At 43.4% G+C, this 72,089-nt stretch overlaps 3 protein-coding genes and 1 long non-coding RNA gene across 8 annotated transcripts; 3 read left to right on the forward strand and 1 right to left on the reverse strand.

The window, feature by feature from the left end:
• The first annotated feature begins 5,434 nt into the window (after positions 1 to 5,434).
• Positions 5,435 to 13,915, forward strand: LOC115201642 (serine protease HTRA2, mitochondrial). Its single transcript, XM_029765442.1, has 7 exons — positions 5,435 to 6,150; positions 6,410 to 6,614; positions 8,897 to 9,091; positions 10,385 to 10,526; positions 10,750 to 10,819; positions 10,941 to 11,036; positions 11,909 to 13,915. The coding sequence occupies exons 1-7, from the start codon at positions 5,675 to 5,677 to the stop codon at positions 12,072 to 12,074; spliced, it is 1,350 nt and encodes a 449-aa protein (XP_029621302.1). The 5' UTR covers positions 5,435 to 5,674; the 3' UTR covers positions 12,075 to 13,915.
• Positions 13,916 to 15,205: 1,290 nt separating this feature from the next.
• On the reverse strand, positions 15,206 to 23,015 carry LOC115201645 (uncharacterized). Of its 3 annotated transcripts, none has more exons than XR_003879782.1 (7): positions 22,931 to 23,015; positions 16,392 to 16,578; positions 16,148 to 16,263; positions 15,947 to 16,054; positions 15,648 to 15,746; positions 15,505 to 15,561; positions 15,206 to 15,387 (listed from the first exon to the last, which is right to left on the reverse strand). It is a non-coding gene; the product is annotated as an uncharacterized LOC115201645 (long non-coding RNA). The 3 variants fall into 3 exon arrangements; XR_003879780.1 differs by having other exon boundaries at positions 15,648 to 15,778; XR_003879781.1 differs by having other exon boundaries at positions 15,648 to 15,778; positions 16,392 to 16,570; positions 22,931 to 23,000.
• On the forward strand, positions 20,066 to 25,425 carry LOC115201643 (phenazine biosynthesis-like domain-containing protein 2). 2 transcript variants are annotated; one of them, XM_029765443.1, is made up of 9 exons: positions 20,072 to 20,785; positions 22,661 to 22,760; positions 22,982 to 23,080; positions 23,548 to 23,657; positions 24,390 to 24,419; positions 24,507 to 24,595; positions 24,719 to 24,894; positions 24,985 to 25,047; positions 25,228 to 25,425. In XM_029765443.1, exons 1-9 carry the CDS (start codon positions 20,702 to 20,704, stop codon positions 25,338 to 25,340), a joined length of 864 nt encoding a protein of 287 aa, XP_029621303.1. In that variant the 5' UTR covers positions 20,072 to 20,701; the 3' UTR covers positions 25,341 to 25,425. The 2 variants fall into 2 exon arrangements, with proteins under 2 accessions (XP_029621304.1, XP_029621303.1); XM_029765444.1 differs by lacking the exon at positions 22,982 to 23,080 and having other exon boundaries at positions 20,066 to 20,785.
• A 2,056-nt stretch (positions 25,426 to 27,481) lies between these two features.
• On the forward strand, positions 27,482 to 53,472 carry LOC115201644 (transmembrane protein 100-like). Of its 2 annotated transcripts, none has more exons than XM_029765446.1 (2): positions 27,482 to 27,647; positions 52,412 to 53,472. In XM_029765446.1, the coding sequence occupies exon 2, from the start codon at positions 52,546 to 52,548 to the stop codon at positions 52,957 to 52,959; it is 414 nt and encodes a 137-aa protein (XP_029621306.1). In that variant the 5' UTR covers positions 27,482 to 27,647; positions 52,412 to 52,545; the 3' UTR covers positions 52,960 to 53,472. The 2 variants fall into 2 exon arrangements, with proteins under 2 accessions (XP_029621306.1, XP_029621305.1); XM_029765445.1 differs by lacking the exon at positions 27,482 to 27,647 and adding an exon at positions 51,934 to 52,098.
• Positions 53,473 to 72,089: the final 18,617 nt, after the last annotated feature.

Raw genomic sequence — 72,089 nt, forward strand, 5'->3', positions numbered from 1 at the left:
CTCTACTTTCTTCACTACCTCAGCATTTGACAACTTCTGCTCTACTCTAACCCTGGAAACCTCAACCTGCCTCTCTCACATGGGACATTTCTGATCCCCAGCACCATGGGCACCCCTACAATTAACACATTCCACTACTTTCCCCAAAGCTACACATTCCTTTGTCTCATGCCCTTCTGCACATTTCTCACACCTAGGAACCTCCCTCCTACACACTGCTGCCACAAGCCCATAAACTTGACACCTGTAACAACGTAATGTATTCGGCACATACGCTCGTACAGGATAACTTATATATCCTAACAACACTTTGTCGGGCAAAGATTGAACTTCAAAACTCAAAATAACAGACAATGACTCTTCTGTTTCCCCACTCTCGCCACCCTGTCTGCGTCGCATCAAATGACAAGCATCACATATGTAACCGGTGTGAAATGGCTAGCTAGTTAGAGGGGTGCGCACTAATAGCTTTTCAATTGGTGATGTCACTCGCTCTGAGACTTGAAGTAGTTGTTTCCCTTGCTCTGCAAGGGCCACGACTTTTGTGGAGTGATGGATAACGGTGCATCAAGGGTGACTGTTGTCGATGTGTGCAGAGGGTCCCTGGTTCGAGCCCAGGTAGGGGCGAGGAGAGGGACGGAAGCAATACTGTTACACATACACCGGGAATCTTTGCCCTCAGCTGGTCAACGTTTATATCTACTGCTACCCCAGTTATCACTCCTTTCATTGGTGCCCTTTTCTTGAGAACGAAACAATTCACTTTCCTTGCCCCCGTTTATTTTACTTAGAGCTCATTCTTCCTCAGCCCAACAGAAAAACAAACAATTATCACTAGACCACTTCTAGTTACCCTCACCGATTCCACATGACCCAACTCTTTTTTTTTCACCCACCATGAAACCACAAATGGACCAGCCAAAAGGCAAGAGTCCACTTTTTCCATAAACTTTACTCCTACTGTCAGACTCTTCTTCAACCTGATCCTCTGTGCATACCTCAGTCTCCGATGACTTTACCTCACCTACTACCTCCGATACTTAACCCTCATTGTCAGCAGCATACCACCCTGCATACCACTGCTGGCTTGCTTCTGAAGCTAAGCAGGGTTGGTCCTGGTCAGTCCCTGGATGGGAGACCAGATGCAGCTGGAAGTGGTGTTGGAGGGCCAGTAGGAGGCACTCTTTCCTCTGGTCTAAAAAATATCCCAATGCCCCAGGGCTGTGATTGGGAACACTGCGCTGTGTAGGGTGTTGTCTTTCGGATGGGACGTTAAACGGGTGTCCTGACTCTCGGAGGTCATTAAAGATCCCAGGGCACTTATCGTAGGGGTGTTAACCCCGGTGTCCTGGCTAAGTTCCCAATCTGGCCCTCGTAACATCACGGCCACCTAATCATCCCCAGTTTACAATTGGCTCATTCATCCCCCTCCTATCCCCTGAAACTATTCCCCTGGTTGTTGCTGTAAATGAGAATGTGTTCTCAGTCACCTGGTAAAATAACAGTAAAAAGAAATCACTTCCATTTCAGCTCCCTCTGCTTACACTTTCTAACATTCTTCTTTAACAAACCATCTCCCTTTTTTCCACCATTTTTATCCGACTCAAGCTCACCCTCTTCTTCCCTCACTCTTTTAGACCTCTTCTCCCTCTTTCCCTCCATTCCTCCTCCGTTTTCCAAGTACACGTCTCCTTATGATAATACTGCCGCTTCATCCCTGACACCCATCTTGAACTTGCTTTCTCTAGGGACTCCATTTTCCCCCTGACACCCACATTGACAAAATTCGATTTTTTTTTAATGTGGATGTCTTTCTGGCTTCAAAACAAACACCACCGTCATTAATTTTGTGATTATTTCCAAAATCAAATTTTATTGGTCACATACACATGGTTAGCAGATGTTAATGCGAGTGTAGCGAAATGCTTGCGCTTCTAGTTCCGACAGTGCAGTAATATCTAACAAGTAATCCAACAATTTCACAACAACTACCTTATACACACAAGTGTAAAGGGATGAATAAGAATATGTACATATAAATATATGGATGAGCGATGGCCGTGCGTCATAAGCAAGATGCAGTAGATGGCATAGAGTACAGTATACACATATGAGATGAGTAATGTAGGGTATGTAATCATTTATATAAAGTGGCATTGTTTAAAGTGACTAGTGATACATTTATTACATCCAATTATTAAAGTGGCTAGAGATTTGAGTCAGTATGTTGACAGCAGCCTCTCAATGTTAGTGATGGCTGTTTAACAGTCTGATGGCCTTGAGATAGAAGCTGTTTTTTCAGTCTCTCGGTTCCAGCTTTGATGCACCTGTACTGACCTAGTCTTCTGGATGGTAACGGGGTGAACAGTCAGTGGCTCGAGTGGTTGTTGTCCTTGATGATCTTTTTGGCCTTCCTGTGACATCGGGTGGTGTAGGTGTCCTGGAGGGCAGGTAGTTTGCCCCCGGTGATATGTTGTGTATACCTCACTACCCTCTGGAGAGCCTTACGGTTGTGGGCAGAGCAGTTGCCGTACCAGGCGGTGATACAGCCCAACAGGATGCTCTCGATTATGCATCTGTAAAAGTTTGTGAGTGTTTTCGGTGAAAAGCCAAATTTCTTCAGCCTCCTGAGGTTGAAGAGGCGCTGTTGCGCCTTCTTCACCACGCTGTCTGTGTGGGTGGACCATTTCCGTTTGTCTGTGATGTGTATGTTGAGGAACTTAACTTTCCACCTTCTCCACTACTGTCCCGTCAATGTGGATAGGGGGGTGATCCCTCTGCTGTTTCCTGAAGTCCACGATCATCTCCTTTGTTGTGTGAGGTTATTTTCCTGACACCACACTCCAAGGGCCCTCACCTCCTCCCTGTAGGCCGTCTCGTTGTTGTTGGTAATCAAGCCTACCACTGTAGTGTCGTCTGCAAACTTGATGATTGAGTTGGAGGCGTGCATGGCCACGCAGTCATGGGTGAAGAGGGAGTACAGGAGAGGGCTGAGAACGCACCCTTGTGGGGCCGCAGTGTTGAGGATCAGCGGGGTGGAGATGTTGTTTCCTACCCTCACCACTTGGGGGGCGGTCCGTCAAAGTCCAGGACCCAGTTGCACAGGGTGGGGTCGAGACCCAGGGTCTCGAGCTTAATGACAAGTTTGGAGGGTACTATGGTTTTAAATGCTGAGCTGTAGTCAATTAACAGCATTCGTACATAGGTATTCATCTTGTCCAGATGGGTTAGGTTAGTGTGCAGTGTGATTGCATCGTCTGTGGACCTATTGGGGCGGTAGGCAAATTGGAGTGGGTCTAGGGTATCGGATAGGGTGGAGGTGATATGATCCTTGACTAGACTCTCAAAGCACTTCATGATGACAGAAGTGAGTGCTACAGGGCGATAGTTGTTTAGCTTAGTTACCTTAGCTTTCTTGGGGACAGGAACAATGGTGGCCCTCTTGAAGCATGTGGGCACAGCAGACTAAGATATGGATTGATTGAATATGTCCGTAAACACACCAGCCAGCTGGTCTGCGCATGCTCTGAGGATGCGGCTAGGGAGGCCGTCTGGGCCAGCAGCCTTGTGAGGGTTAACACGTTTAAATGTTTTACTGTTGGCCACAGTGAAGGAGAGCCCACAGGCTTTGGTAGCGGGCCGTGTCAGTGGCACTGTATTGTCCTAAAAGCGAGCAAAGAAGTTGTTTAATTTGTCTGTGAGCAAGACGTCGGTGTCTGTGACGGGGCTGGTTTTCTTTTTGTAATCCGTGATTGTCTGTAGACCCTGCCACATACGTCTCGTGTTTGAGCTGTTGAATTGCGACTGACGCTTAGCTTGTTTGATTGCCTTGTGGAGGGAATAGCTACACTGTTTTTATTCTGTCATATTTCCGGTCACCTTGCCATGATTAAAAGCAGTGGTTCCCGCTTTCAGTTTTGCGCGAATGCTGCCATCAATCCACGGTTTCTGGTTAGGGAAGGTTTTAATAGTCACCGTGAGTACAACAGTACCGATGCACTTGCTAATAAACTCGCTCACTGAATCAGCGTATACATCAATGTTGTTGTCTGAGGTTATCCGGAACATATCCCAGTCCACGTGATCGAAGAAATCTTGAAGCGTGGAATCCAATTGGTCGGACCAGCATTGAACAGACCTGAGCACGGGTGTTTCCTGTTTTAGTTTCTGTCTATAGGCTGGGAGCAACAAAATGGAGTCGTGGTCAGATTTGCCGAAAGAAGGGTGGGGGAGGGCTTTGTATGCTTCGCGGAAGTTAGAATAGCAATGATCTAGAATGCTGCCAGCTCGAGTCGCGCATTCGATATGCTGATTAAAATTTAGGGAGCCTTGTTTCCAGATTAGCTTTGTTAAAATCCCCAGCTACAATAAATGCAGCCTCAGGATATATGGTTTCCAGTGACGTTCTTTCAGGGCCTTCGAGGTATCTGCAATGTAGTCGTGCAGGAACACAACCCTTAGAAGTTTGACAGCCCACCGCACAGGGTAATGTCTAGACGGGATACAGCTTTTGTCAAATTGACATCAAAAGTTTATTTTTTTGCAATTTAGCTAACCGTAACCCTTTTCCTAACCTTAGGAAACCCTTACCCAATTGACTACATTAAAATGGTGGTAGCCCTTAATGGCGCTGCCCATACTAAAATTGCATTTTGGCCACTAGAGGTTTCTATCATTCTCTATGGTCGTGATCTAGGTTGGGACGGTGTCGCCTAATTCTCCTAACCTGATAAGAATAAGTCACTTCAGTATCGGAAGTGGCGTTAAAACATCACAGCAGCAACATTAAGACTTCCGGTTTTGAGATTTTGCACAGTAAAACGGCATGTGTATCATACAAAATCCGTTTTTTTTTTCAGCTTTGCATAATGTTATTATGTAAAAAAATATATAACTACATGGGGGAAAATCTGAACTAAAGATAATTACTGATTTTAAATGTGCAAAAAGGCTCAACTGGCTCATCATTAGGTTAATCTAGGTTGTTAACAGGTCTGCCAGTTCACCGTTTATGTTGTGTTGTTGAAGTAACTAATCACATATAGGCCTGCATTGCAGTGAATAGAGTGGGTGGAGTAGAAAGTATTGCTGGGCATTTAGACCTCAGTCCCTCATGAAATACCACTATAGATTCCACAGACCCTAGTGAGCAATCCCAACTCCACTTACATCGGCACCTAGAATAGTTCTCTATAAGCCTATATTAATGTTATATACACTGTATTGCATTGGGGGCATTTATTTGACTTTGGAACATGTTTTAAAACCCAAATGTAATTCAAATGTCACTTAAATATGAACAAATATGAATCATTGTTAATGTTAAGATAATAATTTTTCATATTTTATGAATAAATACAGGTTGACACTTCTATTATTACGTGCGGGGCTTTTATTTAGAACGTTTCTATAATTCTGTGACCCGGAAGTACTTTTTTTGTGTGTTACTGACGAGACGCTGGTTATTTTTTCGACCTAGTTAGTTCGTGGTCCGATAGCTGGTACGTGGATCTAGACAGTAGCCACAGTTTTTATTGTTTTATGATTACGTTTTTATAAATCCGTAGGTTACTAAGGTCAGAAAGCGTTGTAGATCCATATGGTCAAGAAAGGAGTGTGAATTGTTGAATTTGTTGTAAAAGTTATTTCACTGCATTCTGACTGATGCAACAACATGTCAACACATGTCAATCGTCCGCTCTTCTGGATAATCAAGAGGTACACTGGGGAATATCTCCGAAAATGTAACATTTTGAACGAGCGAACACTAGGACGAGTTTCCGGTGCTTCTGTCGGTTACAAACAGCACTCAACGGGAGATGCAAACACCCGTCATGCCAACAATGTTCCGACCATTTGTAGCGCAGGAGGCGGCAGGGACAGTGGCTCAGAGCGGACTACTCTCCTCAAGTCAGTCGCTGTTGGGTTGGGACTCGGTAGTGCGGCACTTCTGCATTTCAGAGGGGACGAGGAGGACAAAGTTTGTGAGAGGAGAGATTTACTTTGTGATTCCATCCTAGAACGTGTCTTGCCATCAGCCCACTGTGCCTCTCCTTTTAAACCCGACAGTCCACGATTCAAGTTCAACTTCATTGCGGATGTGGTGGAAAAATCTACGCCCGCTGTCGTATATATTGAAATCGTCGGCCGGTAAGATCACATGACCGCTTTGATAGGCTAGTTTGTTTTGATAATAAAATACAATAGTGCCAGTCCCGTTTGTGCTATCGTATCAACTCCTTGTCACCGATTATCATGTCATGTTTGGATTGGCAATGTTGGCAAGAGCACATACAGATCTGAGACCAAGTTGATGATAAACCCTGACCAACAATTGCTCTCCATCCAGTTCTAAATGTCCATTATGAACAATAACGTAACATATAATGTTGAACTATGATACTGACAGGCACCCGTTCTCCGGTCGGGAAGTCCCCATCTCCAACGGTTCTGGGTTCATTGTCAGCAGTGATGGGCTCATAGTCACCAATGCCCATGTAGTGGCCAATAAGAGAGGAGTCCGGGTCAAGCTAACCAATGGGGAGACGTATAACGCCACTGTGCAAGACGTTGATCAGGTGGCAGACATAGCCACTATAAAAATCAATGCCCAGGTAAGACAAGGTTATGATTGAGACATGACACTCACCCTACCCCCTCGGTCCGTCTCTCTCTCTCCTCTCTGCAGCACCCTCTCCGTCTCTCTCCTCTCTGTAGCACCCTCTCCGTCTCTCTCTCCTCTCTGTAGCACCCTCTCCGTCTCTCTCTCTCCTCTCTGCAGCACCCTCTCCGTCTCTCTCTCTCCTGTCTGCAGCACCCTCTCCGTCTCTCTCCTCTCTGTAGCACCCTCTCCGTCTCTCTCTCCTCTCTGTAGCACCCTCTCCGTCTCTCTCTCTCCTCTCTGCAGCACCCTCTCCGTCTCTCTCTCTCCTGTCTGCAGCACCCTCTCCGTCTCTCTCCTCTCTGTAGCACCCTCTCCGTCTCTCTCCTCTCTGTAGCACCCTCTCCGTCTCTCTCCTCTCTGTAGCACCCTCTCCGTCTCTCTCCTCTCTGCAGCACCCTCTCCGTCTCTCTCTCTCCTCTCTGCAGCACCCTCTCCGTCTCTCTCTCTCCTCTCTGCAGCACCCTCTCCTTCTTCCTCTCTGCAGCACCCTCTCCTTCTCTCTCTCTGTAGCACCCTCTCCTTCTCTCTCTCTGTAGCACCCTCTCCTTCTCTCTCTCTGTAGCACCCTCTCCGTCTCTCTCTGTAGCACCCTCTCCTTCTCTCTCTCTCTCTGTAGCACCCTCTCCTTCTCTCTCTCTGTAGCACCCTCTCCTTCTCTCTCTCTGTAGCACCCTCTCCGTCTCTCTCTCTGTAGCACCCTCTCCTTCTCTCTCTCTCTCTGTAGCACCCTCTCCTCTCTGCAGCACCCTCTCCTTCTCTCTCTCTGTAGCACCCTCTCCGTCTCTCTCTCCTCTCTGCAGCACCCTCTCCGTCTCTCTCTCTGCAGCACCCTCTCCGTCTCTCTCTCTCCTCTCTGTAGCACCCTCTCCTTCTCTCTCTCTCTCTGTAGCACCCTCTCCTTCTCTCTCTCTCTCTGTAGCACCCTCTCCGTCTCTCTCTCTCCTCTTTGCAGCACCCTCTCCTTCTCTCTCTCTCTCTGTAGCACCCTCTCCGTCTCTCTCTCTCCTCTCTGCAGCACCCTCTCCGTCTCTCTCTCTCCTCTCTGCAGCACCCTCTCCGTCTCTCTCTCTCCTCTCTGCAGCACCCTCTCCGTCTCTCTCTCCTCTCTGCAGCACCCTCTCCGTCTCTCTCTCTCCTCTCTGTAGCACCCTCTCCGTCTCTCTCTCCTCTCTGCAGCACCCTCTCCGTCTCTCTCTCCTCTCTGTAGCACCCTCTCCGTCTCTCTCTCCTCTCTGTAGCACCCTCTCCGTCTCTCTCTCTCCTCTCTGTAGCACCCTCTCCGTCTCTCTCTCTCCTCTCTGTAGCACCCTCTCCGTCTCTCTCTCTCCTCTCTGTAGCACCCTCTCCGTCTCTCTCTCTCCTCTCTGTAGCACCCTCTCCGTCTCTCTTTCTGTAGCACCCTCTCCGTCTCTCTCTCTGTAGCACCCTCTCCGTCTCTCTCTCTCCTCTCTGCAGCACCCTCTCCTTCTCTCTCCTCTCCTCTCTGCAGCACCCTCTCCGTCTCTCTCTCTCCTCTCTGCAGCACCCTCTCCGTCTCTCTCTCCTCTCTGTAGCACCCTCTCCGTCTCTCTCTCCTCTCTGTAGCACCCTCTCCGTCTCTCTCTCCTCTCTGCAGCACCCTCTCCGTCTCTCTCCTCTCTGTAGCACCCTCTCCGTCTCTCTCCTCTCTGTAGCACCCTCTCCGTCTCTCTCTCTCCTCTCTGCAGCACCCTCTCCGTCTCTCTCTCTCCTCTCTGTAGCACCCTCTCCGTCTCTCTCTCCTCTCTGCAGCACCCTCTCCGTCTCTCTCTCTCCTCTCTGCAGCACCCTCTCCGTCTCTCTCCTCTCTGTAGCACCCTCTCCGTCTCTCTCCTCTCTGTAGCACCCTCTCCGTCTCTCTCCTTTCTTTAGCACCCTCTCCTCTCTGCAGCACCCTCTCCGTCTCTCTCTCCTCTCTGTAGCACCCTCTCCTCTTTGTATCACCCTCTCCATCTCTATAGCACCCTCTGTCTATGTCCTCTCTGTAGCACCCTCTCCTCTAGCACCCTCTCCCTACCCTCTCCTCTTTGTATCACCCTCTCCATCTCTATAGCACCCTCTGTCTATGTCCTCTCTGTAGCACCCTCTCCTCTAGCACCCTCTCCCTACCCTCTCCTCTTTGTATCACCCTCTCCATCTCTATAGCACCCTCTGTCTATGTCCTCTCTGTAGCCCCCTCTGCCTACCCTCTAACTGTGTCTCTCTCCTCTCTAGCACCCTCTCCCTACACTCTCTCTGGGGCTGTCGTCGGATGTGCGTCAGGGCGAGTTTGTGGTTGCCATGGGCAGCCCATTTGCCCTGAGGAACACCATCACGTCAGGTATCGTCTCCTCAGTCCAGCGGGGCAGCAAGGAGCTGGGTCTGTCCAAACCCAACATGGACTATATCCAGACAGACGCTGCCATCGATGTGAGTACCCTGGTCTGTTTACAGTAACCCTAACCTGCTAGTAAAGCATTGACTGTGACCCTGGCCTGCTAGTAAAGCATTGACTGTGACCCTGGCCTGCTAGTAAAGCATTGACTGTGACCCTGGCCTGCTAGTAAAGCATTGACTGTGACCCTGGCCTGCTAGTATAGTAAAGCATTGACTGTGACCCTGGCCTGCTAGTATAGTAAAGCATTGACTGTGACCCTGGCCTGCTAGTATAGTAAAGCATTGACTGTGACCCTGGCCTGCTAGTATAGTAAAGCATTGACTGTGACCCTGGCCTGCTAGTATAGTAAAGCATTGACTGTGACCCTGGCCTGCTAGTATAGTAAAGCATTGACTGTGACCCTGGCCTGCTAGTATAGTAAAGCATTGACTGTGACCCTGGCCTCCTAGTATAGTAAAGCATTGACTGTGACCCTGGCCTGCTAGTATAGTAAAGCATTGACTGTGACCCTGGCCTGCTAGTATAGTAAAGCATTGACTGTGACCCTGGCCTGCTAGTATAGTAAAGCATTGACTGTGACCCTGGCCTGCTAGTATAGTAAAGCATTGACTGTGACCCTGGCCTGCTAGTATAGTAAAGCATTGACTGTGACCCTGGCCTGCTAGTAAAGCATTGACTGTGACCCTGGCCTGCTAGTATAGTAAAGCATTGACTGTGACCCTGGCCTGCTAGTATAGTAAAGCATTGACTGTGACCCTGGCCTGCTAGTATAGTAAAGCATTGACTGTGACCCTGGCCTGCTAGTATAGTAAAGCATTGACTGTGACCCTGGCCTGCTAGTATAGTAAAGCATTGACTGTGACCCTGGCCTGCTAGTATAGTAAAGCATTGACTGTGACCCTGGCCTGCTAGTATAGTAAAGCATTGACTGTGACCCTGGCCTGCTAGTAAAGCAAAGCATTGACTGTGACCCTGGCCTGCTAGTAAAGCATTGACTGTGACCCTGGCCTGCTAGTAAAGCATTGACTGTGACCCTGGCCTGCTAGTAAAGCATTGACTGTGACCCTGGCCTGCTAGTAAAGCATTGTGGTCCACTGCCTTCGACGTAACTCCACTGGTCTGGTCATGGATGTGAACTAATTGCCAGTAGTAATTTAGTAGACAGTCTTATCCAGATGAATGTACAATCGGTGTGTCCAGCTTGTAAGGAACAACCACACATCACAAGCCCCTATCTGCAAAATTAAATCTAGTAAGAGTAAAGCGTTATGTTCTCCTAATGTATGACATGATCAATAATGCTTCTGGATTGTTCTGTCTTGCAGTTTGGGAACTCTGGAGGGCCTCTGATTAATCTGGATGGTGAGGTGATCGGCATCAACACCATGAAGGTGACGGCAGGGATCTCCTTCGCGATCCCCTCGGATCACGTCAAACACTTCCTGAACCAAGCCTCTGACAAGAAGAGTGAGTTACTTTACCGTGCTGACGAAGGACCATAGCCTGGTCCCAGATCTGTTTGTGCTGTCCTGCCAATTCCTATGTTGGCTCCTATGGTCATGGTGTGACAATACGCCTAAGTCAGACACCACTAACAGGTCTGAGACCAGGCTAATAAGACCATAGACCCCCTACCTTGAAGTTATTTGCACTTCTTGGAAGTGTTGGTTTTTGTGATTGTCTCTCCTAGAGTCTCGGTTGGGGGTGTTGGACACCAAGCGGAGATACATTGGTGTCATGATGCTGACCCTGACTCCAAGGTAAAGGTCATATGACAGCTATTGCGCTGCACCTGAGTTAACAGGAAAGCTATCACCTACCTGGGGTAGGATGTATGACAGTGGAGGATTTAGTCATAGTTGGATATCTATTCTGTTGCAGTATCATTGCCGAGTTGAAGCTGAGGGATCCCTCCTTCCCTGATGTCACTTACGGGATCATGATCCACCGGGTCATCATGGGCTCTCCAGCCAACAGGTGAGCACCGTGTAATGTCCGTATGAGGTCTCCATATTCAATTCAACTGTGATGTGTACATTGTTTATTCTTTCTTCATGCGTCGGTGAAATACACTTAAGAATGAACGAATGTGGAATGCACTGTAAAGGTATATTTCAAAAACATTCCAGGGCAGGTATGAAGCTAGGTGACAGTGTCGTTATAACCCTCCACAGGGCAGGCATGAAGCTAGGTGACAGTGTCGTTATAACCCTCCACAGGGCAGGCATGAAGCTAGGTGACAGTGTCGTTATAACCCTCCACAGGGCAGGCATGAAGCTAGGTGACAGTGTCGTTATAACCCTCCACAGGGCAGGCATGAAGCTAGGTGACAGTGTCGTTATAACCCTCCACAGGGCAGGCATGAAGCTAGGTGACAGTGTCGTTATAACCCTCCACAGGGCAGGCATGAAGCTAGGTGACAGTGTCGTTATAACCCTCCACAGGGCAGGCATGAAGCTAGGTGACAGTGTCGTTATAACCCTCCACAGGGCAGGCATGAAGCTAGGTGACAGTGTCGTTATAACCCTCCACAGGGCAGGCATGAAGCTAGGTGACAGTGTCGTTATAACCCTCCACAGGGCAGGCATGAAGCTAGGTGACAGTGTCGTTATAACCCTCCACAGGGCAGGCATGAAGCTAGGTGACAGTGTCGTTATAACCCTCCACAGGGCAGGCATGAAGCTAGGTGACAGTGTCGTTATAACCCTCCACAGGGCAGGCATGAAGCTAGGTGACAGTGTCGTTATAACCCTCCACAGGGCAGGCATGAAGCTAGGTGACAGTGTCGTTATAACCCTCCACAGGGCAGGCATGAAGCTAGGTGACAGTGTCGTTATAACCCTCCACAGGGCAGGTATGAAGCCAGGTGACATTGTGTTGGAGATCAACGGCACCAAGGTGAACACGTCAGAGGAGATTTACAATGCAGTGAGGACCAGCGACAGCATCACCATGGTGATCAGAAGGGGTCAGGACCTACTCAGACTACACATGACCCCAGAGTTCACAGAGTGATGTCATCAAACGTTGCCAGTTAGTGGAGCCGCATGATATAGAGGTCGTGTACGAAGAAGAGGACAGTTGGTACACTGAAGAGGACAGGGATACTGAATGATCACACCCACAACATGCTTAGAGACAGACTAGCACATCACTGTCTGTGTGGTTCTACACATTCAATAAACCACAGGACAGAAATCATGTAACATGGCCTATTAACACATAGCAGCCGACTTTAAAGCAGAGTCCAGTCTGACTGATATACAAATCACTTTGTATCATAAATAACTACTCCAATATTATTTGTAGATCCATCAGTCACAATTTACACGATACATCACAGTTTTGATGCTCTCGAACACTGCCTACCGTGGGTTTACAGTCGTAAGATTAGATGGGCTATGATAAACACAGTATTAGTCAGACACTGTAACTGAAGGCTGAAGGAAGTGACAGTTGGTTGTGACTGACTGGCTTCAAACCAAGACACTGCCCTCAACAGACCATGTGATTTATAATGAAACAGATACTTATACTGAAATATTGAGCTATAAGGCTCTGCACTGAAGTATTTACAGTATTATGACATCAATATACAGTATATCTATCAATTGACTTGTATTGTTTGGGGATTTAATTACAACCTCATTGAAGATCTGATGTAACCAAGAAGGGGGTGTGATTCAATCCGATCTGTGGTAGATCCGCGTTATAGCGTGCTTGACATTTTAAAGGTCATTTTTAATACAGCCAACATATGAAACGTTTACCATTAATGCCATCTGCAAATGCGGTGAAATTGTCTTTAAAAGTTGCATTGTCTATAAGTGCGATCAGATTAGGGTTTTCACTATAATACACTATCAGTTGTGTGCACAATATTTTTACTGAAAGTCACTACAATAAACTATTTAGAAAAGCTGATATTTCTAAGTCCGATACAGTCCTACCAGTCTCAGCAACCCAGAACAGAAAACCTCACATGTTAGTCTCTCTGAGAGATTACTGTACAACACACTTTACTTGTTTGTTTTTGGTAAAGCAGGTTAGCATATTTCCCTTTCTACTTCTTGCCTGTGTCTTAAAGACAGGCTCAGGTTGGGTTGTAATACTGTGTGGTTTTAAAGGTTCAGGTTGGGTTGTGAGAAGTAGGCATTGGTCTGAAGCCAAAAAAGTAAATGAACATGAGCAGCACAATGCTTCAGTGATGCTCTACCAAGGGGTTCCAGCAGACAGCTTTGACCTACTACAGTAGCTATGTTGGTCTATTGTACTTCAAACAACATATAGACAGGTTACTTGGGATTCAAAACTACTGTAGTGGGTCAAAGCTGTGTGCTGGATAACCTTATTAGAGCATTGGTGAAGTAGGCATTGTGGTGCTCATGTGAATTTCTTTTTCGGCCACAGACAAATGCCTGCGTTTCACTGAAAATGTTGTTTAATTTCCATGTTTTTTTTTTTTACACCTAAAGTAATTATACAACATTTCCACATGCAAAAGGTGTCTTTTTTTTGTAATTTGCACTTCAAATGATGTTCTAAAAATTGAAGTGTCGGAGCTGAAAATGTGGACCCAATTGTATACAAATTTTCTGTTACCGGTGGCCATCTTAGGTTGTACCGGTATGTCAGATTAGCTACATTTCAAATTTCTCAGCCTTTGAGTACCACATAAACACTTTGAATGAATAACAGACATGTTCATAACAAGTGGCTATGGATGAAGATCAAAATATCTGTTCAAAAACATATATTTTAAAACAAAATTTAACTACACGTTAAAATATTATTTATTTTAGGGAATTTAAACCATTTGTTACGAAAGGTTAATAAAAATAAGTGTTACTGCTTGACAGTGTCTCTTTGCAATCATTAAAAATGACCCTCGTTGGTGCTTTTAAGCTAAAACTATGTTAACAATTTTTGGGATAAGCACAATTCTTGTAAGTGACTCTCAAAGTACTGAATAATTTAACTGAGTGAACATTAGGAAATATCTAAACATTTCCAGGGGAATCCCCCCTCTCCCCAGTTTACTTGTTAATGGCTACTACATATTTCCAGGTAGTAACTTGACAGTTGATCAGTCAGCGCAAATGTGGATTATAATGTCAAGAAGGCAGGAGAGAAGCTAGAATTTATTTGGGATGTTTGAAATAGCGATGCTGTCAGTCTGGTAAATTGGCTGCATATTTGCACACTGTAGTGTTTGGGGTTCAACCAATGACTATACGGTTCAACATAGCTAGCTAACTGCTTTTTGTTTTCTTGCCTATTGTTTGTGTTGAGGGAATGCAACGTTAGCATAGCTAGTTGAAGTGTAAACAATGTTTGTCCCATCTCAAATCTGGCTACCTCGAGTAGCCTAGCTAGTTTTGCAATGCCATTTGCATGCATTGTGACAGGTTCAAAGCAACACCAAACTTTGGGAAACTATCTAGTGCATGAACTGGCCATACATATTTATTTTATTTAACTAGGCAAGTCCGTTAAGAACAAATTCTTATTTACAATGATGGCCTACCCCGGCCAAACCCGGACGACGCTGGACCAATTGTGTGCCGCCCAATGGGACTCCCAATCACGGCCGGATGTGATGCAGCCTGGATTCGAACATAACATAAGCTAATGTTACATAGCTAGCTAACCTAGTTAACTGGCTATCATAGCAGCCAAGTTGTGCATATTTGTTTGTGCTCTTACACACAAGTTTCTGTGTAACAGCAGTTTACACCGACTTAAGCCTTATGAAAAACCTTCCTTCGCAAAATATATCTAGGTTTCCTCGCTTGTTGGTTAGCTAGCAAGCCAATGTTAGCGCTCATCTGACTGGTATAACTTTATTTTAGCTAGCTAGCTGATCAAAACACAACCACATTCATTGGCTTATCAAATCAGAAACAGCTCACTGATAACCCATTTTCTCATGTTGGATCATTATCTGTATGCATTTTATTAAATAAAGGGTGGCTACTTTGAAGAATCTCAAATATATTTTGATTTGTTTAACACTTTCTTTAGTTACTACATGATTCCATATGTGTTGTTTCATAGTGTTGATGTCTTCACTATTATTCTACATTGTAGAACAAATAAAGAAAATCCCTGGAAGGAGTAGGTGTGTCCAAAATTTTGACTGATACTGTATACATCAATTTTTTTATATACCACTCTGAGACAGGAAAATATTCTAAGTAGGTACTTTTCATGAACGTGAAAACATTCAAATTCAATCTTCAAGACTTCAAGGTTTAGTTAACTCCGTTTTAGAACATCCCCCTCAGGCCACTCCCTCTTGAGCTACCATAGAAACCACCACCACGGCCTAAAACCAAAAAAGAAATAAATCCAGAAATTAATAACATTTATTCAACCATTGTCATCTGTGTGTTTTCTGAAATACAGGCAGATGATGGTATCAGAGATGATGGAAAGTATTTACCCATTTTAGATGCTCCACTAGCAGTTGAGTTTAAGAAGAGCTCAATATATCAATGTTCTGCAGAACAAAAAAAACTCATACAATTATTTATGTAATGGTTATCATAACGGGGCAATAGTTAAGAGACTTAGAGATCCACGTACGCATGTGATTCTTGTCCTTTGACCTGGCTGAAACAGCATCTTCATGAGACCAAAACTCAACATTGGCCTGGTCTGTGGCTTTTCCATTGGGTCCAACGTCTATATGAACTCACAGGAATCAATAGTGAGAACTAAACCAAAAGGTCACACACACCAAAGAATAAGGGCCTGATACAAACATCATGATTGTACAAATTAGAGTTACATAATTGTACTGTGAATATGATCTTTTAACGTGTTGACATCATTGGAAAAAGGAATGGGAGTGATTATGGGTGCTAGAGAAACGTGACTCTTACATTGGCTATGTCTCCCTCAGTGGCACGGAAAGGCAGGCTCCTCACGTACAAAATGACCGCTGTGGGAGCTAGTGTCACCTGCACCAGCGTAGCCATGGCCACCTATAGCTGCAATCACAGAGATAAAGGAGTTCATGTATTTGAGAAGGAATTTCAGGAACACTATCTGTCTGACGTTACAAAGAAAAGAGCATATCTTACCTTTTCCTCTATCGAGCATATCGTACCTCTTCCTCTATCGCCCTTAATTCGGTCATCAAATATTCCATTAGAAAACAGTAATTACTGAAGCCATTGTAGTTGTCATCCGCCAAATCCTATGTGAACAGACAGAGAGAGAATGGGGAATCAATGATCAGCTTGTCAGTCCATTAGCCATCCTCAATACAGTCCATTCTCAAACACTAAATTGACTTCACTAACCAAAACTACTGAACATACATACCCCCAGCGTAGCAGCCGCCTCCACGCATATGGTCCAAAAGAGCACCCCCTCAGGCTGGCCCAGGGAAGAACCCACCTCGCCCATCATGGGTCTGTCGTAGGGACTGGGTCTCTGCCTCATCAACCTTCTGGGGATCTCATAGTAAGCCTGGATTTCATTCCGGCTGCTCTTAAAGATTTCTATGTACCTGAATGGATGTAAATCCAGTTCGAGTTATGACAAGAACATAACATGGGGTAACAGCCATATGGAGAACATCAGCAGACAAGACACTGCATGATTTCAAATGGGCAACTTTATCTAAGCCATATAGTTGGGGTCAAACATATGCCTTAATTATAGATTTAGAGGGGCAAGGAAATATAAAATGTATTTAAGCAATCGCAGTAAAAATATGGCACATCTTTCCCATAATCTGCTAATATTGCAGCAGGTTTTGTTTTGCACTTTCATCATGATGCAGTATTAAAAGGCTGTTAACATATAGAGGTGTCTCATTCCTGCGTGTGGTGTTTCTTCCATAAGGTGCATAGCTAGAAGCAAAGGCAATGAATAAAAGTTTGAATAAAACCAGTTAATTTAATTAATCTAGCCTTGCCTAAGACATAGACCTAATGCCTGCGCCTTATGTAAATATAGTATTAGTTAGCTTGTCCCCTATAACAACAGGTTCAAGTGTAACCTGATAAACTTGCTTTGAAGATAAAACTACTTTCAAAGTTGATTCAGCTGGGGGATTGGGGCACCACCAGTACAGAGCTTGCTCAGGAATGACAGCAGGCAGGTGTGAGTGCATCTGCACGCACAGTGAGGCGAAGACTTTTGAAGGATGGCCTGGTGTCAAGAAGGGCAGCAAAGAAGCCACTTTTCTCCAGGAAAAACATCAGGGACAGACTGATATTCTGCAAAAGGTACAGGGATTGGACTGCTGAGGACTGGGGTAAAGTCATTTTCTCTGATGAATCCCCTTTCCGATTGTTTGGGGCATCCGGAAAAAAGCTTGTCCGGAGAATACAAGGTGAGCGCTACCATCAGTCCTGTGTCATGCCAACAGTAAAGCATCCTGAGACCATTCATGTGTGGGGTTGCTTCTCAGCCAAGGGAATGGGCTCACTCACAATTTTGCCTAATAACACAGCCATGAATAAAGAATGGTACCAACACATCCTCCGAGAGCAAATTCTCCCAACCATCCAGGAACAGTTTGGTGACAAACAATGCCTTTTCCAGCATGATGGAGCACCTTGCCATAATGCAAAAGTGATAACTAAGTGGCTTGGGGAACAAAACATCGATATTTTGGGTCCATGGCCAGGAAACTCCCCAGACCTTAATCCCATTGAGAACTTGTGGTCAATCCTCAAAAGGCGGGTGGACAAACAAAAACCCACATATTCTGACAAACTCCAAGCATTGATTATGCAAGAATGGGCTGCCATCAGTCAGGATGTGGCCCAGAAGTTAATTGACAGCATGCCAGGGCGGATTGCAGAGGTCTTGAAAAAGAAGGGTCAACACTGCAAATATTGACTTTTTCCATCAACTTCATGTAATTGTCAATAAAAGCCTTTGACACTTATGAAATGCTTGTAATTATACTTCAGTATTCCATAGTAACATCTGACAAAAATATCTAAAGACACTGAAGCAGCACACTTTGAGGAAATTAATATTTGTGTCATTCTCAAATCTTTTGGCCATGGCTGTACATTTCAAAAGTGCTGAACAAATAGTTATTTTGACTAAGTCCGTCCTAGCTTGCTCATTAATGTCTTAATCTAAATTACAGATTGCCTCTTATACGGTCGTTGTCCCCTCATGCCATAGTTTGTACATCTCCATTGTCAGTAGAAACCACATTTGTTTTAAGCAAGTCAGCCATATCAGTTATGTTTTTTTAAAAGGCAGTAAATGAGGCTGAGTTTTGCTGCCAGACAAGGCTCTGCTGATAGCCCGGTGTAGCAGAGGTAAGGATTCACTACATGGTGCTGAAAAGAAAGCTCTGCTGTTGGGACAGCTTTATGTAAGCCCTAACAGTTTGTGTGCACGTTTGTCACGTTGTAGTGCAATTCATGTATTATTTTGTGTTGTGTAGTGGCTTTTTATTTACACTTTATTTAACTAGGCTTTGCAGGCATGCATCTAAAAAAAAATGTTTTGAGTTAGCCTCACCAATATTTACATGCTAAAATCGGCACATGGTCTACATTTTTCTCAGGTGACAGACAGTTCACAGCAGGTAATGTCGCGAGAACATATCATTTTAGCGGGCAGTGTGGCAACGTGGTTGTGTTCTAGCCCGTCTTTTGAACCGTCACGCTGCGCGTAGGATAACAACAATGTTGATTGATATTACAACCATTATTCAGATACTGTATCTTCTGAGATGTACATCGAGATTGCAATAACATATTCTGATATTTTCTAAAATACACAGCGATTAGTAATCTGTGCAGACCGACTGCAAAAAACACAACCTGGAACGCAATCATAATGTGCGTCTCCGTCTGGGGTGCGTTTCGTTCGATAAAACTTTGTGCAACGTTTTATTAAACGGAAACGGTACTGTACTAAACGACCATCTGAAGAACGATGTGATTATGGTAGGCCAGGTGGAGATTATGTATGGTGTGGGCTGCACGAGTTATGTGATTTCAAATGGTCACACCCATATTGATCAGGCCACACTTCAACGTACCCACCAAACTGTTGTAGAACAACGCCGTTTTGGGGAAACGTGTCGTTCAGTACAAACCGTCACATTGCAACAAACGTTGAATCGAACTGAACACGCCACTGTTTTAAACCGGACTGTCTACTTTGAGTTTGAAACGCAGACGTTATTTTTAACCCCTCAGCCGTTGCTCTAGCTACTTCCCCTCGGGTTATCACCGTCGAAACCGGATGCAGTTAGATTGCCCTCTTAATTGGAGGTCCAATTCACAAACGTTATCCCCCCCAGCCATCGATTTTACAACCGATTTAGCTCGAGGGAGCAAGTAAAGAACTGATGGCAAGACATCAGTAGATTTATAATTGAACACTTTTATGAAGGTGTAACACTATTGTGGAGAGATGTACGCTTGGATTCTTTACCTACGATGGGAATAAGATGAAACATTTTTATGTAATTCATTTCATTGTTCCTTTGGCCAAATTTCATATTCACAAATGTAAATTTACAAATAAAAAAATAATAATTTTCTTACCCTACAAAAAGAAATTGAACTGTATTTTAAGACAATTAAATACTCTACTAACAAAAAAGCTGTTAGAATTCTAAGTGTATGTATGTCCCTTAAAGTTCTTGTGTAATGTGATATTGTACCCCCTAGCTCAATTGTCCATTGTATATAATCTATATATACTTGTGTTCCCTCATGTACTTTCTGTATTGATTTGTTGTTAATGAAAAAGAGAACTGTAACACTTGTGGGGTTGATATGACCCACAATTCAATGCAAACTATAGTCACGTGTCAAACTCTGGTGTCCAGGAAGTCTCAAATGTCATCAACGTTACTGCATTTTCGGCATGGCAGACAAAATTACAAAAGTAGCTTTCTAAAAAAAAAATATATATATATATATAAAACGTAGCTAGTTTCATAAACATATTTTTTGGAATTCTGACATTTATTGGAATAAATGCCCAAACTATAAAACTAGCTAGCCAGCTATGGGTAACTGTAACATTAGCTAGCTAAGTTACCTGACAGTTACGTTAGGTTTAGCTAGCTATGTTCGCTTGCTAGGTACATTAATACCTTTAATACGTTTTAAGCTCAATATTTCCACCAAGGAGATTGCCTCTCCAATCATCACTCTCACTCGCTTGGGCAAGGGACATAAGGTATACTCAGATTTGACGATGTAAAACGTAATTCGAGGGTTTAGGACCGAGGGCTGTCTAGTTTGGACTGCTGCCTATATCTGATCAAAATAGTCTAGGTGTGGTTCTCTCGTCTCCTTTTTACAACGATTTTGAAACAATACACATTTACCCTGGGCAGATGCCTACCTACAGTTTCTATCACATCAATGAAATAAAGATCGCTACTAGACCAGAGTTGCCTAACCTTTTTCACCTGCACTGGTCTGCAAGCGCAATATTTTGGGCCTATTCTTATGGGGAGATTGTCTAGTCAAGCCAGCCCTATCAAGTCTGTGCAGACGAAGAAAATGAGAGGAAGCAATGGACTTTAGACTTTTGGAACGATACACCCTCTGGTTAAAGTTTATTTAGAGGCGTGCAGCTGTTAAACTTCTTCATTTCTCTGTGAAATCAGCACAGGTCTACTCTAGTAAGTAATGGAGATTCCAGTATTCACTGTTGATGCGTTTACCAACTTACCATTCAAAGGAAATCCTGCAGCAGTTTGTCTGCTTTTACATGTAAGTATACTTTTTTCTACTTGGGCAAATAATACATGATTACATGTCATTGCATATGCTCATGTATTGCTGAATAATCAACATGAGTATTTGCTTTAAGTTATCTTACCACAGGTACACTTAAATACACTGCTTAAAAAAATAAAGGGAACACTTAAACAACACAATGTAACTCCAAGTCAATCACACTTCTGTGAAATCAAACTGTCCACTTAGGAAGCAACACTGATTGACAATAAATTTCACATGCTGTTGTGCAAATGGAATAGACAACAGGTGGAAATTATAGGCAATTAGCAAGACACCCCCAATAAAGGAGTGGTTCTGCAGGTGGGGACCACAGACCACTTCTCAGTTCCTATGCTTCCTGGCTGATGTTTTGGTCACTTTTGAATGCTGGTGGTGCTTTTGTAACAGTGTTGGTTCCATCCCTCTCTTCGCCCCAACCCGGGCTCGAACCAGGGACCCTTGCACACATCAACAACTGACACCCACCGAAGCATCGTTACCCATCGCGCCACAAAAGCCATGGCCCTTGCAACGCAAGGGGAAACCCTACTTCAAGTCTCAGAGCGAGTGACGTCACTGATTGAAATGCTATTAGCGCACCACCGCTAACTAACTAGCCATTTCACTTCGGTTACACTTTCACTCTAGTGGTAGCATGAGACGGAGTCTACAACCCACACAAGTGGCTCAGGTAGTGCAGCTCATCCAGGATGGCACATCAATGCGAGCTGTGGCAAGAAGGTTTGCTGTGTCTGTCAGCGTAGTGTCCAGAGCATGGAGGCGCTACCAGGAGACAGGCCAGTACATCCGGAGACGTGGAGGAGGCCGTAGGAGGGCAACAACCCAGCAGCAGGACTGCTACCTCCGCCTTTGTGCAAGGAGGAGCAGGAGAAGCACTGCCAGAGCCCTGCAAAATGACCGTGCAGGACGTTTGGCATTTGCCAGAGAACACCAAGATTGGTAAATTCGCCACTGGCGCCCTGTGCTCTTCACAGATGAAAGCAGGTTCACACTGAGCACGTGACAGAGTCTGGAGACGCCGTGGAGAACGTTCTGCTGCCTGCAACATCCTCCAGCATGATCGGTTTGGCGGTGGGTCAGTCATGGTGTGGGGTGGCATTTCTTTGGGGGGCCGCACAGCCCTCCATGTGCTCGCCAGAGGTAATCTGACTGCCATTAGGTACCGAGATGAGATCCTCAGACCCCTTGTGAGACCAAATGCTGGTGCGGTTGGCCCTGGGTTCCTCCTAATGCAAGACAATGCTAGACCTCATGTGACTGGAGTGTGTCAGCAGTTCCTGCAAGAGGAAGGCATTGATGCTATGGACTGGCCCGCCCGTTCCCCAGACCTGAATCCAATTGAGCACATCTGGGACATCATGTCTTGCTCCATCCACCAATGCCACGTTGCACCACAGACTGTCCAGGGGTTGGCGGATGCTTTAGTCCAGGTCTGGGAGGAGATCCCTCAGGAGACCATCCGCCACCTCATCAGGAGTATGCCCAGGCATTGTAGGGAGGTCATACAGGCACGTGGAGGCCACACACACTACTGAGCCTCATTTTGACTTGTTTTAAGGACATTACATCAAAGTTGAATCAGCCTGTAGTGTGGTGTTCCACTTTAATTTTGAGTGTGACTCCAAATCCAGACCTCCATGGGTTGATAAATTGGATTTCCATTGATTGTTTTTGTGTGACTTTGTTGTCAGCACATTCAACTATGTAAAGAAAAAAGTATTTAATGAGATTATTTCTTTCATTCAGATCTAGGATGTGTTGTTTAAGTGTTCCCTTTATGTTTTGGAGCAGTATATTACCAATGTAATCATGCAAAAAAATACTGTTGACTGTTCTCAACCAAAGGAATTGCAGGATGATATGTACCAGAACATTGCTGCTGAGATGAACCTGTCAGAGACTGCCTTCATCATACGGCTGAATTCAAAAGATGACTTCAGCTCAGGTATCTATTTTTGGACATTCTGAAATAGAGTTGAAACTTACAAATGTATTCGATATAAAAAGACATGCCACTTTTACAATTTTCTGTGCTGGTAATCTATTTTATTGCAATTAACTAAGAGTTAATGAGAGTAGATGGGGATTGAGGAAAGAACATGTAAATCAACTCACCACAACTTCCTAAAATGACTGACATGGGAACTTGTATGTGTTGTATTGAAGGAGCACGCTTCCGTTTGCGTTGGTTCACCCCCACCACTGAGGTTCCTCTGTGTGGCCATGCCACCCTGGCTTCAGCTGCAGTACTGTTTTACAAAAAAAGTAAGAATGACAGTGACGACATTAAACAATAAGGGTGGTATGTCAACGTGGAGTGCCCTTAGCCGTGGTATAGTGCCTGGATACAGCCCTTAGCCGTGGTATAGTGCCTGGATACAGCCCTTAGCCGTGGTATAGTGCCTGGATACAGCCCTTAGCCGTGGTATAGTGCCTGGACACTGCCTTTAGCCGTGGTATATTGGCCATATACCACAAACCCATGAGGTGCCTTATTGCTATTATAAACTGGTTACAAACATAATTAGAACAGTACAAATAAATGTTTTGTCATACCCGTGGTATACGGTCTCATATACCACTGCTTTCAGCCAATCGGCATTCAGGGCTCGAACCACCCAGTTTATAATACAGTATCTCACATGTAAGCAAGCTAATTGCAACAAGTACACACTTTCTGTATAGACTGCAATTCAATTAACTGTTTCTATCCCACGACCCCCTTCCTTTAGAAAATGTCAACTCAACAGTGGTCTTTGAGACATTGAGTGGAGAGCTGTATGTGCGACAACAAGGGGAATCTATAGTGATGGATTTCCCCCTGAACAAACCTACTCCTGTGGTAGGTGATGGAATCAATGTGGTACATTCATGTTCAGCATGTTATATACACTGAGTATACCAAACATTTGGAACACCTACCTAATATTGTAGGCCGTCATTGTGAATAAGAATTTGTTCTTAACAGACTTGCCTAATTAAATAAAGGTTAAATATTTGTATTTTTTTGCACCCCCTTTTGCCCTCAGAACAGCCTCAATTCGTCGGGGTATGGACAAGGTGTCGAAAGCGTTCCACAGGGATGCTGGCCCATGTTGACTCCAATGCTTCCCACAGTTGTGTCAAGTTGGCTGGATGTCCTTTGGGTGGTGGACCATTCTTGATACACACAAGAAACTGTTGAGTGTGAAAAACCCAGCAGCGCTGCAGTTCTTGACACAAACCGGTACACCTGGCACCTACTACATACCCCGTTCAAAGGCATTTAACTTTTGTCTTGCCCATTCACACTATGAATGGCACACATACACAATCCATGTCTCAGTTGTCTCAAGGCTTACATATCCTTCTTTAACTTGTCTCCTCCCCTTCATTGACACTGAATGAAGTGGATTTAACAGATGACCTCAATAAGGGATCATAGCTTTCACCTGGTCAGTCTGTCATGGAAAGAGCAGGTGTTCTTAATGTTTTGTGCACTCAGTGCACATGCTATTATAAATATTGCATAAAAGCCTTTGCATATCAATGTAACTTTTTAAATGTTCTAATTGAAGCTTATTAATATCCTCAGGGTCTCAAAGAATTTAAAGACATAGTTAAAGTAAGTGCATCGTCCTTCTTACCACTGTTTCTATAATTTCTGGTGAAGAATAAGACTTGATGTGACAGTCTGAATGTGTATGTGCAGGCTGCTGTGGGAGACCAGCCAGTTCAAGAAGTGTGCCTCTGTGCCACCACAAAAATGCTAATGGTGCGCCTTGCTGACAGTTGTGACAGGTAACTTTTAAAATATATAATAAAAGCACTCATTATTCATTATCCCTGGGCTGTTGGGAAACGGAGAGGATGGAAGGGCAACTTAACCTGAAAGGGATTGAAACAGTGAGTCTTGGGTTATAGGTCAGTGCTCACGTCCCTGCGGCCAGACCCAGCAGTTCTGCTCCGTGTAGACACTGGCGGGAGGGTTAGGTGTCTGCTTGTCACCATGATCGGAGACCCTGGCTGTCAGCCTGGCTATGACTTCTACTCCAGAAACTTCTTCCCCTGGTTCGGGGTTCCTGAGGACCCTGTGACTGGTAAGAACAGAGGACATTGGCCAGTTTTATTCTGTAGGCCTTTAGAACCTTTAATTCAAATATATATATTTTTTAAATATTTTTTTTTAGGCTCTGCGCATACTGTCCTTGCAGGCTACTGGTCAGAGAAACTTGGCAAGAAAAAGATGCTGGGTGGGTAATCTAAACAGTATTGCAACATGGAGGTCAAATTCCATTGCACAGAACAATACATTTACAGATATTGGTGGACAGGTACATCTTGAGTCCAGTAAAATCCAGTCAATAATCATGTAAATGGAATAATTTGAAGAACTGCCACTAACATACTATATTTCCCCCCCTGTGTGACAGCCTATCAGTGCTCTAGCCGTGGTGGAGAGCTGGAGCTTGAGCTACAGGACGATGGCAGGCTCAATATCGCTGGCCAGGCGGTAACCGTCCTGCAGGGGATTCTCACTTTGTAGAGACTATACTGTTTACTCAGACCTAGCCAAAATGTACAACAGGAGCATAGCAATTAAATAAAAAAAACTCTTGACTGTGTCTGTAGATTATTTGGGTTTTGAGAGATTATTCCATTGTGTCAAGTTGTTAGTCAACATTCAGCGTACAGCCTTCACTATTTGGACAGTGACGCAAATTTTTAAATGTCTATACTCCAGCATTTTGGATATGAGATCAAGTTTTGAATATGAGGTGACTACTGAATGTCACCTTTTATCTGGGGGTATTTTCATACATATCGGTTTTACCATTAAGGAAGTTCACTTTATTTAAACCAAAATCTGTATTTTGGATGTAAATGGCATGTTATAGAAGGGTCCAAACATTTTTGTTTGTTGCAATTTCACTTTGTTTTGAGAAACTTCCCCTGCCAGCAATATACTTTCTCATGCTCATTCTGCAGTGTAGGGATTTAGATAAAACATTAACAAAAGCAACAACAACAAAAAAAACACACACCCAAATACATATTTTTAGAAACGGAAGCACTGTCAGTATTGTGATGCAGGTCTTTAGATGTTATACACATGAAATTGTGTCATTCCAAACTTTATCTGCAAAGTTATATTCCATTTTGTTTCCCCTTTCCAGCTGTGATATCTATGTGTAGCCCGCCTATGGACACACAGAAAGTATGACTCAAGTCGTACAAAATGGAATATAATGTTGCAGATAAAATTCGGAATGACACAGTTTCATGTGTACAACATCTAAAGACCTGCATCACTATACTGAGAGCATTGCCATTTCTAAAGTTATGTTTTTTGAGCTTTGGTTCAGAACGACTATGAGGAAGTGTATCACTGGTCGGGGTAAGTTGCTCAAAACCAAGTGAAATTGCACAAAACAAAAAGTGTCTGGATTCTTCTATAACATGCCATTTACATCCAAAATACAGATTTGCCTCAAATAATAAAGTGAACTTCTCCTTTAAGAAATAAAAGCACTTTAGGTATCCCCAAACTTGAAGTCAGAATTCAAATTTTAGCTTCGTTGTTCAAATACATATATTGAGGACTGTATTTCAACAGTCTGGGATTTTACTGACAAACAGGAAAATAGACGTGTACAATAATACAAAAATTATTTATTCACATATAAAAACTAAACGCTTGACAGTCAGTACTGTCTCAAAAACATAACTAATTACCAATCTTAATCTAACAGAGGTCTGTGTGAGGAAAGGTCTGAGCAAAGTTTGCGTAATTAATTTGTTTTGCTGCAGAGTATTGCTACATAGCCTTAATGATTGTGCAGATTCAGTGTTAATGGTACCTGTACTTCAACTTTGGAATGGTCACATTCTGTTGTAATAGAAATCTTTAAAACAACAAAACATACATAGTTAAAATAAGAACAAAACATACCAACCCATAGATGCAATGGCTTTGTAAAACACTCATCTCCAAAAATACTGTAGCATACTTTCAACTATTTCAAATACTTTTTAAAGTAATCAATATTTTGAAATTGATCCATTGCTTGATCAGTCTGAAGGCTGATTTCCAGATGGTGAGCAGAGGAAAGACACTGTTCTACCTCAGATGTCAAACAACAACTTTACACACTTTTAAACCTGTAAAATACTGATCTCTATACAACACTGACATATCACAGCACCTCTACAACATATCAACCAGCTTATCTGCAAACTACAGAATCCATTCATCACTGTATTTCTCCATCCATCCAAAAGGGATGCATTTTGCCAATTAAAGGTTCATATCTCAAGAGACATCTAAGGTTTATGGTCCACTCACGTTGCCTTCCGTTTGACTCCTGTTGAGGGAAATGGTGATGATGCTGTTGTACTTCTCCACAACGTTGACCTCCACAGTGCTAAAGGCTTGCCCAGTTAGCAGGCCTAAGATGGGCTTCAGGTGCTGTCTGTAGGGAGCAATGACCCCAATGTCACTGGCCCTGCAACCAGCCTAGTAGAACAGGAGCGTATAAGTTAGAAGCACGAGGCTAAACTTCTCTGCTGTTTTGGTATCCTGGCTACCACACTAACAGATCTCGTTCATCTCAATATCTGCTGTGCTGCTAGTGGCAATGGCATTTCGCTGACTCTACCTTTAAGTGTGGTTTGTTTGACCTGTGTATTGTGTAACTGTGTTGTTGGACCTTTGTACAGTATGTTATTGGACCTGTGTCTGCATGCTGCAGCTGTCTGGCCGGTTCCTGTCCTGGAGACGGTTGACAAGGGGGGAATCGGCGACCAAACGGAAGCTGCTCTGATGCACGGCTTAGTCAGCCTTCTACTGAAGGTGAGAGCTTCAATGAAAGTCAAATGAAATACACAAAATAATACATTTTAAAATAATTTGTCTGATTTACATAGATTCACAGCAATGATAGAGATTGTGTGTACTGTGTAACAGAACATCATATCCGTCTTGAAGAATGTATGCAGTAATCTGGTCACTGATTCAACATCCATTTCTTTCTGTTCCACTACCGTTTTTTGGTAAAAAATGCCCCGTGGGGCCCCGTCTTGTGATTAATACTGATACATGTAGAGGTATTACTGCACTAACTAATCGCTCTTAGTTGTTGCGGAAATTGACCCACTATGCTGTTTACTAAGAGAAAGAGAGAGAGAGAGAGAGAAAGACAGAGAAAAGAGAGAGAGAGCTGCCTGGACCCAGGCCAGGTCTCCCGGATGGATCAGCCCCAGCTCCCTCTGGACAGAGCCCTGGGAGGGCAGGGTTAGCATGGCGTCGGCCGTCCGCTATGAGCCACACTCCAGCCTTCCTCCGTACATCAGTGTTACTCAGGGACATGATCTTACAGGGTGGGACACCAAGAAATTAGTTTAAAAACATAGGGTGTGATGGATGAAAACAGCAACCTTTGAGTGCATAGAAAACATTATTGATCCTGTCCTTTCCAGCACAATATCAGCTCATATGTATCACTAACTGTCAATGGTTCTGTAAGTCAGATTGGATAAAAACATCTGTTAAATTACCACATTATCTGGTAGAGTTGGGATACAAAGACATGAATTCTTCCTGACCTCTCTTGGGGAGACTGTAGCCAGATGAGACAGCCTACAGGGAGGAGGTGAAGGCTCTGGGAGTGTGGTGCCAGGAAAATAACCTCTCACTCAACGTCAACAAAACTAAGGAGATGATCGTGGACTTCAGGAAACAGCAGAGGGAGCACCCCCCTATCCACATCGATGGGACCACAGTGGAGAAGGTGGAAAGCTTCAAGTTCCTCAGCGTTCACATCACTGACACATCACTCCGTTTCCCTAAAATGGTCCACCCACACAGACAGTGTGGTGAAGAAGGTGCAACAGTGTCTCTTCAACCTCAGGAGGCTGAAGAAATTTGGCTTAACACCTAAAACACTAAAACTTTTACAGATGCACAATTCACAACATCCTGTTGGGCTGTATCACCGCCTGGTACGGCAACTGCACCGCCCACAACCGCAAAGTTCTCCAAAGGGTGGTGCAATTTCCAAATGCCTGAGAGTACCACGTTCGTCTGTACAAACAATAGTACGCAAGTATAAACACCATGGGACAACGCAGCCGTCATACCGCTCAGGAAGGAAACGCGTTCTGTCTCCTAGAGATGAACATACTTTGGTGCGAAAAGTGCAAATCAATCCGAGAACAACAGCAAAGGACCTGCTCCAAAACCGCCATAAAAAAGCCAGGCTACGGGGTCAAAGATCATACTTTTTGGAGAAATGTCCTCTGGTCTGACGAAACAAAAATAGAACGGTTTGGCCATAATGACCATTGTTATATTTGGAGGAAAAAGGGGGAGGCTTGCAAGCCGAAGAAAACCATCCCAATGTGAAGCACGGGGGTGGCAGCATCATGTTGTGGGGATGCTTTGCTGCAGGAGGGACTGGTGCACTTTACAAAATAGATGGCATCATGAGGAAAGAAAATTATGTGGATATATTGAAGCAACATCTCAAGACATCAGTCAGGAAGTTAAAGCTTGGTCGCAAATGGGTCTTCCAAATGGGCAATGACCCCAAGCATACTTCCAAAGTTGTGGCAAAATGGCTTAAGGACAACAAAGTCAAGGTATTGGAGTGGCCATCACAAAGCCCTAACCTCAATCCTATAGAACATTTGTGGGCAGAACTGAAAAAGTGTGTGCGAGCAAGGAGGCCTACAAACCTGACTCATTTACACCAGCTCTGTCAGGAGGAATGGGCCAAAACTCACCCAACTTATTGTGGGAAGCTTGTAGAAGGCTACCCGAAACGTTTGACCCACGTTAAACAATTTAAAGGCAATACTACCAAATACTAATTGAGTGTATGTAAACTTCTGACCCACTGGGAATGTGATGAAAGAAATAAAAGCTGAAATAAATCATCCTCTCTACTATTATTCTGACATTTCATATTCTTAAAATAAAGTGGTGATCCTAACTGACTTAAGACAGGACATTTGTGCTATGATTAAATGTCAGGAATTGTGAAAACTGAGTTTAAATGTATTTGGCTAAGGTGTATATAAACACCTGCTATAGTACTGTATCTGTATTGACCAACTGTACCTCAAACAACATGTACTCACATTGGATGAGTAAATCCATCTTTGGTTCAGGGTTACCTTCAGTATCAGGTCTGGGGAAGAGAGGAGAACAGAGATGCAGTGGTGAGGCAGGTTTATATACATCATTGTTGGTAACCCTTGGGAAACCCAAAGGTTATCTATGCACTTTTAAGCATGACAAATAAACTCTACTCATCCAAAGCATAAATTATCATACATTATTTGTAAGAATTTTTTTGAGACCCCCTACTAAGTTCTGGGTCCGGTTCCAGACAACAGTCAGCCTATTAAGTGTGGCTGATAAAGGCTATACTGTTGAGCAGACATACTATACTCTTCTCCAGAATAACCAGTAGGTGGCACCATTGCTTTGAGTAAATCCCTCCTTGGTTTGGGGTTAACTTCAGTATCAGATACACTACCCTTGTTTCCCTTGGGTGCCCAAGGGTTCTCTACGCACTTTCAAGCATGACAAGGAAACTTTATGCAACCATAGCATGACTCGACATACAGTATGTACAATTCTTGTTTTGTATTTGATTGTTGGACTGAAAGAAGTGCTGATGACAAGCCAACAATCTTTTGACATCATTAATCTACTGTATAACCTATCATATCATATACTGCATGCTGTACATTCAGCCATTTCTGTAATGAATGCCGACAATAGTTAGAAATGCAAGAAGAAATCTATCCTAATTCAACTTTGAGGGGACTTGTTTGTAATGTTTTAATAAGGCAAGTTGTGAGATCACCTCCCACAAATTGCCATTTCATTTATTGGTTGTGAGATCACCTGCCACACATTTCCCGTTCATTTATATTTCTTCATTATATTGTTCTGTTTTATCACATTACTCTACCCCAAGTGTTTTCATCCAATATATATCTGCCCACACAGAACTATGGCTGTTTACAGTGAGAGAAAAAACTGCCTCCTTTCAGAATTGCTTTTGGCCCCTGGGCAAAGAAAAATCGAATCATTTGGTAATAACTCTGGGAGTGGGAAATGAACCATATTGTTCTGTTATTGCCCTAGCGTTTACGATTGACTATTGAAATTAAATATATTTCAGCCTCGTTATTGAGCTAAGAAGACATAAAAACGAATCAAATACTGGGAGTTGCAGGGAGAGAGCTCATACAGACAGAGAATGAAAATACTGGGAGTTGCAGGGAGAGAGCTGATACAGACAGAGAATGAAAATACTGGGAGTTGAAGGGAGAGAGCAGATACAGACAGAGAATGAAAATACTGGGAGTTGCAGGGAGAGAGCAGATACAGACAGAGAATGAAAATACTGGGAGTTGCAGGGAGAGAGCTGATACAGACAGAGAATGAAAATACTGGGAGTTGCAGGGAGAGAGCTCATACAGACAGAGAATGAAAATACTGGGAGTTGAAGGGAGAGAGCAGATACAGACAGAGAATGAAAATACTGGGAGTTGCAGGGAGAGAGCTGATACAGACAGAGAATGAAAATACTGGGAGTTGCAGGGAGAGAGCAGATACAGACAGAGAATGAAAATACTGGGAGTTGCAGGGAGAGAGCAGATACAGACAGAGAATGAAAATACTGGGAGTTGCAGGGAGAGAGCTGATACAGACAGAGAATGAAAATACTGGGAGTTGCAGGGAGAGAGCTGATACAGACAGAGAATGAAAATACTGGGAGTTGAAGGGAGAGAGCAGATACAGACAGAGAATGAAAATACTGGCAGTTGCAGGGAGAGAGCAGATACAGACAGAGAATGAAAATACTGTGAGTTGCAGGGAGAGAGCTGATACAGACAGAGAATGAAAATACTGGGAGTTGCAGGGAGAGAGCAGATACAGACAGAGAATGAAAATACTGGGAGTTGCAGGGAGAGAACAGATACAGACAGAGAATGAAAATACTGGGAGTTGCAGGGAGAGAGCTAATACAGACAGAGAATGAAAATACTGGGAGTTGCAGGGAGAGAGCTGATACAGACAGAGAATGAAAATACTGGGAGTTGCAGGGAGAGAGCTGATACAGACAGAGAATGAAAATACTGGGAGTTGCAGGGAGAGAGCTAATACAGACAGAGAATGAAAATACTGGGAGTTGCAGGGAGAGAGCTGATACAGACAGAGAATGAAAATACTGGGAGTTGCAGGGAGAGAGCTCATACAGACAGAGAATTAAAATACTGGGAGTTGCAGGGAGAGAGCTCATACAGACAGAGAATGAAAATACTGGGAGTTGCAGGGAGAGAGCAGATACAGACAGAGAATGAAAATACTGGGAGTTGCAGGGAGAGAGCAGATACAGACAGAGAATGAAAATACTGGGAGTTGCAGGGAGAGAGCTCATACAGACAGAGAATGAAAATACTGGGAGTTGCAGGGAGAGAGCTCATACAGACAGAGAATGAAAATACTGGGAGTTGCAGGGAGAGAGCTGATACAGACAGAGAATGAAAATACTGGGAGTTGCAGGGAGAGAGCTCATACAGACAGAGAATGAAAATACTGGGAGTTGCAGGGAGAGAGCTGATACAGACAGAGAATGAAAATACTGGGAGTTGCAGGGAGAGAGCTCATACAGACAGAGAATGAAAATACTGGGAGTTGCAGGGAGAGAGCTCATACAGACAGAGAATGAAAATACTGGGAGTTGCAGGGAGAGAGCTGATACAGACAGAGGGAGAAAAGCCTGGGAGTTGCAGGGAGAGAGTGAAAATACTGGGAGTTGCAGGGAGAGAGCTCATACAGACAGAGAATGAAAATACTGGGAGTTGCAGGGAGAGAGCTGATACAGACAGAGGTAGAAAAGACTGGGAGTTGCAGGGAGAGAGCTGATACAGACAGAGCGAGAAAAGACTGGGAGTTGCAGGGAGAGAGCTGATACAGACAGAGGTAGAAAAGGAGTGAAAATACAAAAAGAGATAGGAATAGAGGGAGCGAGGTGACATTGATCCTACGGTATTCTCGGGGTGATGACAGATTAAATCATTTTACCAGAACCTTATCTCCTAATGTTAGTCTCTGTGGGTCTGTGTCCTGGGAAAAGGAGCAGACAGGTTGGAAAATTATGAATAGTCCTAAATCTTCCAAAATATACCCCAGGTCAGGATGCTCTGTGGTACATTTTTAGGGATGGTTAAATTGGTTAAAGGTCTGTGTGGGTTTAGCAGCTGAGCTCCAAGCTAATGATGTTCTGTTAAAAAGGAAGGAAAAGAATGACACACACACACTCACTCACACACACACACACACACACACACACACACACACACACACACACACACACACACACACACACACACACACACACACACACACACACAGGAACCACTTATTACATCATTATAATAAACTTCAATGGCTCTCTCTCTCTCCCTCTGTGGTTTTGAAGGAGAAAGGTATTCATTCGAGTGTTGTATTCATTCACGTGTGAGTGTGGCTCTGGATTGGTGAGATATTTAGTTCACACATACACACAAATGCAATATAATCTGTTGAAGTTGCACGACCACTCTCTACCATCTTGCATAGGCGAAAATAAGGCTTGTTCATTTTAAATCCTAATGCAAAATGCAGACTTTGTTGTTGTTGCAAGATGCAGAAAAATACTAAAATACTGGTTTCAACCGTTTCAAAGGAAAGATGTGCCTATTTTGGGTGAAAGCCTGAGAGGAACAGATGAGGCTGGCATGGCTTTGTGTGCCACACTGCCACTTAAAACCCTCTGGTCCTTGAGGACTGAAAGCAGATAGACAGAGAAAGAGAGAGAATTAATGTAAACCTTTTATTTTTTTATTTATTATTTTTTTACAGATGTAGGATCTTAATTTGATCACTCTTTTGTTACTGAGAATTTTCCTACACAGCAGTGCGTGTGTGTGTGTGTGTGTGTGTGTGTGTGTGTGTGTGTGTGTCTGCTTGCATATGTGTGTACTGATCCAAACACGTTCTCATCTAATGGGCGAGTTGGAATGGCAGTGAAATTAACATACAGTGGCTTGCGAAAATATTCACCGCCCTTGGCATTTTTGCTATTTTGTTTGCTATTAGGTTTGTTACAACCTGGAATTAAAATGGATTTTTGGGGGGGTTGTATCATTTGATTTACACAACATGCCTACCACTTTGAAGATGCAAAATCTATTTTTTTGTGAAGCACAAGAAACAAGACAAAAAAACTGAAAACTTGATCATGCATAACTATACACCCCCCCCAAAAGTCAATACTTTGTAGAGCCACCTTTTGCAGCAATTACAGCTGCAAGTCTCTTAGGGTATGTCTCTATAAGCTTGGCACATCCATCTAGCCACTGGGATATCTGCCCATTCTTCAAGGCAAAACTGCTCCAGCTCCTTCAAGTTGGATGGGTTCTGCTGGTGTACAGCAATCTTTAAGTCATACCACAGATTCTCAGTTGGATTGAGGTCTGGGCTTTGACTAGGCCATTCCAAGACATTTCAATGTTTCCCCTTAAACCACTCGAGTGTTGCTTTAGCAGTATGCTTCGGGTCATTGTCCTGCTGGAAGGTGTCAAGGTGTCCCAGTCTCAAATCTCTGGAAGACTGAACAGGTTTTCCTCAAGAATTTCCCTGTATTTAGTGCCATCCATCATTCCTTTAATTCTGACCAGTTTCCCAGTCCCTGTCGATGAAAAACATCCTCACAGCATGCCACCACCATACTTCACTGTGGGGATGGTATTCTCGGGGTGATGAGAGGTGTTGGGTTTGCGCCAGACATAGCGTTTTCCTTGATAGCAAAAAAGCTCAATTTTAGTCTCATCTGACCTGAGTACATTCTTCCATATGTTTGGGGAGTCTCCTACATGCCTTTTGACAAACTCTGTTAGTTTTGGTGGGTGGCCCTCTCTTGGCAGGTTTGTTGTGGTGCCATAATCTTTCCATTTTTTAATAATGGATTTAATGGATTTAATGGTGCTCCGTGGGATGTTCAAAGTTTCAGATATTTTTTTATAACCCAACCCTGATCTGTACTTCTCCACAACTTTGTCCCTGACTTGTTTGGAGATCTCCTTGGTGTTCATGGTGCCACTTGCTTGGTGATGTCCCTTGCTTAGTGGTGTTGCAGACTCTGGGGCCTTTCAGAACAGGTGTATGTATACTGAGATCATGTGACACTTAGATTGCACACAGGTGGACTTTATTTAACTAATTATGTGACTTCTGAAGGTAATTGGTTGCACCAGATCTTATTTAGGGGCTTCCTAGCAAAGGGGTGAATACATATGCACGCACCACTTTTTCATTTTTTATTTTTTAGAATTTAAAAAAAACTTATTATTTTCATTTCACTTCACCAATTTTGACTATTTTGTCTATGTCCATTACATGAAATCCAAGTAAAAATCTATTTAAATTACAGGTTGTAATGCAACGAAATAGGAAAAACACCAAGGGAGATTAATACTTTTGCAAGGCACTGTAGTTCTAATCTACAGCCACTTTAGCTGAGATGGGGGGGTAATGAATATTAGTCTCTCTCTCACTGTCCATCATGGGAATGACTTGTTTTTCCCTGTATTAGCCTCATCTTCACTACAGTCTTATAAAAAATAATCTAAAAGGGTTCTTCGGCTGTCCCCATTGGAGAAGTAGAACCTTTGTTGGCTCCAAGTAGAAGCATTTTGGTTCCATGTAGAACCCTTTCCACAGAGGATTCTATATGGAACCCAAAATAGTTCTACCTGGAACCAAAAATAGTTTTACCTGGAACCAAAAAGGGTTCTCCTTTGGAGACAGCCGAAGAACCCTTTCGAAAAACTTTTTTTCTAATACTGTATAAACCCCCATCACTGAGTCAACAAGATTAAGGATTAGCATAAAACAAAATAATCCACATAAAACCGAAGCCAGTTCAATACTCCTATGTCATCACAGGATACTGATGAGTTTAACCATGAATATAGAATAATGTTTACGTTGTTCTACACAACTTCTCCTGGTTGTTGCACACCTGTGCTGAAAGACCTCTAAAAACCGGAATTATGTATCTGTTACTGCTCTTTCCTTAATGCCATCCTGGATTAAATAGGCTGAGTGTTCAATGGGTGAGTGAATTCGTTGCTTTATGCCCTACAATTTGCAAACACTCCGACGAGACCATCATGTCAATACCACCAGGAACTTGGTCTCTCTCTGCAGCTGTATTTGTACCATTCTCAAATGCAAGTGGATCTACACTTGATGGCATACTTCCAAAATCTCAAACTCCTGAACTACTTTTTTTCTGTGTCAAAAGACTAGTTTTATTGACAATGGTGCTGGCTCCTCCAAGTCCTCACAAATTGGGCAACTGAGAGATATTGTTATGCTTTTATTGTTGGTCTCTTGTAATGTGCGACCAAACCTTGGGCCGGTAGATACCATGCAATCTCTACTGACTCCCTGTGATTTTAAAAACAGAGCAGTTTTTGGCCTCTTACATGTTGTCAGAAATACATTTTCAAAAATAGAATATGGGCCAATAAGACAAATGCAGACAATGATTTTAATCAGAAACTTGGCTAAAGAAATGTGTCAAATAACTTGATTTTTATTGATGGGTACACGGTTTTCAGAATGGATTGGATGAGTAAAGGAGGGGTTGCAATTGATGTGAAATCCAAGTTTAACACCTCTGAAATTCTCAATTACCAAAGCCTAACATTTTGAATTGCTTGCAGTTAAAGTGAACGTATATATGGACTCCCACATCACTGTAGTCAGCCGCTACAGACCGCCCTTGGGAGACGAACAACTCTTTCTGATGTCCTGCACAAGCGAAATGACTGAATTCATTCTTTCAGAAGACTTGAACATGCTTACATCTGTATCGGACTCTTTTAAATAACTGTGTGACTCTCTGAAACTCGCACAATTAATTAATGCGCCTACAAGACTAAAACCCAGAACACCAAAGAAATCAACACTGTTTATAAGGACACAATGAGAGACCCAAATGCAGACACAGGAGGCAGATGGTTGAGCGATGATATTTATTACAACAAAAGAGGTAGGAAAAAGGCAGGTCGGGGACAGGCGAGAGTTCCAAAACCAGATCAGAGTCCAGACAGTACTAGGCGATAAGCAGGCTCGAAGTCAGGACAGGCAGGGGTTCAATGATGAGGTCTGAGTCCACACAGTACACGGGGATAGGCAGGCGGATTCGGCGGCAGGACAGGCAAGGGTCAAAAACCAGGAGGGCTAGGAAAAAAAACAGAGACTGGGGAAAAATAGGAGCTAGGAAAACCCCTGGTTGACTTGGCAAAACAAGACAAACTGGCACAGAGAGACAGGAAACACAGGGATAAATACACCAGGGACTAATGGGGAATGGGGAAAACAGGTGACACCTGGAGGTGGGTGGATACAATCACTAAGACAGGTGAAACAGATCAGGGCGTGACAGTATTGGACGTTCCGAATACCCCTCACAAATACATATTGACTGGGATTTTCTGTAATGATGTCAGTGATCACTATGCAATTGCTTGTGTTAGAAATACAAAAATGACCAAAGCCAAACCCCGCTATAGACATTTTGATGAGCAAGCGTTCTTACATGATCTGTACCATAATATTGACAGAGTAAGTCTGATTCCTGATGTTTACACTGCCTGGGACTATTTTTAGATGAAATGTGTGTCCATTTGTGATAAGCATGCCCATGTTAAGGAATTTAGAATCAGTGGAAGGGACAATCCCTGTTTTTCAGATAACTTCTCTTGGGCTCAAGTTAGACATACACATGCTCCTGTTGACTAGCCCTCCTTCAGAGTGCTAAAAACAAATGTACAGGATTGATCAGGAAGTCCAAATCAGATTTATATCTAAACACAGTCACAGAGAACCTAAACAACCCTACCAAGTTCTGAAAGTTAATCAAATCAGTGTCAGGTTCTAATGATGGATTCTAATGAAGTGAAGGATAATGCAAATATTGTAGGGGTTTTTAACAAGCACTTCATATCTGCTGGTTCAGTTTTTGATAATGGATTGGGCCCAGGCCTCTAATGTAAGCTCTGTTACAGTAAACTATGATATAGGCCCTCATGTGAGCCATTTTAACTTTGAGCCTGTTTCTTATGCTGAGGTCTATAAAGCACTAAAGGCAATAGACACTAAAAAGTCTGCAGGTCCAGACAACCTGGATCCCTACCTCTTAAAGATAGCAGCTGGTGTTATTACTGAACCTGTGGCTCACATTTCCAACTTGAGTCTCTTGACCAATTCCATACCCAGCATTTGGAAATCAGCTTATGTCCTCTCACTGCTAAAGGGTGGAGATCCCTCAAACGCTAATAACTATGGTCCTATTTCCAAACTCCCTATCCTCGTCAAAGTCTATGAATCCCTAGTGAACTTCCTATCCTGGTCAAAGTCTATGAATCCCTAGTGAACTCCCTATCCTGGCCAAAGTCTATGAATCCCTAGTGAACTCCCTATCCTGGCCAAAGTCTATGAATCCCTAGTGAACTCCCTATCCTGGCCAAAGTCTATGAATCCCCAGTGAACTCCCTATCCTGGCCAAAGTCTATGACTCCCTAGTGAGCTCAAAGTTTAAAAATGTCTTAATTGAAAAGAACATACTGAACGGAGTTCAGTCTTTAGATCGGTGCACAGCACCACAACTGCAGCTATGGCAGTGGTAAATGGCATCATAAATGCACTTGATAAAAAGCAACATTGTGCTGCTCTGTTTGTGGATTTATCAAAGGCCTTTGATTCAGTTGACCATGAATTGTTGCTAGCTAGACTCAGTAGCATTGGTCTCAGTGAAGGGGCCGTAAATTGGTTTAGGAACTTTCTTTCTGACGGAACTTAATGTGTATATGCTGACAATCACATGTCTAGCTTTCTTGAGATTAATAGAGGTGTGCCCCAGGGTTCCATTTTAGCTCCTGTGTTGTTCTCAATTTGTATTAATGATTTGGGACATGGGATGAAAACAGCAAAGTTGTATCTGTATGCAGATGATACAGTCATATATTCATGTGCTCCTCCTCTGGTTCAGGCTGTTGAAGAGCTCCATACTGCTTTTCAGTCACCGCAAGCCTCCCTTTATGGTCTCAAACTGGTCTTGAATGTACAAAAAACAAAATTCAAGACCTTTACCAGAGCTCGCACTCAGAAAGAGAAGGTTAGCATTGTCACATCTGGTGGCTTATCCATTGAAAAAGTGTCATCCTACAAATACCTAGGTATATTGTTGGATGTCAAGTTTTCCTTTATCCGTCATCCACACTGATATGTCTGCCAGACATGCAGAGATGCGATTCGCCACCTGGTTATCAGAAGGGGGAAAGGAGAAGATTAATTGTGTGTCATCTGCGTAGCAATGATAGGAGAGACCATGTGAGGATATGACAGAGCCAAGTGACTTGGTGTATAGCGAGAATAGGAGAGGGCCTAGAACTGAGCCCTGGGGGACACCAGTGGTGAGAGCACTGTCATCTCCCGTCTGGATTACTGCAACTCCCTGTTGGCGGGGCTCCCTGCCTGTGCCATTAAACCCCTACAACTCATCCAGAACGCCGCAGCCCGTCTGGTGTTCAAACTTCCCAAGTTCTCTCACGTCACCCCGCTCCTCCGCACACTCCACTGGCTTCCAGTTGAAGCTCGCATCTGCTACAAGACCATGGTGCTTGCCTATGGAGCTGTGAGGGGAACGGCACCTCCGTACCTTCAGGCTCTGATCAGGCCCTACACCCAAACAAGGGCACTGCGTTCATCCACCTCTGGCCTGCTGGCCCCCCTACCTCTGCGGAAGTACAGTTCCCGCTCAGCCCAGTCAAAACTGTTCGCTGCCCTGGCACCCCAATGGTGGAACAAGCTCCCTCACGATGCCAGGACAGCGGAGTCAATCACCACCTTCCGTAGACACCTGAAACCCCACCTCTTTAAGGAATACCTGGGATAGGATATAGTAATCCTTCTACCCCCCCCCCCCCAAAAAAATATATAGATGTTCTATTGTAAAGTGGTTGTTCCACTGGATATCATAAGGTGAATGCACCAGTTTGTAAGTCGCTCTGGATAAGAGCGTCTGCTAAATGACGTAAATGTAAAAATGTAGTGTAATGAAATGTAATATTACCCGCGGAGCGAGGTGCAGCACGACTACTCACTCCAGCATCCGGAAGTGCTACTTAAAGTCCCCAGGACATTTACAGTATTAGGCAAGACTGCCTTCTCATCTTGTGCACCAGAGGTATGGAATAGTCTACAAGCCATGCTTCATCTAGATATGTTAATGCCACTGAATGAATTTACATGTTTAATGGGAGAGACTGTTACAGAGGAGTATAAATGTTTTTTTTTGGCTGGATCATGTTTTGAATTGTATTGTATTGTTGCATGTTTTAATTCTGTAATGTTTTGCTTGTTGCTGCCTTCTTGGCCAGGTCTCCCTTGAAAAAGAGACTTGGCTTTAGGCTTTCTCAATGGGCTTTTCCTGGTTAATTAAAGGTTAAAATCATCATCGGCAGACTCAATAGCCTTGGTTTCTCAAATGATTGCCTCACCTGGTTCACCAACTACTTCTCGGATAGTGTGTCAAATCGGAGGGCCTGTAGTCCGGGTCTCTGGCAGTCTCTATGGGGGTGCCACAGGGTTCAATTCTTGGGCCGACTCTTTTCTCTGTATACATCAATTATGTCGCTCTTGCTGCTGGTGAGTCTCTGATCCACCTCTACGCAGACGACACCATTCTGTATACTTCTGGCCCTTCTTTGGACACTGTGTTAACTACCCTCCAGATGAGCTTCAATGCCATACAACTCTCCTTCCGTGGCCTCCAACTGCTCTTAAATACAAGTAAAACTAAATGCATGCTCTTCAACCGATCGCTGCCTGCACCTGCCCGCCCGTCCAGCATCACTATTCTGGACGGTTCTGACTTACAATATGTGGACAACTACAAATACCTAGGTGTCTGGTTAGACTGTAAACTCTCCTTCCAGACTCACATCAAACATCTCCAATCCAAAGTTAAATCTAGAATTGGCTTCCTATTTCGCAACAAAGCATATTTCACTCATGCTGCCAAACATTCCCTCATAAAACTGACCATCCTACTGATCCTCGACTTCGGCGATGTCATTTATAAAATAGCCTCCAATACCCTACTCAATAAATTTGATGCAGTCTATCACAGTGCCATCCGTTTTGTCACCAAAGCCTCATATACTACCCACCACTGCGACCTGTACGTTCTCGTTGGCTGGCCCTCGCTTCATGCTCGTCGCCAAACCCACTGGCTCCAGGTCATCTACAAGACCCTGCTAGGTAAAGTTCCCCCTTATCTCAGCTTGCTGGTCACCATAGCAGCACCTACCTGTAGCACGCGCTCCAGCAGGTATATCTCTCTGGTCACCCCCAAAGCCAATTCCTCCCCTTATTTTGCTCCTTTGCACGCCATTATTTCTATTTATACTTTGCACTTTCTTCCACTGCAAATCTACTATTCCAGTGTTTTTCTTGCTATATTGTATTTACTTCGCCACCATGGCCTTTTTTGCCTTTACCTCCCTTATCTCACCTCATTTGCTCACTTTGTATATAGACTTATTTTTCTACTATATTATTGACTGTATGTTTGTTTTACTCCATGTGTAACTCTGTGTTGTTGTATGTGTCAAACGGCTTTGCTTTATCTTGGCCAGGTCGCAATTGTAAATGAGAACTTGTTCTCAACTTGCCTACCTGGTTAAATAAAGGTGATTTTTTTTAAATAAATAAAAAATAAGCCACATAAATGCCAATGCCAGTTCCATTCTCCTTCTTCTTTTACAGAATTGAATGCAAGAAAAAAAAGGTGTCATAGATCTTCAAAAGAAAGGACATTATAATGACTTGCTAGCCTAGAGATCACTCAAAGGGAAGACTGTCCCAATCTTTACAGGGATGAAAGAGAGACAGAGAGTAGTGTCGTGGAAATTCAGTACTGAGAGAGATTTGGTAATTTCTTCAAACAATCATCTTTATTTAATATCGATTAATTATTGCAATAATAAGGCTGGTCGACACCCCCACCCTTGAGTGTTGGATCGAGTAAGCTAATCTTTACACAAATGCAGAGTACTATATATAGCTGACACTAACAATGCTCAGTCATGGATGGTTCAACCCCCTCATGTAGACCAAGGAGCATCATAAGCCACTCTGGGTTCATCCTGCCGTTATCTGCGCATGGGTTGTTGTCTTACCCCACCCTGGCTTAGTTTCCCAGATGCAAGGATGATTTAGAGACAATGAGGAATTGTTCTAAACTCCTCCTGGCTATCTCTATCTCGGTTACACCCACAACATCTTGTCTATGTAATGCAGTCTTTAACTCATTTGTCAGCTCAAGCCATCTCTAGTGACAATACGCCCAGACTAGCTGCAGGGAACTAGAGTGGAGACCATAGAAACACAGACACTAACAGGACATAAATATCCTCCTTTTTGTTAAGTATTAGTTGTTAATTATTAATATCAAACAAATTAGGTAAAAGTGTAATTTTTCACAGTAGTTGTCAATCAATGTAATCTTGTTCATTATGATCTATATGGCAGAACTGCTCCTAGACCAGCACTCCTACTCTGAGATGCACACACACACACACACACACACACACACACACACACACACACACACACACACACACACACACACACACACACACACACACACACACACACACACACACACCCCTCCACCATCCTACCATCTGCAACAGGCACCTTTTTAGGCACTACTGAGTCATTCAGGTCTCGTCCAGGGACAGTTAGCTTGTTATTGGCCCTCTGAGATCTGTAATACGGCTCCTGCTCCTGCAGTGACAGTAGAGAGGGAAGGCCACAGATGAGTGCCTTCTTCTCTTTCCCCAGGGCTCTGTCTCTTTAGACACACAGCACAGGCTAACACATGCACCACACACTACAAATACACACACACACACACACACACACACACACACACACACACACACACACACACACACACACACACACACACACACACACACACACACACACACACACACACACACACACACACACACACACACACACATTACAGTAAACTAATCACCTCTCTGAAATTGATTTCTTAAGAATTTGTCAGTTTGTTTTCACCTTTCCATCGGAAATCAATTGCTTCAGTGAACTGGAAGTAAATCCCTGGAACTGGAACAGTCAGAATAACAGTCAGGGTTGAGAGAGTGGTCTTTCGGTGTTTTGTATGTAAGACAATAGTCCGTATTATTTTGGAGTGCATAAACGATCCTAACATGTTGGCAATGACGTGACAGATCTTTCTTTAGCTCTCTCTCTCCCTGCTTTTTCTGTCGAGTTCTATCTATATCCCTCCGCCTCCCTCATCCCTCCCTCTATCTCTCCTTCTGTTCCTTGCTCTTCTCTCCCTGTGAGTCATTCATTCACAGCATCCATTAGACCGGCCCAGCACTTTGCTATTAGATTGACCCCCATTGTTCGCTCACACATGCATATACTTACCCTCACACTTAGACACACACACACACACACACACACACACACACACACACACACACACACACACACACACACACACACACACACACACACACACACACACACACACACACACACTCAACCATGAACATAAAAACCATGTTGTCCCTCACATGGACCCTGTCACATGGCTTCCCTTGATGGTTGGCCAGAAAACAATCGCCAAGGCCCACACAATTTCACTTACAATTTATTTTTTTGCTCAGTGCTTTTTTTTCTTCTCACAATGCTATGTTGGGATATTTTATGTCCTTCAGGCTAATATGTTATTATCCTTTCAGACCGTCTCAGTTCTAAAGTATAAATCAGTTTATGGACTTTCAAAAAAGTTGTATTATTTATTATTTTAGGGTGTAGATCTGCTTTAATATTGCAGCTATCTTGTAGCTTCCATCAATGTAATTGTCTGCATCATTTCCAATCCTCCATATATTTTTAGGTTTTTTAATCCTTCCGCTACCCTCAACCCCGCGCATTTATTTCTGAAAGCCATCCAGTTTGATTTCTATTTGCCATATATTTTTAACTGTGCTGTTTCACAAAAGTTCTGAACCTTTCCATTCTCATAGTTTCTACAGATTGTAAATTAAAGATAAACATTTTTGCAAAAATTATTATTATATTATTGATCGATTGACTATGACTTTTCAAATCACCCAGTATTGCTATCTGCAGAGTTAGCTCCAGGTAAATGTTGCAGTTCTTCATCCATTCCTGGACCTGTGACCAAAAAACAAGCTACATATGGACAATACCAAAATACATTTAATGACACTGCCTCCTCGCAGCAAAATCTGCAGAGCTGGGAAGGTTGTATCCCCCATATATATAACATTCTATTGGTTGCAAGAATTTTGTATAATAATTTAATATGATTTAAATAATTTATCACAAAACCATTTGATGTTGCCAATTATTTTTATGATTACTTAATTGGCAAAGTGAGCAAACTTAGGCAGGAAATACCAACAACGAACAGTGAGCAATTATATTCATGCATCAAAAAAAATAATGAAAGAAAAGCATTGCGAGTTTGAATTTTGTAAAGTTAGTGTGGGAGAGGTGGAAAAATTGTTGTTATCGATCAATAATGACAAACCTCCTGGCATTTACAACTTAGATTGAAAGCTACTGAGGATGGTAGCTGACTCTATAGCCACTCCTATCTGTCATATTTTTAATCTGAGCCTAGAGGAAGGTGTTTGTCCTCAGGCTTGGAAGGAAGCCAAAGTAATTCTGCTACCCAAGAGTGGTAAAGTGGCCTTTACTGGTTCTAACAGTAGACCTATAAGCTTGCTGCCAGCTCTTAGTAAACTGTTGGAAAAAATGGTGTTTGATCAAATACAATGCTATTTCTATATAAACAAATTAGCAACAGACTTTCAGAATGCTTATATAGAATGGCACTCAACATGTACTGCACTGACACAAATGACGGATGATTGGTTGAAAGAAATTGATAAAAAGATTGTGGGAGCTGTTCTGTTAGATTTCAGTGCAGCCTTTGATATTATTGACCATAACCTGTTGTTGAAAAAACTTAGGTGCTATGGCTTTTCAACCTCTGCCATATTGTGGATTCAGAGCTATCTATCTAATAGAACTGAAAGGGTTTTCTTTAATGGAAGCTTCTCCAATGTCAAACATGTAAAGTGTGGTGTACCACAGGGCAGCTCTCTATGCCCTCTACCCTTTTCTATTTTTACCAATGACCTGCCACTGGCATTAAACAAAGCATGTGTATCCATCCATGTATGCTGATGATTCAACCATATACGCATCAGCAACCACAGCTAATGAAGTCACTGAAACCCTTAAAAAAGAGTTGCAGTCAGTTTTGGAATGGTTGCCAAGTAATAAACTGGTCCTGAACATCTCTAAAACTAAGAGCATTGTATTTGGCACAAATCATTTCTTAAGTGCTAGACCTCAGCTGAATCTGGTAATGAATGGTGTAGCTGTTGAACAAGTTGAGGAGACTAAATTACTTGGCGTTACCTTAGATTGTAAACTATCATGGTCAAAACATATAGATTCAATTAAATTAAGAGATGCTCTGCTTTTTTTCACACTCCAAAAAAAAAAGTCCTGCAGGCTCTAGTTTTGTCTAATCTTGATTATTGTCCAGTTGTGTGGTCCAGTGCTGCAAGGAAAGACCTAGTTAAGCTGCAGCTGGCCCAGAACAGAGTGGCACGTTTTGCTCTTAATTGTAATCAGAGGGCTGCTATAAATACTATGCATGCCTGTCTCTCTTGGCTAAGAGTTGACGAGAGACTGACTGCATCACTTCTTCTTTTTGTAAGAAACAATGTGTTGAAAATCCCAAATTGTTTGAATAGTCAACTTACACACAGCTCTGACACACACACTTATCCCACTAGACATGCCACCAGGGGTCTTTTCACAGTCCCCAAATCCAGAACAAATTCAAGAAAGCATACAGTATTATATAGAGCCATTTTTGCATAGAACTCCGTTCCATCTCATATTGCTCAAATAAACAGCAAACCTGGTTTCAAAAAAACAGATAAAGCAACACCCCGCTGCACAACGCCTCTCCCCTATTTGACCTAGATCATTTGTGTGTATGCATTGATATGTAGGCTACATGTGCCTTTAAAAGAAATGTTTGTCGTTCTTGTCTATTGATGTTCTGTATTATGTAATTCTGTATTATGTTTCATGTTTTGTGTGGACCCTAGGAAGAGTAGCTGCTGCTTTTGCAACAGCTAATAGGGATCCTAATAAAATACCAAATACCAAATAATCAAAGTTTTGAATCTGGCATTGTTTTGAGTATCAGTTCATAAACCATGTGCCATGGAATCGGTACATTGAAAATCTCTTCACAAATATTTTGCAATCTATGTGGCACAGCTGTCAGTTTCTGGTCCTTATATGAAACTGGTATACTTTTTTATTTATCACAATTTTCTTGCAGGGCCAACAGACAAGTTCCTTACTTTTCCCCCCTTCCACTTGCCGATAGTGGACCACCTTGTTTTACTCCTCTTGACAGTTTAATACTTTCTGAGAAGTAGCCATTATTTACTATTTGTCACATCCTGACCATGGTAAGCTGTTATTTTCTATGGTAGAGTAGGTCAGGGCGTGACAGGGGGGTTTATTCTATGTGTTCTATTTCTATGTTCTTAGGTTCTAGTTTTTGTATTTCTATGTTGGTTTGTTTGGGATGATCTCCAATTAGAGGCAGCTGGTCCTCGTTGTCTTTAATTGGAGATCATACTTAAGTAGGGGTTTTTCTTCCTGGGTTTTGTGGGTGATTATTTTTGAGTAGTGTTTGTTTCTCCTCTGCGTCACGGTTTGTTGTTTTGTCTATTCAGTTTATTTATGTATTGCATAGTTTCACAGAGTAAATAAAATGTGGAACTACACACACGCTGCACTTGGTCCTCTCCTTTTGACAGCCAAGGCACTATTTTACACCTAGGGTTACTATACATAACTTTAATCATCCATTTTAAGAGATTCTCCTAAATTAAAATATTCCATGCATTTATATATCAATTCAAGTCGTACTTCATCAAAAGCCTTTTCAAAGTCAGCTATGAACACCAGGCCTGGTTTCCCAGATTTTTCATAGTGTTCTATTGTTTCTAGTAATTCTCTTATCTCCAATGTATCATCTATGTAAAAAACCTGTCTCATTAGGATGAATAATATCCAACAATACCTTTTTAAGTCAATGTGCTATGCATTTTGCTAGAATTTTTGCTAGAGTCCTCCAATTTTTTTTATGGACTGGATCTTGATATGTATCTATTGGATCCTGTTTCAGTAATAATGAAATCAGACCTTCTTGTTGAGGATCTGATCATCTACAATTTTTATGAAGTGGTTAAAACATGCTAATAACAGTCCTTTGAGTATATCAAAAAAGGTTTGGTATACCTCCATTGGTATGCCATCCAGCCCTGGAGTTTTCCCAGCCTTAAAGGCTTTAATTGCATCAAGAAGTTCCTCTTTAATTTGGCCTTTTTATGAGTCTTTCGGTACAGCTGTTAATTTGACATTATTAATAGAAAAAATATCCATACAATTAACTTCAGTTAGTGGAGATGGAGGAGACTGAAATGAAAACATATGCTTAAAGTACTTTGCTTCCTCTTTCAAAATATTGTTTGGTGAATCATGGGTGACTCCTTCAGTAAATTATTTTTGGTAGCATTTGTATGTTGAAGACTAAAAAATAATTTGGTGAATTTACCACCATATTCCATCCAGTTCACTTTATTTTTAATAATATAATACTTTTTATCTTGAATAAGTTCCTCCATTTATTTTTGTCTTTCCTCTAACCTCTCTGGGCTAGGTGGGACGTTTGCGTCCCATCCTAGTCAACAGCCAGTGGAATCCCGTGGCGCGATATTCAAATACCTTAGAAATGCTATTACTTCAATTTCTCAAACATATGACTATTTTACACCATTTTAATGGTGTAATGCACTCCCAGGACTTCTACTTCAATAACAAATGTTGGTTTGGTTCCAAATAATCCATAGTTATATCCAAATAGCGGCGTTTTGTTCGTGCGTTCAAGACACTATCCGAAGGGTAAAGAAGGGTGACGCCCCCGGCGCGTTTCGTGACAAAAAATGTCAAAATATTCCATTACCGTACTTCGAAGCATGTCAAACGCTGTTTAAAATCAATTTTTATGCGATTTTTCTCGTAAAATAGTGATAATATTCCGACCGGGAGTCGTTGTTTTCGTTCAAAGACAGAGAAAGTAAAATGGACTCTTCACATGCATGCGCGCACCCGTCTCATTGTTCTCAGATCGACCACTTACCAAATGCGCTACTGTTTTTCAGCCAGAGACTGGAGAGTCATCATTCAACGTTCTGGCACCTTCTGAGAGCCTATGGGAGCCGTAGAAAATGTCACGTTACAGCAGAGATCCTTTGTTTTGGATAGAGATAACAAAGAAGGCCAAGAAATGGTCAGAGAGGGCGCTTCCTGTTTGGAATCTTCTCAGGTTTTGGCCTGCCAAATGAGTTCTGTTATACTCACAGACACCATTCAAACAGTTTTAGAAACTTTAGGGTGTTGTCTATCCAAATCAAACAATTATATGCATATTCTAGTTACTGGGCAGGAGTAGTAACCAGATTAAATTGGGTACGTTTTTTATCCGGCCGTGCAAATACTGCCCCCTATCCCCAACAGGCTAACTTATTCTGTGCCTCTGTGGTACAGTTTTTATTGCTATCTATCTGTACTGTTAATCCCTCCATTTCCTTTGTTAATATGGACTCTTTTGACCTAAATTGCTTTTGTTTTAGAGATGAGTACTGAACTGCATGGCCTCTAAAGGCACATTTAAAAGTGTCCTATTGACACGCCCTGACCATAGAGAGCCCTCGGGGTTCTCTATGGTGTAATAGGTCAGAGCGTGACTAGGGGGGTTTTCTAGTTATTATAGTTCTATGTTGGTGTGTGATTATGGTTCCCAATTGGAGGCAGCTGAATATCGTTGCCTCTAATTGGGGATCATACTTAGTGTGTCCCTTTTCCCACCTGCGTGGTGGGATATTGTTTGTAGGAGTGCCTATGTGTGCTACGTATTGCACGATTGTTAGATCTTTGTTATTTTTTAGAAGTTTCACGAGTAATAAATATGTGGAACTCTACTAACGCTGCGCCTTGGTCCGATTATTTATATAACGTTCGTGACACCCATACAATAAATGCATCTGCTATGCCTATGTTATGTTGGAAAATGTCAGTTATAAATTATTCTGTCCTAGTTAAAAACAAGTTATCATCCAATAGGCTTTGATAAAATATCCAATATCCTCACCCATGTGGAAATTCTGTAAGAGTAATAATGTATATGCCAATTATTTGATGGTCCGACTGCATTTTGTTCCCTATCAACACATTTTAAACTTTTGGTGCCAGCGAGAATGACATAAGAAAGTAGTCAAGACGACTAGCTCGATTGAGCCTCCACCATGTATATCTCACTAGGTCAGGATATTAAACCTCCTCCGTGTATATCTCACTAGGTCAGGATATTAAACCTCCACCATGTATATCTCACTAGGTCAGGATATTAAACCTCCTCCGTGTATATCTCACTAGGTCAGGATATTAAACCTCCACCATATATATCTCACTAGGTCAGGATATTAAACCTCCTCCATGTATATCTCACTAGGTCAGGATATTAAACCTCCTCCATGTATATCTCACTAGGTCAGGATATTAAACCTCCTCCATGTATATCTCACTAGGTCAGGATATTAAACCTCCTCCATGTATATCTCACTAGGTCAGGATATTAAACCTCCTCCATGTATATCTCACTAGGTCAGGATATTAAACCTCCTCCATGTATATCTCACTAGGTCAGGATATTAAACCTCCACCATGTATATCTCACTAGGTCAGGATATTGAAGCCAACATATATCCACTAGTTCCAATATATCCATGACATTCATGATTTCCTTAAGTGCATGAGGGTGATAGTTTGTAGTGTGATTTCCTTTATGGTCCATTAAGGTATTTAAAAGCGTATTATAATCTCCCACCATAATAAGAGTCTTGTATTGCTTGTAGGCTTAATCAATTATTATATATATTTTCAAAGAAGCTTGGATCCTAATTTTTTGGGCCATATAGATTAATGAGCCATATCTTTTATGATACAATAACATACTGAAAATCATCCATCTACCTTGTGGATCTGTTTGGACAATTTGAACATTTGGATCAAAACTATTGTTAATTAATATCATCACCCCTTTTGAGTTTCTTTACCCATGGGATAAGTAGATTTTCCACAAAGCTTCATCTAAAATTGTTTCCTAAACAATAGATATTATATTCATTCTCTTTTAGCCAGGTAAATACTGATCGTCTTTCCTTATTATCTGATCATTATAACTGACTATACATTTTTCACCATTTACCATAATGAAATACAAGTTTCAATTCTATTTATCATAATATATGTTTGTTAACTTACCATTAAAAAGTACCATAGTGATTGAGTGTCCATATATTTGCATTGCTACTAGGTAAATCTCCAATTGCTTTCCACTATTCCACCACTAACCCCCGCAACAGATGTGGGATATATACACACACACTCATACACACTCAGCCCCTTTCCCTCGCAAACAACCACAAGCTCAGATGTTCAACAGTTATTCCATCTCCAAGCCCAACTCAAGGAACGACTTGATGTGTGAATGTATATACAGTTGCAGCTGTTTGAGAAGGCATGTTTGATTAACCAATGTCAAGTCCTAGGTGATGGAGATCAGATCCACCCTCTTCCCTTGAAACACACACACTCTGGTCACCCGTTGTGACCATTTACCCAAGCATCTCTGTGCAGTCAGACCTTTGATTATTCTGTGCCAGCAGGGACACAATCATTTGCCCCCTCTCTGACTGTCCGAGACAGTTATTGCAGCTAGTGTTGCCAGCACTGCCACTGCCTGGGTGGGGTCACCGCACCGGAATACCCACCGGCTAGACACAAGGTCGTCAATGTTCTCATTAGCAGCTTTGTGAAATACCTTGTATATTATGCTCACCCACCAGGGGGCTTTGTAGGACCAACCCTGCCAGGCAGGATCAGAATCTTGAGGGGTTTTATGGATGTTATGTGGTTGTCTTTCTTAGAACTTCGCAAATTGTACCAGATGCTTATTTTCTTTGGCAGCGTCTATTTCAATGTTAACAACATTGGCCTATACAATGACTCAGCAGAACATAGGATAACCCTTTTAGGTTCTAGATAGCACCTTTCGTTCCAAGAGTGTAGATAGAGTAACCTGCCATCCAGAGAATTGGAGCGTCGTTATTCATTTCTCCTGCTTGTTGGGCTTTTAACATTTTATAGGGATAGAGAAAATGCGGTGTGTGTGTGTGTCTGTGTGTTTGTGTGTGCTTGAATGTGTGTGTGTTCCACTCTTAGTTGATTTGTTTTACTATATTACTAGTTAGTGAGTTCAAATGGCTTTGCATGTTAAAGGTAGCTGACGTGGAGATTATATAGAAGGGAAATAGTGCACACAATGTTACAGTTACCTGCTTCACTCTTCTGCATCAACACACACACACACACACACACAGAGAGAGACAGAAACACAGATACTGTATACATGCACACACACAGACAGTAACTCAGATACACACACACACACACACACACACACACACACACACACACAGAGAGAGAGAGAGAGACAGAAACACAGATATTGTACACACACACACACACACACACACGCACACACACACACACACACACACACACATACATACATGCATACATACATACATAGATACATACATACATACATAATGGCTCAGAGTGAAGGAGCTGAAGAGGAGATGGTTAACAATCTTCTATCATCCCTTTCCTTCCCAACGGCCCCCCTCCACGTCCCCCTGCATCCCTCTAGTCTTTGACGTCACTGTGACTGTGCAGCCAATCAGGTTCCTGAGTCACACCCACCACCTTTCCTTAGCCAATCCTCCTTCTCTCAGTCTTTTTAAACCCCACAAGCTCTGGAAACACAACACACACACACACCTGGGAGCAAAGCAGTGCGGACGGATGCAACATAGAACACACACACAACCACACCACGCACCACACACACCGAGACAGAGTAAGTGGATCGTCTTGCAGAGAGATTGCATGCGAAGCCGGAGCTCGTATCTCCCTCTCCCTTTCTCTTTCTGTCTGAATCTTTCTCTTTCTGTCTGAATCTTTCTCTTTCTGTCTGAATCTTTCTCTTTCTGTCTCTTTTTTCTGACTTCATCGGTCTCTTCCTCTTCCCATCTCCATTTATTTTTATTTATCCAGATAACTTCTTCATCCTCTCTCTCTCTCTGTCTCCCTTCTGCCTGTCTTTCTTTCTCCATATATCTCAATGTCTCCCTCCTGATACTAATCTCTTCTCTCCGTCTTTCACCCTCCAGACAAATGCTGACTCCAGACAACCTCATCAGAGGAAGCAGCAGCCCCAGTAGCAGCAGAAAGAAGAGAACCACGAGGAAAACCACCAGAGGAACCCCTCTCGCTCCTCTCCTCTTCCAAGGACCTCAGCTCTGAGATGGGCTGCTACTCGGGACGCCAGGCCCCGGCCCCAGGGCTTCACTCAGACCTGGACTGTGGCAGCAGTTTACCCCCGGAGTCGCCCCATGGAGGAGGGGACCTGGTCCTACCTCCAGAGTCGCTCTCTACGCTGCAGTGTCTGGCCCAGGCCACGGGTGGTACGGAGAAGTCCTGGTACCGCTGTGTGTTTCCGTTTGGGGTGATCTCTTTGGTGATCGGGGTAGCGGGAACGGCGGTCACCTTCATGTATAACACGCCAGACCTGTACCAGACCAAGGTGGTGTCCATGGTGCTGCTGGTGGTGGGGGTGGTCATGCTGCTGATGGCAGCCATCTGCTGGAGGGACCACAGGCTGAAGAGGAGGAAGAAGAAGGAGGGAGGTTTCTTCTGCTCCGAACAGGGAAACTTGTGAGGTCTGGAGGAGGAAAGGGGGGGGATGGAGGGATGGATGGTACAGAGACATAGACACAAATAGATGGATGGATGAGTTGAACATCTGAAAGGTCCAAACTGATCAACCTGGCACGTGCTTAACTCTTGGGGCGAGACGCTCGATCTCACTGACCTGGAGAAGTGGTGGAAAGGGTTGAGAGTTCCTCTCCCTTGTTTGGAATCCTAACCTCCATCTCCTCCACTTTCTCCTCTCTCTGTTTTTCCAGTCCCCGTGTCTCTGAGGATGATTACTCAGTTTTTCTCTGTGTGGATGAGGGACGGTGGGAGGGAGGGAGAAAGAGAGAGACATACAGGGATGGATGGGACAGACATAGATACACATGGATGGATGGATGGATGGATGGATGGATGGATGGATGGATGGATGGATGGATGGATGGATGGATGGATGGGACAGACATAGATACACATGGATGGATGGATGGATGGAAACGTGTTGAGTTGCACATCTGAAAGGTCCAAACCATTCAACCTTGGAAATCTAACTTTCTTCTCTTTTACTTTCTCCTTTCTCTCTGTTTTCCCAGCCCCCCCCCCCCCCCCCCTGTATCCGAGGAGGATTACTCTGTGGGAGTGAGGGAAGGAGGAAAGGAGGGAAGGAGGGAAGGAGAAGGGAGGGGTGAGGCAGGGAGGTGTTTTCACAGTTTCAAGTTTAGAGAGTTCTGCCAACAGTTAACTGTAGATCCTGCCAACCAACTGTAGCAGTGAGATGTCTCATCAGAATTCTGATATCAGGGTGTGTACAAAATGGCATCCTATTCCCTACATAGTGTATTCCCTATTCCTTACATTGTGCACAGTGTAGGGAATAGGACACCATTTTGGACGCAAGCCTTTGTGTTCACGCTTTACATTCATAGAATGGGCTGAGATGTTTACTTTACGCCACTGGTTTAATTACTGCTGTGTCAGTAATACATTGTGATGAATTGATTTGTGTACGTGCACCTCTAACTGGTATAAATTCATGGTTGAAGGTTTCACATAATGACACCACCCTGTGACAAGACTGCTGTAAGTTTGTAACCTTTATGGTTTATATTACATTTATGTTTGGTATTATGTTTATGTTTGATGCGCTCTTATATATGCAGAGGTTTATGGAATGAGAAATAATTTGGATGACGTTCACATCACAAATCACATGCCTGACCTGGGTCAAATACAATATGTCAAATACTTTCAAATATGCGAGCCACGGTTGATTTAGTTTAGCCCGGCTCAATTGAACCAATGGAATGGTCCCAGAAGTGTAAACGTCAAGATAAACCAAGTCATCCTCAAATACCTTCTAATATTTATAGGTATTTGACATAATGTATTTGACATAATGTATTTGACATAATGTATTTGACATAATGTATTTGTCGCAGGTCGGATCACTAGGTATTGTGTCTTACATTGCCACGTTTTGAATGAATGTACGTCTTAAAATGAATGTATATAACTATATATCTATATATTGTGTACAGATTGTGTACAGTATAGTTTATTGGGAAATGTTTATTTGTACTTATTTTCTATTTGAGATTTCCTGTTTAATGATTCAACTAGAGAGATATAAGAGAATTTGGTATAGTAATCTGCCTGTTTCCTTGCAGCCTCTTCATTACCATTCTGTATCGATCTCCTTCTGTTGGGTAGATTTAGGGTGCATCCAAAATGGCACCCTATTTTCTGTATACAGTAGTGCTCTACTTTTTTAAAGTAGTGCACTAAGTAGTGAATAGGGTTTCATTTGAGGCACCACCTTACTTTCCCCTGTTGGGAAACGTTGTTAGCAGCTAGCTGTCAGTCAGAGTGTTGGCATGGCCTCGGCTTTTCTTTCAGTGCCTTTTTTTCAAAATTCAAAATGTCTCTGTAATGGGTTCACTTCAGCCTGTCCAGCCAGTCAGTGACACAGTGCCAGTGCCAAAAGGAGATGTGGCTATTGTCTCTGTGTGTAGTCTTGGCGTTTTTCCTATTTTGTTGCATTACAACCTGTAATTTAAATTGATTTTTATTTGGATTTAATGTAATGGACATACACAAAACAGTCAAAATTGGTGAAGTGAAATAAAAAAAATAACTTGTTTAAAAAAATTCTCAAAAATAAAAAATGGAAAAGTGGTGCGTGCATATGTATTCACCCCTTTGCTGTGAAGCCTCTAAATAAGATCTGGTGCAACCAATTACCTTCAGAAGTCACATAATTAGCTAAATAAGTGTCATATAATCTGTCACATGATCTCAGTATATATACACCTGTTCTGAAAGGCCCCAGAGTCTGCAACACCACTAAGCAAGGGGCACCACCAAGCAAGTGGCCCAAGGAGCTCTCCAAAGAGGTCAGGGACAAAGTTGTGGAGAAGTACAGATCAGGGTTGGGCTATAAAAAAATATCAGAAACTTTGAACATCCCACAGAGCACCATTAAATCCATTATTAAAAAATGGAAAGAATATGGCACTACAGCAAACCTGCCAAGAGAGGACCACCCACCAAAACTCACAGACCAGGCAAGGAGGACATTAATCAGAGAGACAACAAAGAGACCAAAGATAACCCTGTAGGAGATGCAAAGCTCCACAGCGGAGATTGGAGTATCTGTCCATAGGACCACTTTAAGCCATACACTCTACCGAGCTTGGCTTTACGGAAGAGTGGCCAGAAAAAAAGCCATTACTTAAAGAAAAAAATAAGCAAACGCGTTTGGTGTTTGCCAAAAAGCATGTGGGAGACTCCCCAAACATATGGAAGAAGGTACTCTGCTCAGATTAGACTAAAATCAACATTTTTGGCCATCAAGGAATACGCTATGTCTGGCGCAAACCCAACACCTCTCATCACCTCGAGAACACCATCCCCACAGTGAAGCATGGTGATGGCAGCATCATACTGTGGGGATGTTTTTCATCGGCAGGGACTGGGAAACTGGTCAGAATTGAAGGAATGATGGATGCCGCTAAATACAGGGAGATTCTTGAGGGAAACCTGTTTCAGTCTGCCAGAGATTTGAGACTGAGACAGAAGTTTCCCTTCCAGCAGGACAATGTCCCTAAGCATACTGCTAAAGCAACACTTTGAGTGGTTTAAGGGGAAACATTTACATGTCTTGGAATGGCCTAGTCAAAGCACAGACCTTGGAATGGCCTAGTCAAAATCCAGACCTTAATCCAATTGAAAATATGTGGTATGACTTAAAGTTTACTGTACACCAGCAGAACCCATCCAACTTGAAGGAGCTGGAGCAGTTTTGCCTTGAAGAATGGGCAGAAATCCCAGTGGCTAGATGGATGTGCCAAGCTTATAGAGATATACCTCAAGAGACTTGCAGCTGTAATTGCTGCAAAAGGTGGCTCTACAAAGTATTGACTTTTGGGGGGGTGAATAGTTATGCACGCTGAAGTTTTCTGTTTTTGTTGTCTTATTTGTTTCACAAGAAAAAATATTTTGCATCTTCAAAGTGGTAGGGATGTTGTGTAAATCAAATGATACAATCCCCCAAAAATCTATTTTAATTCAAGGTTGTAAGGCAACAAAATAGTAAAAATGCCACTGTATGTGTATGTGTGTGTGTGTGTGTGTGTGTGTGTGTGTGTGTGTGCGTGTGCGTGTGCGTGTGCGTGTGCGTGTGCGTGTGCGTGTGCGTGTGCGTGTGTGTGTGTGTGTGTGTGTGTGTGTGTGTTGGTGTGGAATCCCTCACGTTAAAGGGGGACATAGTTTCTGAGCCGTTACATAAATCCTTGAACTACCAATCAAACAATCTCAGCCCCTTTGAAGAAAGAAGAAACAGGACACCAGATTTACATCAGACCCACTGACACACTGGAATTCACTACATTATTGTTCACCTGCTGTAAATACAATTCATACACTCTGAATTAAATGCAAGATTTTAATGTGGAACTACACCCATGTAAATAATAATTATTTCTCTCAATAAAATTGAAAAGAAAATGGCAGTCAGTCAGAATATGTCAGGAGGCCTAGAAAGTCAACCAATCCACTTATGTAAGGATGTCTCTGTACATAGGGCTGAAAATAACTCCAGCTGCAGAAAGAGAGGGGGATATAAATGTAGTACTCTCCCTCGCAGAGGAGGCTGGTGGGAGGAGCTATAGGAGGACAGGTTCATTGTAATGGCTGGAATGGAATCAATGGAACGGTATGAAACACATCAAACACATGGAAACCAAATGTTTGACTCCTCCCACCAGCCTCCTCTGCTCACTCGGTGGTAGGCTCCCACACAGTGTTGCACCAAATACATTTTGATCTCTCTCATTACTCCATTATTTTATGAGCTGTTTTATTCTCCATCTTCTGTAGTCTATGACAAATCTCATTAGCAGGTTCCATTTGTTAGCCTGCCATTGGTTCATCTGCTGATCCTTTACTCATGGCTGGCAGGTCCCAGTGATCCTCTATTCATGCCTGGCAGATCCCAGTGATCCTCTATTCATGCCTGGCAGATCCCAGTGATCCTCTACTCATGCCTGGCAGGTCCCAGTGATCCTCTATTCATGCCTGGCAGATCCCAGTGATCCTATATTCATGCCTGGTAGATCCCAGTGTCAAAGGTCCTTTAATTTTTGCATGAGTTATTACTTTGTTTGCTTTGTTTGCATAATGTTTGTGCAATAATTTTTCTACGACCGACAATCATGAATCGGATCTGGAATAATACATTGACTCCTTTATTCCTCGCAAAGCGGGCTTACCTGTTGCTCCTGGCCGAGATGACCGGCGATGAAGAAAAAGAAGGAAAGGGAGACTCCAAGCTGAAAAGACTGGCTACACGGCCTCCTCTTCCTAGTATCCTGATGGCTGAAAAGATGGGCTACACGGCCTCCTCTTCCTAGTATCCTGATGGCTGAAAAGATGGGCTACACGGTCTCCTCTTCCTAGTATCCTGATGGCTGAAAAGATGGGCTACACGGCCTCCTCTTCCTAGTATCCTGATGGCTGAAAAGACTGGCTACATGGCCTCCTCTTCCTAGTATCTTGATGGCTGAAAAGACTGGCTACACGGCCTCCTCTTCCTAGTATCCTGTTCAAATCAAATCAAATTGTATTTGTCACATGCGCCGAATACAACAGGTGAAATGCTTACTTACAAGCCCTTAACCAACAATGCAGTTTTCAGAAAAAAACGACAAAAAAGTAAGAGATAAGAATAACAAATAATTAAAGAGCAGCAGTAAATAACAATAGAGGAGCTATATACAGGGGGTACCGGTGTCGAGGTAATTGAGGTAATAATCTTCTCTTACTTCTCTTCTCATTAACAAGACAAACTACACTGGGTCTGGTAACATTCTGCACCTCCCAGTAGTTAAAATAGAAAATCACAGGTTATCTGACTAGAATGAACAGGTGGATCATCATGTGATACACACACACACACACACACACACACACACACACACACACACACACGAGTTCAGCCTGGCTGATACATTTGCACTAGGGGACTGAATGCACACACAGAAGGGTGCGTTCACACACCTGGTTTATAGAGGTGCATGGATGCAGAGTGGATGTCCTAATTATGGTTTGTTCAACAGGAGAGTTGAACATGCAACTAGAACACTAGAACACCGGAACACCAGAACACTAGAACACTGGAACACTGGAACACTGGAACACTGGAACACTAGAACACTAGAACACTAGAATACTGGAACACTAAAACACTAGAACACTGGAACACTAGAACACTAGAATACTAGAACACTGGAACACTAGAACACTAGAATACTGGAACACTAGAACACTAGAACACTAGAACACTGGAATACTGGAACACTGGAACACTAGAACACTAGAACACTAGAACACCGGAACACCAGAACACTAGAATACTGGAACACTAGAACACTGGAACACTAGAACACTAGAATACTGGAACACTAGAACACTAGAACACTAGAATACTGGAACACTAAAACACTAGAACACTGGAACACTAGAACACTAGAATACTGGAACACTAAAACACTAGAACACTAGAACACTAGAATACTGGAACACTAGAACACTGGAACACTAGAACACTAGAATACTACAACACTAGAATACTGGAACACTAGAACACTAGAATACTGGAACACTAGAACACTGGAACACTAGAACACTAGAACACTGGAACACTAGAACACTAGAATACTGGAACACTAGAACACTGGAATACTGGAACACTGGAACACTGGAACACTGGAACACTAGAACACTAGAATACTGGAACACTAGAACACTGGAATACTGGAACACTGGATCACTAGAATACTGGAACACTAGAACACTGGAACACTAGAACACTAGAACACTAGAACACTGGAACACTGGAACACTAGAACACTGGAACACTAGAACACTGGAATACTGGAACACTGGAACACTAGAACACTGGAACACTAGAACACTAGAATACTGGAACACTAGAACACGTGCTGTCGAACAGCACAACATGCTATTATTATACTTGGACAACATTCTATTATAATTACATTCTGAGACAGGCATGATACATGGAGGAATAGTGAAACAGGGAGCCTCGTGTTGTTAGTGATATTATTTATGTGAGCAATATCCATGATGGGCAGAGAATAATAATGATGCTAATGATTACCCTTTCCGTATTGTTTTAATTGATCATTTGTGCCTTACGAATAGCCTATAATTTAATTAAGACAGTTAATCAAATTGTTATTCCATCCACTGAGACAAACATTATTGATTTCTAACTGATTCATATTTTATTTAAATAGCAATAACACATGATCTTGTCTTTGCTCTGCCTACAATCTGAGTGGATTCCCTCTCTGAGCTGTAGATGTCTTGGAGCGTGATTTCTCTCTCCCTCTCTCTTTAAGAATCCCATTCACCATCTTCTTTAATGTCGAACTTCATTCGAATGTCTTAACTCCTTGATTCCGCTCCCATGAACACATTTAGCAAGGAGATGTCTTGTGTCTGATTTACACTCTCTGCAGGCTTACCGGGGCTGCCAAGGTAGATTGGGTTGTATCCCAAATGTAACCCTATTCCCTATGCAGTGCACTACTTTTGACCAGAGTCATAAGGCACACTATAAAGAGAATAGGGTGCCATTTGGGACACAGACCAGGGTAAAAATAATAAACCTCAGCACTTCCACCACAGCATGCTGCAGGCGCCAAGAAACTCCATCATTAGTCCTCCTCTACCCAGCATGTTACTGTACATTAACAGGTTACATTCCTCCTCTACCCCAGCATGTTACTGTACATTAACAGGTTACATTCCTCCTCTACCCCAGCATGTTACTGTACATTAACAGGTTACATTCCTCCTCTACCCCAGCATGTTACTGTACATTAACAGGTTACATTCCTCCTCTACCCAGCATGTTACTGTACATTAACAGGTTACATTCCTCCTCTACCCCAGCATGTTACTGTACATTAACAGGTTACATTCCTCCTCTACCCCAGCATGTTACTGTACATTAACAGGTTACATTCCTCCTCTACCCCAGCATGTTACTGTACATTAACAGGTTACATTCCTCCTCTACCCCAGCATGTTACTGTACATTAACAGGTTACATTCCTCCTCTACCCCAGCATGTTACTGTACATTAACAGGTTACATTCCTCCTCTACCCCAGCATGTTACTGTACATTAACAGGTTACATTCCTCCTCTACCCCAGCATGTTACTGTACATTAACAGGTTACATTCCTCCTCTACCCCAGCATGTTACTGTACATTAACAGGTTACATTCCTCCTCTACCCAGCATGTTACTGTACATTAACAGGTTACATTCCTCCTCTACCCAGCATGTTACTGTACATTAACAGGTTACATTCCTCCTCTACCCCAGCATGTTACTGTACATTAACAGGTTACATTCCTCCTCTACCCCAGCATGTTACTGTACATTAACAGGTTACATTCCTCCTCTACCCCAGCATGTTACTGTACATTAACAGGTTACATTCCTCCTCTACCCCAGCATGTTACTGTACATTAACAGGTTACATTCCTCCTCTACCCAGCATGTTACTGTACATTAACAGGTTACATTCCTCCTCTACCCAGCATGTTACTGTACATTAACAGGTTACATTCCTCCTCTACCCAGCATGTTACTGTACATTAACAGGTTACATTCCTCCTCTACCCAGCATGTTACTGTACATTAACAGGTTACATTCCTCCTCTACCCAGCATGTTACTGTACATTAACAGGTTACATTCCTCCTCTACCCAGCATGTTACTGTACATTAACAGGTTACATTCCTCCTCTACCCAGCATGTTACTGTACATTAACAGGTTACATTCCTCCTCTACCCCAGCATGTTACTGTACATTAACAGGTTACATTCCTCCTCTACCCCAGCATGTTACTGTACATTAACAGGTTACATTCCTCCTCTACCCAGCATGTTACTGTACATTAACAGGTTACATTCCTCCTCTACCCAGCATGTTACTGTACATTAACAGGTTACATTCCTCCTCTACCCAGCATGTTACTGTACATTAACAGGTTACATTCCTCCTCTACCCCAGCATGTTACTGTACATTAACAGGTTACATTCCTCCTCTACCCAGCATGTTACTGTACATTAACAGGCATATTACTTAAAAGGCTTGGGCTTTGCCTTTGCTTCTTATAGCCCCTGCTTGGAAACACACGCACACAGATTGTTTTAATGCAGCATATAAACATCACATGTGTGGTTGGTTCTGCCTCAATGCACCACATTAGTCAGAATCTCATTCCAGAGATGACAGTTGCTGCTGACGTTCAGACGCTGTACTGAATAAGAGGACATTGAGAGAATGATTGGAGCAAGCTGAGCCGAGCTCAAAAAATAAGCCTATTGGCTTGGGGGGGATGTTAAGCGAAGCGACACAGGGGAACCCAAGAGCAGACTCAGATGAGGAAACAGGGATGAATGAACCAAAATATTTATTGTTACACAGAGAGATATGGAGTGCAGATCCGGGGAAGCTCGGATGAGTTGCAGATAAAGCAGGAGCAGATGTGACAGTACCCCCCCCCCCCCCCCCCCGCTCTACGGACTCCACCTGGTGCACGACCCAGCTTGTTTGGGTGTGAGATATAGAAATCCTGTAAGAGGGAGGGGTCCAGAATGTGACGGCGGGGCACCCAGCAGCGCTCCTCAGGCCCGTATCCCTCCCATACCACCAGATACTGCTAACCCAAGGCCCCGACGGCGCACATCCAAAAGCCACCGGACGGTATAGGCAGGATGGTCGTTGATGAGCCGAGGGGGTGGAGGAGTAGCTGCATGAGGGGACAGGTGACTGGAGCAGACTGGTTTAATTAAGGATACATGGAAGGTGGGGTGAGTCTCAGAGTTTCAGATGAACAGCAGAGGGCTTTATGACACGATTAATCTGAAAGGGCAAAATTTTATCATATTACTCCAGTGCTAGCCTCCCTACACTGGCTTCCTGTTAAGGCAAGGGCTGATTTCAAGGTTTTACTGCTAACCTACAAAGCATTACATGGGCTTGCTCCTACCTATCTTTCCGATTTGGTCCTGCCGTACATACCTACACGTACGCTACCGTCACAAGACGCAGGCCTCCTAATTGTCCCTAGAATTTCTAAGCAAACGGCTGGAGGTAGGGCTTTCTCCTATAGAGCTCCATTTTTATGGAATGGTCTGCCTACCCATGTGAGAGACGCAGACTCAGTCTCAACCTTTAAGTCTTTACTGAAGACTTATCTCTTCAGTAGGTCCTATGATTAAGTATAGTCTGGCCCAGGAGTGTGAAGGTGAACGGAAAGGCTGGAGCAACGAACCGCCCTTGCTGTCTCTGCCTTGCCGGTTCCCCTCTTTCCACTGGGATTCTCTGCCTCTAACCCTATTACAGGGGCTGAGTCACTGACTTACTGGTGTTCTTCCATGCCGTCCATGGGAGGGGTGCGTCACTTGAGTGGGTTGAGTCACTGACGTAGTCTTCCTGTCTGGGTTGGCGCCCCCCCCCCCCTTGGGTTGTGCCATGGCGGAGATCTTTGTGGGCTATACTTGGCCTTGTCTTCGGACGGTAAGTTGGTGGTTGTAGACATCCCTCTAGTGGTGTGGGGGCTGTGCTTTGGCAAAGTGGGTGGGGTTATATCCTGCCTGTTTGGCCCTGTCCGGGGCTATCATCGGATGGGGCCACAGTGTCTTCTGATCCCTCCTGTCTCAGCCTCCAGTATTTATGCTGCAGTAGTTTATGTGTCGGGGGGCTAGGGTCAGTCTGTTACATCTGGAGTATTCTCTTGTCTTATCCAGTGTCCTGTGTGAATTTAAATATGCTCTCTCTAATTCTCTCTTTCTCTCTTTCTTTCTTTCTCTCGGAGGACTTGAGCCCTAGGACCATGCCTCGGGACTACCTAGTATGATGACTCCTTGCTGTCCCCAGTCCACCTGGCCATGCTGCTGCTCCAGTTTCAACTGTTCTGCCTGCGGCTACGGAACCCTGACCTGTTCACCGGACGTGCTTGTTGCACCCTCGACAACTACTCTGATTATTATTATTTGACCATGCTGGTCATTTATGAAAATTTTAACATCTTGACCATGTTCTGTTATAATATCCACCCGGCACAGCCAGAAGAGGACTGGCCACCCCTCATAGCCTGGTTCCTCTCTAGGTTTCTTCCTAGGTTTTTGGCCTTTCTAGGGAGTTTTTCCTAGGGAGTTTTTCCTAGCCACTGTGCTTTTTTCACATGCATTGCTTGCTGTTTGGGGTTTTAGGCTGGGTTTCTGTACAGCACTTTGAGATTTCAGCTGATATACGAAGGGCTATATAAATAAATTTGATTTGATTTGATTTGATTTGAATCCAGGAGCTAGTTTTTTTGAAAACACTTTCAAGGGCAAGTCCTTAGATTAAATCCATACCTTTTGGCCTGAAGTGTAGACTGGGGCTGAAGCACGGCGATGGTTAGCATGGGATTGGGTCCTGGCGGAGGCACGAAGAAGGGCAGCCCGGGCCCTCCTCCAGGTGCGACGACAACGACGCATGTGGTCCTGGACTGAGGGCACCGCTACTTCGACCTCTTGGGCAGGGAACAAGGGAGCTTGGTAACCCAGAGCACACTCAAAGGGAGACATACCTGATGAGGGTGTTGTGGGCATATTCCACCCAGGGTAGCTGGGCACTCCAGGAGGAAGGGTTAGCCAAAGTCACACAGTGTATTGCAGTTTCCAACTCCTCGGTCTGGCTGTTTGTCTGGGGGTGATATCCAGACGAAATACCCAGAGCTGTGCAGAAGGCTCTCCATACCTGGGATGTAAACTGGGGTCCTCTGTCAGAAACAATGTCACTAGGGATGCCATGCAGCCGCAAAATATGGGATACCAGCAGTTCCGCAGTCTCCTGGGAGGAAGGAAGCATGGAGAGGGGAATGAAGTGAGCCGCTTTGGAAAATCAGTCAATAATAGTGAGGATGACTGAGTTACCATTTAATGGGGAAGGCCAGTGACAAAGTCCAAGGCTATGTGTGACCAGGGGTTGACTGGGTATGGGAAGAGGACAAAGCAGACAGATGTAGGTTTGGTGGAGGTTTTTTCCCGAGCACAGACCGAGCAGGCTGAGATGAATTCCCGAGCGTCTTTCTCCATGGTGGGCCACCAAAATCACTGACGCAGGAAGGCAACAGTCCGGTTCATGCCAGGGTGACAGGTGAGGTGAGTAGAATAGGCCCATTGAAGAACATCAGTACGAACTGAATCTGGCACAAACAAACAGAGCCTAACAAGGACCGTTTCTAGGATCAGGCTGGTTCAGCTGAGCCTGACAAACACTAAACTCAATCTCCCAGGAGACAGCAGCAATGACGCAGGAGGATGGCATAATGGTTTCTAGCTCGGAACTTGTGTTGTCTGCTGTGAACTGACGGGAGAGAGCATCAGGCTTGGTATTCTTAGATCCGGGGTGATAAGTGAGTGTGAAGTTGAATCTTCCAAAAAACAATGCCCACCTGGCCTGCCGAGAGTTCAGACGTTTGGCGGTCTGGATGTAGGCTAGATTTTTGTGATCCGTCCACACAATGAAGGGAAGGACCAAACCCTCTAACCAGTGACGCCACTCAACAAGAGTCATCTTAACAGCCAGGAGTTCCCGGTTACCTATGTCAAAATTTCTCTCTGCAGGTGAGAGATTGCGGGACAAGAAGGCACAAGGATGGAGCTTCTGATCCGAGGGAGAACATTGAGACAGGACGGAAGCGTTCACCTCGAGGACGAACTGGAGTTCTGGGTCTGGATTGGAGTAAAAGTGAAGCGGTGCTTGAGTTCCCGGAACGCTGCCTCTGCCTCAGGGGACCAGTGGAATGGAGTGGAGGTGAGAGGAGCTGCCAAACGACTGTAGTCATGGATGAATCATCTATAAAAATTGGCAAACCCCAGGAAACTCTGTAACTGCTTCAGATTCGCGGGCACAGGCCACTCTGACTGCCCTAACCTTGGCAGGGTCCATTCGTAGCTGTCCTTGATCAATAATGTAACCCAAGAAGGACACAGAGGAAACATGAAACTCACATTTCTCAGGCATAACAAACAGCTTATTCTCCAATAGCCTTTGGTGAACGTGTTGCTTGTGAGCCTCAAGGTCCTTCGAAAAAATAAGAGTGTCATCCACATAGACAAAAACAAAATGCCCAATGACATCCCTCAGGACATCATTAACCAGGCTCTGAAAAACAGCAGGGCCGTTAGTGAGACCAAAATACTGAAAATGTCCAAGTGGTGTGTTGAACGCTGTTTTCCACTCGTTCCCTTCTCTGACGCGGACAAGGTGGTAAGCATTCCGGAGGTCAAGGTTAGTGAACACCGTGCCACAATGTAGGGGGGCAAAAGCAGAACTGATAAGTGGCAAGAGATACTTGTTCCTGACAGTGATACTATTCAACCCAAGGAAGTCTATACATGGCCTCAGTGACCCATCCTTCTTCTTGACAAAGAAAAACCCAGCTCCCACCGGAGAGGAAGAAGGCCTGATATGTCTGAGAGCCAGGGAGTCCTGGATGTATTCTTCCATGGCTTCTTGCTCAGGGTGTGGTGCTTACTGAATACAGGAGCTAGACCGTGATATTCTGGAGGAACAGAAGACAGGTCTGGGGGTTATGGAATGGACTGGGGTGCAGACAAGGCAGGAGGAAGGGCAGACTGTAGACAATTAGAATGACAAAATGTACTCCCAGTAGTTACCCTTCCGGTGGACCAGTCAATCTGTGGGTTGTGTAGCTTTAACCATGGATGACCCAGAACCAGAGGTGAGTGAGAACGGTCGATTATGTGGAAACTGATCTTTTCCAGGGAGATGCAGGATAACAGGAACAGTTCTCTCCAAAACACAGAAGAGTATCTTTCCATTGAGAACGTTGGCATCCAGAGGTGAATCGAGCGAAACCGTGTCCAGACCCAATTGATTAATGACCCCTCGGTCCAGAAAGCTCTCGTCGGCGCCTGAATCGATGATAGCAGGCAGAGGACAAGCCTGGCTCTGCCACACAAGGTTGGTCTCAAGCAGGGGTCGGGGAGTTGGGCAGGCGATTTGGCTCAATAGTATATCCCCACTACTGCTGAGCCCCCTCTTTTCCTGGACACAGGGGACAAGTGGAGACCAGGTGACCAACCTGGCCACAATATAAACAGCTCCGAGTACTGATACGCCGCTGCCTCTCCTCTGAAGATAGACGGGTCCGGCCGTGCTGCATGGGTTCAGGATTAGAACATGCCTGGAGATGTGATGCAGTCAGAGAAAGAGAGCAAGGCACTGAAGCAGATGTTATGGGACATGCAACCCTACCTCCCCTCTCCCTCCGACGCTCACGGAGATGGTGGTCAATGCGGATAGTGAGAGAAATGAGTTCGTCAAGTCCATCAGGCTCCTCTCTGGACACCAACTCGTCTTTGAGGGTCTCAGTGAGTGCGTTCCGGAATGCTCCCTGAAGGGCCTCGTCATTCCAGCAGCTCTCTGAGGTGAGGGTGCGGAACTCACATGCCATTTCAGCCACACTTTGGGAGCCTTGATGAAGGGACAGAAGTCGTTTAGCAGCATCCTTTCCACAGACCGGGTGGTCGAAGACCTTCCTCATCTCATCTGTGAATCCACCGTAGGAGAAGCAGATAGGTGACTGTCTCTCCCACACCGCAGTGGCACAGGAAAGCGCTGCTCCCCAAAGGCAACCAATCAAAAAATACATCTTGGCTCGTTCACTAGCATAAGAGTAGGGCTGTTGCTCAAATACTAGTGAACATTGCACAAGAAAGGCTCTGCAAGCGCCAAGATTACCATCATAGCGCTCAGGAGTCGGAACAAAAGGCTCCCAGGGCGGAGAAGATGGACTTGAGACTGGTTGTGAACTCTGGGCGGAGGTTCGTACCTGTAGGTCAGACAGGCTCAGTGAAAACTCCTTGATGTTCTACAGCAGTGTTTTCAGGGCTGGGTCATGTTGCTCAAGAAGGGTGCCTTGACCAACAAGAATTTGGCGAAGAGTAGTGGAGTTTGCTGGGTTCATCGCTTGGCCAGATCGTACTGTTAAGTGGAGTGACACAGGGGAGCCCAAGAACAGCCTTCCCTGTAGCTCAGTTGGTAGAGCATGGTGTTTGCAACGCCAGGGTTGTGGGTTCGATTCCCACGGGGGGCCAGCACAGAAAAAAAATCTATGAAATGTATGCATTCACTACTGTAAGTCGCTCTGGATAAGAGCGTCTGCTAAATTACTAAAATGTAATGAGGAAACAGGGATGAATGAACCAAAATATGTATTGTTACACAGAGAGATATGGAGTGCAGATCTGGGGAAGCTTGGATGAGTTGCAGAAAAACCAGATGTGGAGACTGAGGTTGGAGTTGGCAGAGTAGAACAAGGTAAACAGGTCCTGAGGGGAATCCAAGGTGGTGGTGAGTAAAATCCAGAGCAGGGTAGTTGGGTGGTAAGATGTGGAACAGGAGCCAGAGACAAAGCAGTAACTGCAATGAGAGGATAAATGGTGTCAAGCAGGGTAACAGGTGCTTGAGTAATCATAAATGGCTAGAATCATGAACTGAGTTCTTGATTATGGAATGAGTTGCAGCTGGTAGGGATCTGCTCTGACTCCAGCACACCTGTCTCCAATTACACGGAGAGGGAGAGAGTCTACAGGGGGAGTAACTGCAGGTCAGGAAGACCAGAGGGTGTAGCAGATGTGACTGGGGAGGCTTAACATCCCAACTGTGAAGCATGGGGGTGGCAGCATCATGTTGTGGGAGTGCATTGCTGCAGGAGGGACTGGTGCACTTCACTAAATAGATGGCATCATGAGGGTAAAAAATTATGTGGGTATATTGAAGCTCAAGACATCAGTCAGGAAGTTAAAACTTGATTGCAAATGGGTCTTCCAAATGGACAATGACCCCAAGAATACTTCCAAAGTTGTGGCAAAATGGTTTAAGTACAACAAAGTCAAGGTATTGGAGTGGCCATCACAAAGCCCTGACCTCAATCCTATAGAAAATGTGTGGGCAGAACTGAAAAAGCGTGTGCGAGCAAGGAAGCTTGTAGAAGGCTACCTGAAACGTTTGACCCAAGTTAAACAATTTAAAGGCAATGCTACCAAATACTAATTGAGTGTATGTAAACTTTTGACTCACTAAGGAATGTGATGAAAGAAATAAAAGCTGAAATAAATCATTCCCTCTACTATTTCACATTCTTAAAATAAAGTGGTGCTCCTAAATGACCTAAAACAGGGAATTTTTACTTGGATTAAATGTCAGGAATTGTGAAAAATGTAGTTTAAATGTATTTGGCTAAGGTGTATGTAAACTTCTGACTTCAACTGTATGTTTACATTGCCACAGCAAGTGAAATAGATAATAAACAATAAAAAAGTATCTTTCTCTCACTCTCTCTCTCACTCTTTCTCTCCTGCCTAATTGTAGGAATATGTATACATTTAGAAGTTTTGCATGAATGTGACAGTATATGTGTTTATGTGTGTGCGTGCCCATCTGTCTGTGTGTTCAGTCCCCTTATACAAATGTGTCAACCAAGCTGAGCTCCGTACCTTTAAGATAAGCCTTCGACTGGACCACCCTGTGTGTGTATTTTGTTGAACCTTTATTTAACTAGGCAAGTCAGTTAAGAACAAACTCTTATTTACAATGACGGCCTACACCAGACAAACCCGGACGACGCTTAGCCAATTGTGCGCCTGCCCTATGGGACTCCCAGTCATGTCCGGGTTGTGATACAGCCTGGAATCAAACCAGGGTGTCTGTAGTGACACCTAAAGCACTAAGAGCCAGTGCCTTAGACCGCTGCGTCACTCGGGAACCCTGTGTGAGAGAGAGAGCAGCAGCTGGGTCTGTCTGTTTAATCAGAGGCTTTGTCTGCAGGCTGGCCTTCACAAAACACATCACTGGATCAATTACACACATACACCACACACACAGACAGACATGGACAGTTCAATTACACACATACACACACGGACAGTACAATTACCCTCACCACCACCGCCAACGGAAGCCCCCCGCCACCCTCTCTCTCTCAACCCCTGCTGCTTTTACAGTCACACTGCAGATTGTGAAGAGACAAATCGGCACATCACACAGCAACATGTGAAAAATATTTGTTGGTCTGATGTGTGTAATGAGGAACACCCGGACGCTGCACTTGAAGCTTTTATGAAACCGCTTCTTTCCGGTTACTGATAGGAATGCGCCCATCAAGGAACTGACTGTTAGAACTGTCAAATCCCCATGGACAGATGCTGAACTGAACAACTGTATGGCTAAGAGGGACAAGGCAAAGGGAATAGCAAATAAGTGTGACAACACAGCAGACCAGCAAACATACAGTAAATTGAGAAATAACGTAACTAAACTAAACGAAGAGCAGAAGAAAACTATACTATGGAACAAAGATAAATTACATAAAGAATAAAAGCTCTGGAGTACTTTAAATGAAATTCTAGGCAAAAAAAGCGAACTCGGCTCCATCCTCCACTGAGGCAGATGACTTGTTCATAACAAAACCCTTTGATATTGCCAGCCACTTTAATAACTTTTTTATTGACAAGATTAGCACACTTAGGTATGACATGCAAACAACAAATGCTGAGCCTTCATTATTCATTCATAATGGACCAAGTAATGAAAGACAAGCACTGTAGTTTTGAATTCCACAAAGTGGGTATGGAAGAGGTGAAGAAATTGTGGCTATCTATAAGGACTTCGTACCGACAACCTGGATGGTAAATTGCTGAGGATGGTAACGTAATACATTGTGACTCCTGTGTGCCACATCTTCAATTTAAGCCTGGAAGACTGTGTGTGCCCTCAGACAAGGAGGGAGGCAAAGGTCATTCTGCTGGTTCAAACAGCCGACCAATCAGCCTGTTACAACTGCGTAGCAAACGTTTTGAAAACAATTGTGTTTGATCAACGTTATTTTACACCAAAACATTTTTTACAACAGACTTCCAGCACTCAACATACTTGGTACTGACATAGATGACTGATGATTGGCTGAAATAAATGTATAGTAAGAAGATTGTGGGAGCTGGTTTGTTAGACTTCATTGCAGCTTTTGATGCTTTTTTAGGTCTCTCTTTACGTAGTGTTATGGTGTCTCTTTTGTCGTAATGTGTGTTTTGTCCTATATTTTTAGTTATTTTTTATATTTTTTATGTTTATTGTAATTATTATTATTTTACATTTTTTCTATTATCATTTTTTTTATCCCAGCCCCCATCCCCGCAGGAGGCCTTTTGCCTTTTGGAAGGCCGTCATTGTAAATAAGAATTTGTTCTTAATTGACTTGCCTAGTTAAATAAAGGTTAAATAAACAAATAAACTAAAAATAAACGTCATTGATCATAACCTATTGCTGAAAAAACGTTGGTGTTATGAATTTGCATCTTTACCTTATTATGGATTGAGAGTTACCTATCTAATAGAACACAGTGGGTTCTCATGCAAATTCAGATGAGTGTGGTGTACCACAGGGCAGCCGGCTAGGGCCACTGTTGTTTTCTGTTTTTACTAATGATCATACACTGACCTACACTGAATAAAGCCTGTGTGTCTACATGCGCTGACAACTCAACAGTATACACATCAGCTGCAACAGTAAAATAATTAACTGAGACACTTAACATAAAGCTCCAGTCAGTTTTAGAATAGGTAAGTAGCTATAGGCTGGTGCTAAATATCTCAAAAATGAAATGCATCATTTTTGGGACAAATCACTCACTCAGTGCTAAACCTTGTTTAGATCTATTATTGAATAATGTGGCTATTGAGTAAGTTGAAGAGACTAAACTGCTGGGTGTAACCAAGCTGTCATGGTCTAAACATATAGACTCAATGGTTGCTAGAATGGAAGAGGTCTGTCCGTGATAGGGCGTTTCTCTGCCTTCTTTACATCTCAGTTGACCAGACAGGTCCTACAGGCCCTAGTTTTGTCGCACCTGGACAACTGCCCAGCTGTGTGGTCATGTGCGGCAAAGAAGGACATAGGTAAATTGCAGTTGGTCCAGAACAAAGCAACACGTATTTAAATCAAATCAAATCAAATCAAATGCATTTATAAAGCCCTCCTTACATCAGCTGATATCTCAAAGTGCTGTACAGAAACCCAGCCTAAAACCCCAAACAGCAAGCAATGCAGGTGTAGAAGCACAGTGGCTAGGAAAAACTCCCTAGAAAGGCCAGAACTTAGGAAGAAACCTAGAGAGGAACCAGGCTATGAAGGGTGGCCAGTCCTCATCTTCTACATTTGATTTGATTTTGACACACACTCACTTTCCAGCAATACCATTGGAATATATCCTTTTTTAATTGCAGAGCACCTGAGCTGGTCTGAGTTGAGGTGGGTGAATGTCAGAGCCACTTAACAGCGAGAGAGAGGTGACTGTTCCCAGCCACACCAATTATGACACTCTTCATAATTTATGCATATTTGTACTCTCTGTCAACCAGTATAATGACACCTTGATTATTCATCTATATTCCCAGCTACGCCCAAATTGGCACCCTATACCCTACAGTTGAAGTCGGAAGTGTACATACACCTTAGCCAAATACATTTAAACTA

This window comes from Salmo trutta, chromosome 10 (assembly GCF_901001165.1).
Source record: "Salmo trutta chromosome 10, fSalTru1.1, whole genome shotgun sequence".
Lineage (NCBI taxonomy): Eukaryota > Metazoa > Chordata > Actinopteri > Salmoniformes > Salmonidae > Salmo > Salmo trutta.

What these genes read in the sequence shown, in the direction of transcription:
- LOC115201642 (XM_029765442.1), top strand. Translation starts at nt 5,675, where the DNA reads ATGTCAACACATGTCAATCGTCCGCTCTTCTGGATAATCAAGAGGTAC. An exon ending in CTATAAAAATCAATGCCCAG is followed by an intron (nt 6,615 to 8,896) that starts GTAAGACAAGGT and finishes TCTCCTCTCTAG; the next exon opens with CACCCTCTCCCTACACTCTC. An exon ending in CCAAGCCTCTGACAAGAAGA is followed by an intron (nt 10,527 to 10,749) that starts GTGAGTTACTTT and finishes TGTCTCTCCTAG; the next exon opens with AGTCTCGGTTGGGGGTGTTG.
- LOC115201643 (XM_029765443.1), top strand. Translation starts at nt 20,702, where the DNA reads ATGGAGATTCCAGTATTCACTGTTGATGCGTTTACCAACTTACCATTC. An exon ending in AATTTAAAGACATAGTTAAA is followed by an intron (nt 24,420 to 24,506) that starts GTAAGTGCATCG and finishes GTGTATGTGCAG; the next exon opens with GCTGCTGTGGGAGACCAGCC. An exon ending in TCCTGAGGACCCTGTGACTG is followed by an intron (nt 24,895 to 24,984) that starts GTAAGAACAGAG and finishes ATTTTTTTTTAG; the next exon opens with GCTCTGCGCATACTGTCCTT.
- LOC115201644 (XM_029765446.1), top strand. Translation starts at nt 52,546, where the DNA reads ATGGGCTGCTACTCGGGACGCCAGGCCCCGGCCCCAGGGCTTCACTCA.